The 63,245-nt window shown below is 58.6% G+C and overlaps 1 protein-coding gene across 2 annotated transcripts; it reads left to right on the plus strand.

Moving 5' to 3' along the window:
- The first annotated feature begins 8,704 nt into the window (after positions 1-8,704).
- Positions 8,705-60,337, plus strand: VANGL2 (VANGL planar cell polarity protein 2). 2 transcript variants are annotated; one of them, XM_075908414.1, is made up of 10 exons: positions 8,705-8,976; positions 15,423-15,591; positions 31,710-31,916; positions 43,132-43,400; positions 43,810-43,930; positions 48,320-48,927; positions 51,088-51,224; positions 53,404-53,539; positions 54,066-54,297; positions 55,103-60,337. In XM_075908414.1, exons 4-10 carry the CDS (start codon positions 43,330-43,332, stop codon positions 55,361-55,363), a joined length of 1,566 nt encoding a protein of 521 aa, XP_075764529.1. In that variant the 5' UTR covers positions 8,705-8,976; positions 15,423-15,591; positions 31,710-31,916; positions 43,132-43,329; the 3' UTR covers positions 55,364-60,337. The 2 variants fall into 2 exon arrangements, with proteins under 2 accessions (XP_075764529.1, XP_075764528.1); XM_075908413.1 differs by lacking the exon at positions 15,423-15,591.
- Positions 60,338-63,245: the final 2,908 nt, after the last annotated feature.

Raw genomic sequence — 63,245 nt, forward strand, 5'->3', positions numbered from 1 at the left:
GGAGGGGTTGCGACTGCTCTGGAGGGTAGGGTCATAATTCAAAATGACCTGGACAAATTGGAGAAATGGTCTGAGGTAAACAGGATGAAGTTTAATAAAGACAAATGTAAAGTGCTCCACTTAGGAAGGAACAATCAGTTTCACACACACAGAATGGGAAGCGACTGTCTGGGAAGGAGTACGGCAGAAAGGGATCTAGGGGTCATAGTGGACCACAAGCTGAATAGGAGTCAGCAGTGTGATGCCGTTGCAAAGAAAGCAAACATAATTCTGAGATGCATTAACAGGTGTGTTGTGAGCAAGACACAAGAAGTCATTCTTCCACTCTAGTCTGCGCTGGTTAGGCCTCAGTTGGAGTATTGTGTCCAGTTCTGGGCACCGCATTTCAAGAAAGATGCGGAGAAATTGGAGAGGGACCAGAGAAGAGCAACGAGAATGATGAAAGGTCTAGAGAACATGAGCTATGAGGGAAGGCTAAAAGAATTGGGTTTGTTTAGTTTAGAAAAGAGAAGATTGAGGGGGGACATGATAGCAGTTTTCAGGTATCTAAAAGGGTGTCATAAGGAGGAGGGAGAAAACTTCTTGGCCTGTGGGATAGAACAAGAAGCAATGGGCTTAAACTGCAGCAAGGGAGGTTTAGGTTGGACATTAGGAAAAAGTTCCTAACTGTCAGAGTGGTCAAACCCTGGAATAAATTGCCCAGGGAGGTTGTGGAATCCCCATCTCTGGAGATATTTCAGAGCAGGTTAGATAAATGTCTCTCAGGGATGGCCTAGAGCAGCGCTCACCAACCTGTCGATCGGGATCTACCGGTCGATCTTGGCGCCTCTGACAGGGGATCCTGACTGGTTTGGCCAAGAGGCTGTCAAGTGCTGGCACTTCAGTTGCCCCTCCCCCCGCTGTTGCGCACCTCTTGCCCTTTGCCTTGGAGCTGCCTTCCCCCCACTCCTAGGAGCCTCCTGCTTGCTGTGCCCCCTCTCCCACCCTGTACCCTATCTCCACAGAGCAGGGCGGGGGGCACAACAGGACTTGGGATGGAGTTCGCTGGCTGCTTTTGGGAGTGGTGCACGGCCAGGGTGGGGTGAGCCTGCCTCAGCCCCACTGCACCCCCACCCAGGAGCCACCTGAGGGCAGCAGGGCCCAGTCGGAGCCCACATCCTGAAACCCTACCTCAGTCATGAACCCCTCCTGCACCCCAAGCAGCCAAACACTTTCCCAGAGCCTGCACCTAGAACCCCCCCCCCCCGGCATCCCAACTGCCTGCTCCAAGCTCAGCTCAGAGCCCCTCCTGCACTCCGTGACCAGAGCCTGCACCCCAGCCCACTGCCCCTGCCTGGTGAAAGGGAGGGAAGATGGGGGATGAAGTGAGCAGTGGCAGAGGCACAAAGGAGGCGGGGGAAGGGTGTTTGGCTGTGAGGTAATTCTTGGGTTGCACTTCAATTCAAAAAGTGATCTCGTGCTTAAAAAGGTTGGAGACCCCTGGTCTAGACAGTATTTGGTCCTGCCATGGGGGCAGGAGACTGGACTCGATGGTCCCTTCCAGTCCTAGTATTCTATGACTCTAGGATACAGTACCTGTGAAATGTACTCTACTAAATAAAAACAATTAAAAACAGCTTTGACAAGGTGAGGAAATGGCTTGTTTCACTTACATTAAGATGGTTGAACGCAGTATTTGTCTTCTGCATGGTAAAGTTTCGAAGCTGTATTCAGTCAGGCTGTGTCTACGTTGGCAAGGTTTAGCACAAAAGCGGCCACTTTTGCACAAAATCTTGCCGCCTGTCTACACTGGCCGTGAGTATTTGCACAAGAACACTGATGTTCTATTATATGAAACCAGGGCTTCTTGTGCAAATACTCTGATGCTCCCACTCAGGGCTAAGTCCTCTTGTGCAACTGTTCTTGCGCAAGAGGCCAGTGTAGACAGGTAACATGAAGTACTTGCACAAGAAAGCCCGATGGCAAAAACGGCCACCAGAGCTTTCTTGCGGAAGAGAGCGTCTACACTGGCACGGATGCTTTTGCGCAAAAGCAAATCTTTGGTGCAAAGGCACATGCCAGTGTAGACGCTCTCTTACTCAGATACTCTAACGCAAAAGCTCTTGCATTTAGAGTATTGGCGCTTAAGCTTGCCAGTCTAGACATTGCCTCAGTGTTTAGTGGGAAACTTGGGAAAGAGTGAGCCTGAGGTTTTCCTCAGCTAGGAACATTTCAGGGTCACAAACAGCCTCCATACCCAAGTGTTCATGACTCTGAGGTTCTTGCTTCGTTATTATGACCATTATTTTTAAAAAGGCCTTTGCTCCAAATCAAACATTGTCTCCCCCAGACTGTCAGTTCTGGAACGACGTTTCTCCGGGGCAGTTTGTGCCTTTGTAAGATTCACGTTTTCCTTTCCCTGCCGCCAGTCATTTTGGAAAACCGTTGGGTTTTTTAATGACTAGGGAAGAGAGAAGACGTGAAAGGAGAAAAGGTGTTCAGCTCTGCGTAGGGCTGGGGGGGGGGGGGCAGTTCTGGATTCTGTTCCCAGCTCTGAGGAGTTGTGGGGTCTGGTGGGAATTCCTGGGCTCCTATTTTGGCTGTGAGAGGGAAGGGTTAGATGAAGGGATTCTGGGAAGGAACCTGGGCTCTCCACTGCTCTCCAGCAGGTTCCCTATGTGACCTCTCAGTACTGCTCTGCGCCTCAGTTTCCCTGGCTGTATAGAGGAAACAAAGCTGGGGGCAGGCAGGGCAGGAGGAGAGCTGCCAGGCTCTAAACAGCTGCTGGGGGGAGCTTGTGCAGTGACCCCTGATCCTGAGGGGTCCATGCTGCTGGGAAGGACCCCTGTAAGCCACAGGACAGGGCACAAGCCCCTCTCCAGATGGCAGAGAGGATCCAGAGGATCCCAGCTGGCTGGCGTTTGCCTGACAGGTCCATTAATCACCTCTGACCCCCAAGGGAGCAGCTGGGATGGGGCAGCAGGTGGAGGGTGACCATGAGAAGCTGCAGCCAGCTCCCCAGACAGTCCCCAAATGGCTGTTGGGTAGCGAGGGCCCAATCCTTCTACCCCCAACATGCTGAGCTCTGGCCCCGTCTCAGGATTGCTCTGTGCCTCAGTTTCCCCGAGGCTGGAGGCAGCGCTCCTGCCATGTCTGTCCCACTCTGTGCTCTTTGTGCCAAGGACTGTGTGATGCAAATGGCGCAGGGCGATGGGATGGGCAGGGCTGGACAGGGAGCTCTTTTAGGCAGCCCGGTGCTCTGCCCCAAACAGCCTGGCTGAGGGGGAGGTGGCTGCAGGGAGAAAAGCCAGTCTGGCTCTGGGGGACGGAGGGACAATTGTAGCCAGGCAGGCTGCAGGCTCAGGGCCCCCCAAACTGTCTGTGTAATGACAATGAAGGGTGAGAGGGTGGAGTCCCAGCAAACACAGTGTACCAGGGCCCCAAATGTCTCTCCACGGGCCAGCAAACCCGCCGAGTGCTGCGCGGTGGCACCAGGGCGCGGGGGAGGGGGCTGGGCATGCAGGTATGGACGGGGGACACCTCACCAGAGAAGGATGATTGAATGGGCTTTTCCCATGGCTGATTCCTGTGTCTCCCACCCACCTCCTTTAACATCGGGGGGGGGGGGGAGGGAGATGGGAGGAGTAGGAGGACCCCTGTGGAGTGTATATGAAGATACATGCATAGTGTGTAGCCAGCGCTCTGTATCTGAGCATGCCACTCCTCCTGCCAGTCCCTAAGCACCCCTAGCTAGATCTTCACCCCAAGCATGCCCCTTCTTCCAGCACCACGCCCAGTCCTCTGCCTAGCTAGGGCATGTTGTTCTGTCAGTGGGCGATAGACAGAGACACATGTTGTATGTCAGCTGTCCACCAAGGCACTTTATCTATCTATCTATCTATCTATCTATCTATCTATCTATCTATCTATCTATCTATCTATCTATCTATCTATCTATCTATCTATCTATCTATCTATCTCCATACGCCCTCTCTATCTATCTATCCCCATACACCCTCTCTGTTCATCTCTGTTACTTACACATCTGTCTGTCTCCCTTCCTCTATCAACTTAGGGTATGTCTACAGAGTTTTTCCAAAAAAACTTCATTTACATCTATACTGCAATCGCATTCCTTTGAAAAAAATCGAAAGACCAGAGGGGTTTTTCTAACATTGGTAAACCTCCTTCTATGAGAAAGACGCCGTTTTCTGAAAGTGCCTGTTCAGGAAAAGGCGTGTGTGGATGGGGAAGAGGGAGTTCTTTTAAAAGAAGAGGGAAGAGGAAAGCGCACAGGTGCTCTCATGGCCACATTGTCCATAGTAATCACAGCGTAGATGTGAGATAGCGCCCATTCAGTAGAGGTTCTACTGCTACTTTATTATGACCATTATTTTTAAAAAGGTCTTTGCTCCAAATCTGTCAAAAAAGCAGATGGCTTTTTCAATGCGCTTTGGCAGTGTGAACGCTCTCTTTCGGAAGAAGTTTTTTCGGAAGATCTCTGCTAGAAAAGCTTCTTCTGAAAAAAGCCTGCAGTCTAGACATAGCCTCAGTGTCTGAAGTGAATCGTAGACTCATAGAATCCCAGGGCTGGAAGAGACCTCAGGAGTCATCCAGTCCAGCCCCCTGCCCAAAGCAGGACCAACCCAACTCAATCATCCCAGCCAGGGCTTTGGCCAGCTGGGACTTAAACACCTCTAGGGATGGAGATTCCACCCCCGCCCTAGGTAGTGCATTAGCAGGTGCCCTCAGCTTTTCTCTCCCATTGCTGGGAGAGGCTGGAACTGGAGGATCGGGCCATTTCCCGCCCCCTCCCTCACCTCCCACAGAGCAGACCCGATGCCTCCGGGGGCACCACCCACAGCTCACACTCCTGCCTCATTCCCACAACACTCCCTGCTGGAAGAAACCACAACTGGTGTCTCGCCCCATTCCACAGCCAAGGCTCCCATTCTGTGCACTACAGCAACCCCTGCAGGGAGAGGCTGGGTTCTGGCATAATTATCCATGCCTCTCCAGCCTGATATCCCTTTATGTGCCACTGGGGCGAGACTGGTGCCTAGGATCAGCCTGGAGAATTTATTCCAAACCTCCCGGGCACTCTGACTTTGTCTTTTCATGGCTAGAATAGAGGTTTCCCTGAGATGCAGCGTAATTCCCCTGGCTGCACCATCCCTCATTGTCCTGCCCTTGGTTCATGAAAGAAGAGGTGGCCACTGCCTGAGATTTTGTGATGAGTTTATAAACAGTGAACGTGACTTTTCCTCCCTTCTAGACCGTCTGTGCCACCTTCTCGGAGTTCTCCTGTCTCCTTCCTCTCATTATGTCTGCTAATCTCCTTAGAGGGCTGCGCAATTTGTCACTCCAGGTGCCCTGGGGCAACAGGGAGGAAGGAAAATGTAAGTATGGTTAGGGGACAAGTAACGAGGCCTTGAAGCAGCTAGCTACAGCTTTCCATTCAGCCTCATATGGATCACAGTTGGATGACACAATGGCCTGCATAGTGTGAGGTAATGGGGTCTCAGACCAAGCACAATTTTTGTGTCTCTAACAACAATGGAAGATGTATGAAGGGTGAAGGGAAACCTCTGAATGTAACAACCCCAATCAGTGTTCCCGCCATGTGTGGAATGAATTCTGTTCTGTGCACCGGGCATGTGTGGATGAGTGCCGCATGTGGCACCGGGCATGTGTGGATGCGTGCCGCATGTGGCACCGGGCATGTGTGGATGAGTGCCGCATGTGGCACCGGGCATGTGTGGATGCGTGCCGCATGTGGCACTGGGCATGTGTGGATGAGTGCCGCATGTGGCACTGGGCATGTGTGGATGAGTGCCGCATGTGGCACTGGGCATGTGTGGATGTGTGCCACCCAGGCTGCAGGTTGTGGGTGCTCTGCTGATCAGCTGGGTCGCATTTGAATCTTTCCTGGGTGGCCACCCAAGCATTCACAAAGTGCTTACAGAGAACACTGGCCCCAAACTTGGCTGGGCAGTAGTGTGTATATATATGAGGTGATGGGGACTAGTGGCTAGAGCACAGCTCTGAGGCTCAGAAGAGCTGGATTCTCTTCCCAGCACTATCATTGGCTAACTGAGGAATTTGGGCAAGTTGCTTTACTTCCACTGATACCTCAGTTTCCCCACTTAATGAAGACAACACTACAGCCCTGTCCAGTGCTGTGAGATCTCCCAAAGATTAGCACTAAATGCCATCAGCCTCTGCTGCTTGAGCTTTTGCATACTCATTTATACCAGAGCCGAGTGGCTGTGGAAGAGGTCCCCTCTGATATGGGGGTATTTTGCCCACAGACGCTTTTCCGCAAAAGCACTTTTTGTGGAAAAGTGTCCGTGCCAATCTAGACGCGCTTTTCCGCAAAAAAGCCCCGATCGCCATTTTCGCGATCGGGGCTTTTTTGCGGAAAACAGTAGTGTGCTGTTTACACTGGCCCTCTTGCGCAAATGATTTCCACAAAAAAAGCCGCGAAAATGGCGATTGGGGCTTTTTTGCAGAAAACTACATCTAGATTGGCCACAGACACTTTTCTGCAAAAAGTGCTTTTGCGGAAAAGCATCCTGCCAATCTAGATGCGATTTTTTCTGAAAATGCTTTTAACGGAAAACTTTTCTGTTAAAAGCATTTCCGGAAAATCATGCCAGTGTAGACATAGCTGAGCAGAATAGTATTTCCACAAGAAGCACTGATTTCTTACAGTAGGAAGTCAGTGCTTTTGCGGAAATTCAAACAGCCAATGTAGACAGCTGGCAAGTTTTTCTGGAAAAACTGGCCAGTCTAGACACAGCCTCTGTGAGTAGTGCAACCTGGGCAAAAGCTGCCAGGAGGAAGGCCTGAGAAAGACTGGAAGTGTGAAGTTACCCAGTGAAGATGTTAGGAGTCAGCAAGTGCAGCTTAACTGGTTTATTTATTATTGCCATAAATAGCACAGCGGTGGCAAGAGACCCCTGCCGAGATCAGGCGCTGTTATGTCGGCAGCCAGCGGCCAACAATTTGGAGGTTTGGTTAAAAAACTGGCTTGTTTTATAGAACTGTACAATTTTCTGCTTTCAGGTTTTCATTCAAAACAAACTTCCCACCAACCACACTTCTGTGGACAGCTACAATGTAAATGGGGGGGGGGATCCTAAAATCTCCCCATTGAAATCAATGGCCATATGGCCATTGCCCCCCATTGAGAACTATGGAGAATCCCCCTTGAGATCAATGATCCTGGCTCCTCATTGAGAACTGTGGAGAAACCCTCTTGAGATCAATGATCCTGGCCCCTCATTGAGAACTGTGGAGAATCCCCCCTGAGATCAATGGTTCTGGCCCCTCATTGAGAACTGTGGAGAATCCCCCTTGAGATCAATGGTCCTGGCCCCTCATTAAGAACTGTGGAGAATCCCCCTTGAGATCAATGGCCATTGCCCCTCATTGAGAACTGTGGAGAATCCCCCCTGAGATCAATGGTCCTGGCCCCTCATTGAGAACTGTGGAGAAACCCCCTTGAGATCAATGGTCCTGGCCCCTCATTAAGAACTGTGGAGAATCCCCCTTGAGATCAATGGTCCTGGCCCCTCATTGAGAACTGTGGAGAAACCCCCTTGAGATCAATGGTCCTGGCCCCTCATTGAGAACTGTGGAGAAACCCCCTTGAGATCAATGGTCCTGGCCCCTCATTGAGAACTGTGGAGAAACCCCCTTGAGATCAATGGTCCTGGCCCCTCATTAAGAACTGTGGAGAATCCCCCTTGAGATCAATGGTCCTGGCCCCTCATTGAGAACTGTGGAGAAACCCCCTTGAGATCAATGGTCCTGGCCCCTTATTAAGAACTGTGGAGAAACCCCCTTGAGATCAATGGTCCTGGCCCCTCATTAAGAACTGTGGAGAATCCCCCTTGAGATCAATGGTCCTGGCCCCTCATTAAGAACTGTGGAGAATCCCCCTTGAGATCAATGGTCCTGGCCCTTCAGTGAGAACTGTGGGAGCTGTAAGGTTCTAAACACCATGGGGTAAATACAGCTGCCCTGTTTTTTTGCCCAGTCATTTACACCGGTGCAACCCCTCTGGTCCGGGGCTGCTCTACGCCCTCTTGGCCCTTCCTGCTGCAAAAGGGGGCCGGAAGTTCAGGGTAAGGCAGGGGTGCATCGGAGCCCAATTCATGGCGCTAAGTGCCTGAAGGGCTGGGCCAATCAGAGAGGAGGGAAGTACCCATGGGCCAGTCTGCGTGGCTCTGTGTGCGGGACAGGGGCCACTGACGTCACCCAGCCTTAGTAAAAAGTTGCGGGGAGGGGGAGCTTAATTTCATCCTCAGTCGGCGGGGCGGAGCGGGGCGGGCTCTGTGGTTTTCTCCCGTCTCCTTCACGTAACAAGAGAAAAATGCCAGGGACTGGGCTAGGCTGGGCATCTAGTTCCCCTCCCGCTCCCGCTTGCGGGGGGAGGGAAATCACAGGAAAGCCTCCCCCCCCTAAAATCTGAAGGGTTGGCCGCCTCCCCCCCCGCAGGAATCTTCCAAAGAAAGAGCCCGGCAGACACTGCGCTCCCCCCCCCCGCTCGCCGCTCCTTCCCCCCCTTAGCACCGAGTCCCAGTAAAACAAAAGGGGGGGGGGGGACTCTGGGAACTTCATCCCGCAGACAATGGGGAGCGGGGGGCGGGGGAGCGGCTCCTGGAACAGCCGAGGAGGGGTCACACGGCGCGAGGGGACACACACACACACACACACACACACACACACGCGCGCGCGCGGGCGGGCGCAGGACGCTGCCGTTCCCAGGCGCTTTGCTTCCCGGCCGGGTTCCGCGATTCCCGGGCGGGCGGGCGGCCCCGGGCGCGACGCCTCCTGCCGGGCGGCTGCTGCGGGCCGAGGGCGAGCGCCGGCCCCATGCCGGCTGGCGGGGCGCGGGGCGCGGACAAAGGGGCCGGGCGGAGCCGCGGGGGAGCCCGCCGGGGCCCCGGGCTGTAGCCGAGAGCGACGCGGATCGCGGGGCGCTGCCTGGTGAGTCGGGGCGGGACCCGGCAAAGCGCCGGCCCCGAGCGGGCGCAGGGAGCAGCCGCCGGCGGGGGGCAGGTTGGGGGGGTCCCCGGCGGGGGGCAGGTTGGGGGGGTCCCCGGGGGGGGGGAGGTTGGGGGGTCCCCGGCGGGGGGGGCAGGTTGGGGGGATCCCCGGCGGGGGGCAGGTTGGGGGGATCCCCGGCGGGGAGCAGGTTGGGGGGGTCCCCGGCGCGGGGCAATTTTCCATTCACGCGGGGGGGGGGGGCAGTGGGCCTGGTGTGACCTGTTGGCTCGGCTCGGCTCGGCTCCCCCTTCCCTGCACGCGCAGGCCTCAGAGCCGGGGGCTTTCCTGGGGCCGGGGCCAGGTGGGGCTGCTTGCTGCGGGGGAGGCGCAGATATTTGTGGAAGGCCCGACCCGGAGCCGAGGAAAGGGGGGGCCGCTATTGATTTCCCACCTCTGTTTAACTGTGAGGGGTGGGGGTGGGTTCTGCACGGCTCATCCCCACGCCCTGGCCTTTGCAGATGGAGCAGTTCCAGGAGGGGGCTGTCCGCAGGCAGGGTCCCTTTCACACGAGCCAGACCACCCGGCAGGGAGAGCCAGATCCCCAATGCGCAGCGGGGGAGGCTGGGATCAAAGGGGGCCCAGACACACGGGGGAGAAGGGGATGCCTGGTCTGTATTCCAACAAGTCTCCCCTCCTCCCCTTTTTTACCTTTGGTTTAACAATCATGTGAAATTCATGGTGCCAATGTAAGTGCCTGCCAGGTGGAAAAACAAGGAAGCATTTAGACCCTCCCAATACAGAAAAGCTGGGTATGTTTTAAGGTTTCTAGGTTATCCGTGCACAGCTGCACTAGTGCAGACCTCCGTGTAAACAGGGGTGCACCCCCCAGGCAGGAGAAAGCAGGGAGAGCTGTCAGTGGTGTAAATCACCTTTTTACACCCATGCTGTTGTATCTGCACTAGGGATTTGTATCTGTGTAACTACATCCATGCACAAACTCCCAAGTCTTGATAAGACCCGAATTCCTCATGGGGCCGAGGGGAATGTCTCAGGGCTGGTGCAAATTCATGTTCCTTGGCGGGGGGGAGACACACACACACACCCCCTAATATCCTCTCTTGTCATTGCACAGTTTGTGCAAATGAAAGGTGGCAATTTGGCCTGGCAACTGGGTTAAATTATCCTGACTTGGGGCAGGCTGGGGGCGTTTCTCATGCTTCGTATCTGGCCCCCTCGCCCCCTGTGATGATCCCTTGTTTTGAGGAATTAGCACAAGTAAGTGTTGGTGGGGCTGCGGGCAAAGATGTGAATGTGTGTTACTCCCAGGCGGATGCGCCAGCCTTGCTTGCCCTGATCTGAGTGAGCGAGGGGCCGGATTCAGAGCTTGTTTACACCAGTCTGACCTCTGGCACAGTGGAGCGGCGACTGGAGTTACTCCTGGATTACTCCAGATCTGGCTTCAGGTCTCGGCCTGGGTTGGGACCTTGTCTCCCGATGGAAGGGGGCGAGAGTCCATTTCCCCTCAGGCCTTGGAATCACTGACGAAGAGGTTTTGAAAAAAATAGTTTCCCAGGGCCCCTGGGGCGGGCGCTTAATCACAGCAGCTCTGGATTGTGTTGGGACTATCTGGGCTCGGAGGCAGACAGCGTCTGGTCCCTGGTCTCGCTTCATGCCAGCCCGACTCCCCTGGAGTTACTGCACCGAATCCCGCTGATGTAATTAGCAGATGACTTCATTTCCAGCCGGAGATGGCTCCTTTCCTGGCTGGCCTGGGTGCTGAGTTTGGGCTCCGGCCTTTCCGGGGTGGCTGTCGAGGGCTAAGGGGATGTCAGAGCCTTTGAGCAAACTCCACTCCGCAGTGGCTTGTCGATTTCAAGGCTGGGGGGGAGGGCTGGCCTGACCCTCCCAGGCCCGGGGACCCCAGGAGTGACTCTGAGATTTGACCTGGCGTGGGGCTGAGCTTGCTCTGTGGGGGTCAGCGACACCGCATGGCCCGGGCGGCCTTTGTGCTCAAGGCCCTTTGGTGCAAATGAGCTGGCAGTGAAGCGAAGCGGAACATGGATCCGTGTCCCAGGGGGCCGGGTTTGTGCAGACGAGATGACCAGCCCTTGCAGTGGGGGCTGGGACCGAGGGGGGCGGCTGCTGCACCCGCTGGCTTGAAGGCGTTTCCAGCATAGGCTGGGTTTGCAGTTGGCTTCGGCGGCTCCCCGCACCCCCACTATGCGCTTTGTCTCAAAGCTGGCGATGACCGTGGCTGAGTGAGGGGCGCGCCAAGTGCGCCTTCAATGTGCACCAAAAGACACTGTGTGACTCAGTTTCCCTTCCTGTCCTTTACCAGGCTTGTCTGTTTTTGGACGTAAGCTCTTCAGGGCAGGCAGCGTCGGTTGCCTCTAGCTCCCAGTGCCTGTAGCTCCCACTGCCGGGCTCCTCGTGGGGAGACACAAAGCACGAGCGGACGGGACCGTGGAGAGGGGCGGGGCTTTGCCACGGGCAGCTCTGTGCCGGGTGAATGGCTGGAGCGGAGGAGGGCAAATAGGCCACCGTGTCTCTAAGCCTGGTTGCCTGGGGATCCTGCAGGCTGTTGTGCTGCTTCCTTAGGGCCGGACCCTGCACAGGGATCCCGGGGAGCTGGGCCCCAGTGACAGGCTCCATGCAGGGCTGGGGCCAAGGCCTGGCTAGCCGCTCTCCCGCAAAGGGCGCCGGTGCTCGGGTACCATCCTCCTCTCCCTCTGCACCGCTGCAGCCGGACTGCACATGGGCCAGCGCAGTGGGGGATCAGCCCCCTTGTACAGACCAGGCAGACCCCGGCCAGAGTCGTGCAGGAGTCGAACCTTCCAGTCCTGTGCCTGTGCCCAGCCTTGGTGTGAGTGGGTGGGAAGGAGGCAGTGTGGTCCCATGGTGAGAGGAAGGAGCAAGAGTTTGTGCTGCCTGGTTCCCTTCCCATCTCTAGGGGAGCGGGACGCCCCTGAGCTCCATTCCCAGCTCAGCTGCTGGATGGCAAGTCACTTCCCCGCTCGGGGAGAGGAGGATAATTCGGGCCTGACGCCAGGAGCCTGGCAAGTTCCTCAGGCGCTTGGAGAGTCTGGGCGAAGTGACTTCGGGGCAGGGGCTGCTGTTTGCTAGGTTTGTACAGCTCCCGGCGCAGGCTTGGGACCGCGAAGTGCTACCGAAATACAAATATTTAATAACAGGCGTTTGTAAAGAAACAAAAATCCTCCCTCCCCCCCGGACATCAGAAGGCCAGTCTCTAAATAGCGTAAGACCGTCCCTCCAGGAATCCAGCCGCACTTCTCAGACAGCAGTGGCTCAGCTTCGCCAGCCCTGGTGGTCCAGCGAGGGCGTGCCTGGGTCTTGGCAGGCTTGGGTTCACATCTCTCCCTTGCCGTGGATGTAACCTCTCTTTGCTTCAGTTTCTCACCTGTATAATGGGGGCTGGGAGAATAAGTATGTCAGACCAGGAAGTCCTCCGAGGCTAGAGGAGTGGGTGCCAGGTAGGTACCCAGTGAGGGTAGGGAAGGGTTAGGGTTAGTGAAGGGGAAATTGAGGCAAGCGACTGGTTCAGGTACATGCTGTGACTCAGCTGGGAGTAGGTCCTGGCTGCCCGGTTACATGCGCCTTCTCCGCAGTCTCTCTTGTTCAGTATTTTCATCAACCATTTAGCTATTGGCAGAGAGAGAGAGAGTACAATTATAAAGTCTGCAGATGATCCAAGCTGGGAGGGGTTGCAACTGCTTTGGAGGATGGGTCCTAATTCAAAATGATCTGGACAAGCTGGAGAAATGGTCTGAGGGAAACAGGCTGAAATGTAATAAGGACAAATGCAAAGTGCTCCACTTAGGAAGGAACAATCGGGGTGTCACACACAGAACGGGAAGCGACTGTCTAGGAAGGAGTCCTGCCGAAAGGGATCTAGGGGTCAGAGTGGACCACAAGCTAAATATGAGCCAACAGTGTGACACCGTTGCAAACAAAGCAAAGCTGATTCTGGGCTGTATTGACAGGAGTGTTGAGAGCAAGACACGAGGAGTCATTCTTCTGCTCTACTCTGCACTGATTACGCCTCAGCTGGAGGATTGTGTCCAGTTGTGGGCACCACATTTCAGGAAAGATGTGGCGACATTAGAGACGGTCCAGAGAAGAGCAACAACAATGACAAAAGGTCTAGAAAACATGAGCTACGAGGGAGGCTGAAAGTATTGGGCTTGTTTAGTAGTAAAGAGAAGACTGAGAGGGGACGTGATAGCAATTTCCAAATACGTAAAAAGGTGTCATGAGGAGGAGGGAGGAAAAATGTTTCTCGACCTTTGAGGACAGGCCAAGAAGCAATGGGTTTAAACTGCAGCCAGGGAGGTTTAGGTTGGACATTAGGAAAAACTTCCTGCCTGTCAGGTGGTTAAACGCTGGAGTAAATTGCCCGGGGAGGTTGTGGACTCTCCATCCCTGCAGATATTGAAGAGCAGGTTAGACAGACCCCTGTCAGGGATGATTTAGATAGGGGGACGGAATATTTTTGGGGCTGAGGGTCGCTGACCCCCAGAACAATCAGTCGGGAATCGCACACAAGTGAGAAACAAAAACCCCGCAAACAAACGCTCTCTGACATGGCCCTGCATGACGAGGAGAAAGACACGCCCCACATTCCCTTGCATGCTAGAGCCTCGTGGGGCCCAGGCTGGTAGATTTTGTATGCTGTGGCCCCACAGGGGAGGGTGGGGAGCCAGCGCAGGCTCCCCAATGCTGGGGGCGAGCCCCAAGCCTCAAGCAAGCTGGGGGTCTCATCCAGCCCCCGGCCTTAGGTTCCCCACCCCGATCTAGATGGTGCTTGGTCCTGCTGTGGGGCAGGGTCTGGACTTGATGCCCTCTCAAGGGCCCTGCCTGTTCGTGTCCTGTGATTCATGGCTCCGCGTTCCTGTACATGAGCGGGGTTTCCGTGCTGACGGGCATGGGGTCGGGAGTCGGGTGGGGTGGCCGCTGAGGTTCAAGTGACCATGGAGAAGGCAGCTGGCTTCACCTTTCCGAGCCTGGAGGGGAGATCCCGCTGCTCGCTTCCCTGCGCCCTTGTCTGGGGCTAATGAGGCGGCTTCGACGGTCCCCGAGTCAAAGGTTTTGAACTGCAAAGAGGGCGGCTCAGTGGAGGGTTATGGGGAGGTGGGAAGGGCTCAGGGAGGACACAGAGGTCTGGAGGCTGCGGAGGGAGGCGTGGGAGGCTGGGGGAGCATCGCGGGCCATTGCAAACCGGGGAGTTCTGGCACTGAAATTACTGCAGGGTCGGGAGATGCGGCTGCTTAGGAAAGCGGATTTCCCTTCCCGCGCCGGTGGAGAAGGCTCTTCTCCAGCGCATTTAGAAGCGCACTGTGATGTACCAGCCACCCGCAGGGCCCCGGGCTGGGAGGGTGCATTGTGACAGGTCTCCCTGCAAAGCGGCTGCTTGTGGGTGGGACGGGATTCCTGCTGCCCAAAGCAAAGTGAAGCAGCAAATAACCCAGCACCAGGCTGCTCTAGGTCTCTTCACCAAAGCTGCCTGGTTCAGCCCCAGGCCCATTTTTACAGCGTGATTCGTTTTCAAACACGAGTAACTGTGCTCGTGCGAAATCGTGCCACACTGGTGTAAGAGCCGTGCAAAGGGAGGGCAAAGTGGCTGGGAAAGCTTTCTGACTGGGTCACCCTTTATAGGCCGTTTGCATTGGTGTAAATAAATGCACTAAGTGCAAGGACTTGGGAAGCTTCTCGGGGTTTGTGGCGGTTTCGGGGCACTAGCAGCTAAGGGCACAACGCAATTTCTGCTCCTGCTATCTGGACTGGGGAATAGAAGCCAGTTTTCTAGTCCAGAGGCCTTGTCTCAGTGCTGCAGGTTGCACCAGGGTAACTCCAAGAGTTTTCACTCGACCTAGTTAAATTGGTGCAAACCGGTGCTTGGATCAGCTTGTGTCTGTAACTTACTGACTTTAGCAGGTTTTGGTGCAGGAGGGGATTTGCACTGATTTCACTGGGCGGGTTTAATACAGCTTTTACGTGAAACCAGTGCAATTTGTGTTCTAAAAAAGGCCAAAGGGACTTGGTACAAAACTCAAACAATCCCTCCCCTCCAAACCCTGAGATTGGCTCAAAATCATGAGGTTTTTTCAAGGGGATAATGACTGTGAGGTTCTTGTCTTTGCCTCCATTGAATGAGGACTAGACACATACCTGCAACTCTCACAACTTTATCCCATGTCTCATAATATTTAAGTGTTGTCCTCAAACCCCTGTGCTTAATCACGTGACTGCGTGAGAATCCCTGCCTTCTTAAAGTCAGTTTCTAGTGTCTGTGGTTGCAGAGAAAGGTTTGACAATGTGCCCAGAATGCTCTGTCAAAGCTGAACCTCGAGCAGGCAAATAAAGAACTCACAGAGCGTAGAACTGGAAAAAAATGTGGCTTAAAAAATCACAAATCTCGCCCTATTCAGGCCCCAGTCCAGACTTGGGAATACTTGGCGTTGGCAGAACAGTCTCCTAATCACATGTGACTGGAAGCCGTGGCTTGCGGAAGAAAACCGTGGGCAGTGATCAAAGAATACGCAGGGGTTCTCAACAGGGTCTTTGGACCCCGGAGACTGCAAGGGAACTCCAGACCTGGCAAGTCATGTCCGAGGCCACGGGGGGCCGGGATGGTCGATTCCTCCCCCTCCCTTCCTGGGGGTGCTAGTAGGGAGGGGGAGCCGTGGGGATGGGGTGTGCTCAGGGGAGGGGGAAAGAGGTGTGGAAGAGGAGGGGCAAGATTGGACTGGGAAGAGATGGGACGGGATGAGGCCTTGGGAGAAGGGGTGGAGTATGGGTGGGTATGGGGCTAAGGGCTGACCAGGGATTAAACATCCAGGGGAAATTAGTGGTGTGTGTGTGTGTGTGTGTGTGTGTGTGTGTGTTTGGGGGGAGGTCACAAAATATTTAAAATCAAAATGGGTGTCCTCAGGTAGGTGAAGTTTTGAAAACTGCTGGGTTAGTAGCAATGAAGCCCAGAGATGGCTGGTTGGGAACGTCTGTTCTGTCCAGCTCATAAAGTGAAAATTAAGCCCTGTCATAAGGAATACCCGCCCCCCCCCCCACACACCTACCCCTCTCCCCGCCTGTGGAAGGCACTGCAACAGGGAGCCATGGAGCCAAGAATTGAGCAAAATCCAAGAGGGATTGGACCTTGATACAATTAACATGAGTACCCAGCGTTTTCATGGTGACTGGCAAGGGACATTAATTCATGTTTCTGGGTTGAAGCCAGTGTCTGCCCGTTTGGGATCAAGAGGAGACCATTGTAGCTAGGGCTGCCAGATGATTTCAACAGAAATACCGGACACACGTGACATTCCATCACTATCTACATTCCATCTGATTTAGAAAATATCCGACACTTCTATTTTCTCCATTTGTTTCCCGAAGAGAAAGCTGAAATCCTGGACTGTCCAGTTCAAAACTGGACACGTGGCAGCCCTGCTTGTAGAAGGGAAGGGGCAGATTATCCTACATTTCTCCAATATGGGGTCCTTCCACCTCCCTCTGCAGCAGCCAGTGCCGGCAGATCTAGGAGACTGGGCTAGATGTGCCTGTGATCTGAGCCAGTCCGGCACTTCTCTGTTTCTCCAAGAACCACGAGACTTTCAGCAAAATCACAAGAGCTGCCGGCTCTGGGGTCAGACCTAGCTCATGAGGCCTCTGATTAAACAGGTGTCTATGAAGCTGAGGTGGGGAGGGGGCTGGTGAAATGCCAGGTTTCACCATCAAACCAGTTGCCTACTTTTTGGGGGTGTCAGTGGCCTGCCTGGTGGACCACAACTGGAAGGTGAAATGCCTGAAGTCTTGGTTGTATCCAGACGGGGATATGGGCTGGAGGAGACCCCGGGGCGGAGCCCTGCAAAATCTGCGGCTATCTGCTTTACATCCGTGGGCGTCACATCCACCGCTCCCTTTTGCGGCTGCGGATCCCAGTGTCGTATCTAGAACCCTGCACGTTGCAGGTAGCGGTGGAGAGGGGTTGGCAGAGCCGGTGGTCGTGTGTGCGGATGTGGATACCAGTGTTGTGTCTAGAACCCTGCACGTTGCAGGTAGCGGTGGAGAGGGGTTGGCAGAGCCGGTGGTCGTGTGTGCGGATGTGGATACCAGTGTTGTGTCTAGAACCCTGCACGTTTGCAGGTAGCGGTGGAGAGGGGTTGGCAGAGCCGGTGGTCGTGTGTGCGGATGCGGATACCAGTGTTGTGTCTAGAACCCTGCACGTTGCAGGTAGCGGTGGAGAGGGATCGGGAGAGCCGGTGGTCATGTGTGCGGATGCGGATACCAGTGTTGTGTCTAGAACCCTGCACGTTGCAGGTAGCAGTGGAGGGGGGTTGGGAGAGCGGGTGGTTGTGTGTGTGGATGCGGATACCAGTGTTGTGTCTAGAACCCTGCACGTTGCAGGTAGCGGTGGAGGGGGGTTGGGAGAGCCGGTGGTCATGTGTGCGGATGCAGATACCAGTGTTGTGTCTAGAACCCTGCACGTTGCAGGTAGCGGTGGAGGGGGGTTGGGAGAGCCGGTGGTCATGTGTGCGGATGCGGATACCAGTGTTGTGTCTAGAACCCTGCACGTTGCAGGTAGCAGTGGAGGGGGGTTGGGAGAGCGGGTGGTTGTGTGTGTGGATGCGGATACCAGTGTTGTGTCTAGAACCCTGCACGTTGCAGGTAGTGTTGGAGAGGGGTTTGGAGAGTTGTGGGTCGTGTGTGCGGATGCAGATACCAGCGTTGTGTCTAGAACCCTGCACGTTGCAGGTAGCGGTGGAGGGGGGTTGGGAGAGCCGGTGGTCATGTGTGCGGATGCGGATACCAGTGTTGTGTCTAGAACCCTGCACGTTGCAGGTAGCGGTGGAGGGGGGTTGGGAGAGCCGGTGGTCGTGTGTGCGGATGCGGATACCAGTGTTGTGTCTAGAACCCTGCACGTTGCAGGTAGCGGCGGAGGGGGGTTGGGAGAGCCGGTGGTCGTGTGTGCGGATGCGGATACCAGCATTGTGTCTAGAACCCTGCACGTTGCAGGTAGCGGTGGAGGGGGATCGGGAGAGCCGGTGGTCGTGTGTGTGGATGCGGATACCAGTGTTGTGTCTAGAACCCTGCACATTGCAGGTAGCCGTGGAGGGGGGTTGGGAGAGCCGGTGGTCATGTGTGCGGATGCGGATACCAGTGTTGTGTCTAGAACCCTGCACGTTGCAGGTAGCGGTGGAGAGGTATCGGGAGAGCCACGGGTCGTGTGTGCGGATGCGGATACCAGTGTTGTGTCTAGAACCCTGCACATTGCAGGTAGCGGTGGAGGGGGGTTGGGAGAGCCGGTGGTCGTGTGTGCGGATGTGGATACCAGTGTTGTGTCTAGAACCCTGCACGTTGCAGGTAGCGGTGGAGGGGGGTTGGGAGAGCCGGTGGCCATGTGTGCGGATGCGGATACCAGTGTTGTATCTAGAACCCTGCACGTTGCAGGTAGCGGTGGAGGGGGGTTGGGAGAGCCGGTGGTCATGTGTGCGGATGCGGATACTAGTGTTGTGTCTAGAACCCTGCACGTTGCAGGTAGCGGTGGAGAGGGATCGGGAGAGCCGGTGGTCATGTGTGCGGATGCGGATACCAGTGTTGTGTCTAGAACCCTGCACGTTGCAGGTAGCGGTGGAGAGGGGTTGGAAGAGCCGGTGGTCATGTGTGCGGATGCGGATACCAGTGTTGTGTCTAGAACCCTGCACGTTGCAGGTAGCGGTGGAGAGGGGTTGGGAGAGCCGGTGGTCGTGTGTGCGGATGCGGATACCAGTGTTGTGTCTAGAACCCTGCACGTTGCAGGTAGCGGTGGAGGGGGGTTGGGAGAGCCGGTGGTCGTGTGTGCGGATGCGGATACCAGCATTGTGTCTAGAACCCTGCACGTTGCAGGTAGCGGTGGAGGGGGATCGGGAGAGCCGGTGGTCGTGTGTGTGGATGCGGATACCAGTGTTGTGTCTAGAACCCTGCACGTTGCAGGTAGCGGTGGAGGGGGATCGGGAGAGCCGCGGGTCGTGTGTGCGGATGTGGATACCAGCGTTGTGTCTAGAACCCTGCACGTTGCAGGTAGCGGTGGAGAGGTATCGGGAGAGCCACGGGTCGTGTGTGCGGATGCGGATACCAGTGTTGTGTCTAGAACCCTGCACATTGCAGGTAGCGGTGGAGGGGGGTTGGGAGAGCCGGTGGTCATGTGTGCGGATGCGGATACCAGTGTTGTGTCTAGAACCCTGCACGTTGCAGGTAGCGGTGGAGAGGGATCGGGAGAGCCACGGGTCGTGTGTGCGGATGCGGATACCAGTGTTGTGTCTAGAACCCTGCACATTGCAGGTAGCGGTGGAGGGGGGTTGGGAGAGCCGGTGGTCGTGTGTGCGGATGTGGATACCAGTGTTGTGTCTAGAACCCTGCACGTTGCAGGTAGCGGTGGAGGGGGGTTGGGAGAGCCGGTGGTCATGTGTGCGGATTCAGATACCAGTGTTGTGTCTAGAACTCTGCACGTTGCAGGTAGCGGTGGAGAGGGATCGGGAGAGCCGCGGGTCGTGTGTGCGGATGCGGATACCAGTGTTGTGTCTAGAACCCTGCACGTTGCAGGTAGCGGTGGAGAGGGATCGGGAGAGCCGCGGGTCGTGTGTGCGGATGCGGATACCAGTGTTGTGTCTAGAACCCTGCACATTGCAGGTAGCGGTGGAGGGGGGTTGGGAGAGCCGGTGGTCGTGTGTGCGGATGTGGATACCAGTGTTGTGTCTAGAACCCTGCACGTTGCAGGTAGCGGTGGAGGGGGGTTGGGAGAGCCGGTGGTCGTGTGTGCGGATGCGGATACCAGTGTTGTGTCTAGAACCCTGCACGTTGCAGGTAGCGGTGGAGAGGGATCGGGAGAGCCGCGGGTCGTGTGTGCGGATGCAGATACCAGTGTTGTGTCTAGAACCCTGCACGTTGCAGGTAGCGGTGGAGAGGGATCGGGAGAGCCGCGGGTCGTGTGTGCGGATGCGGATATGACTGCGGATACCAACGTGCTATCGGCTCCACCCACGGAGGGGAAGGAAAGGTTTTGTTTTGAGTTGGAGGAGGCGCGTGCAAACCAGGGAGAGGTGAGTCAGTTTCTTTGGTGGCCTCTTTCCACCTTCTCAGCTGACGGGAGGTGAGGCTAGCTGCAGCTATCCGCTGAGGGTGAGAAGAGGGAGGTGAGGCTAGCTGCAGCTCTCCGCTGAGGGTGAGAAGAGGGAGGTGAGGCTAGCTGCAGCTCTCCGCTGAGGGTGAGAAGAGGGAGGTGAGGCTAGCTGCAGCTCTCCGCTGAGGGTGAGAAGAGGCAGGTGAGGCTAGCTGCAGCTATCCGCTGAGGGTGAGAAGAGGGAGGTGAGGCTAGCTGCAGCTATCCGCTGAGGGTGAGAAGAGGCAGGTGAGGCTAGCTGCAGCTCTCCGCTGAGGGTGAGAAGAGGGAGGTGAGGCTAGCTGCAGCTCTCCGCTGAGGGTGAGAAGAGGGAGGTGAGGCTAGCTGCAGCTCTCCGCTGAGGGTGAGAAGAGGGAGGTGAGGCTAGCTGCAGCTCTCCGCTGAGGGTGAGAAGAGTTTCTTGGTGACCTAGTTCTCGTGCGTTTACCCAGAAAGGGCTGGCGTTTACCTGCCCAAGTGGAGTCGCTTGTGGTAACCCTCCCTGGCAGGGTGGGCATGGAACTAGGCCAAGCGTCCCGCTCCAGTCAGCCTGGCCAGTGGCCACTGCACTGAGCGCAGCGGGCACGAGTGTGGGTTTTGAGGGCAGTGCTCTCTGGGGCTTGCCCTGCCATCTGCGGGCGTCTGAATAGCCAAGCTGGCAGAGCCCCCCAGGCTCCCGTAGCTGCAGCACGGGGTGCACGTGTGAGATCCTGCCCCCGCCCATGCCTGCCCCCCGCCCCCGCTCAGCCAGCTGCCTCCCTGCCCAAGCTGCCCATGGCCGGCGGGGGTGCAGGTGGCCGTGATGTGGGCGGCAGGGCAGAGCTGTGCTGTCATATCAAGCCGGCATGCGGCCGGGAACCAAAAGGACGGAGCTGGGACCCCAACCAGGCGCTGCCTCCAGCCCCCAGCCAGGAGGGGAGGAGGGAGTCGATGTTCGCTCGTTTGTTCTCCGTCGCCCGGTGTCTTCACAAGGAGCGTGGGCGTCTCCTGCTCCGAGATGCGCCCCGGCTCTGACCGTCACTGCGGGATGCGGGGGAGGGAGGGGGGTCCTCTGGCCTCTGCTGTGGGCATGAGGTCTCAAGTTCCTTAGACATGTTATGGTAGCTCCCAGGCACCCCTCATTGGCCAGGACCCGGGGGTGCTCGGAGCTGCACAGACACAGACCAGGAGGGTCGTGCTGGATGATCACAGGGGTCTGTGGATGATGCACGTTCTTTCCCTTTGGAGCAGTGATTAGGGATGTGAAGGGTTAACCCATAAGCATCACCCTTAGCGATTCCGCTAACCCTTAGCCAGTGGGGCTGGAGCAGCTCCCCGCCTGGCGTGGGCAGGGGCTGCTCTGGTCTTCCCTAGCAGCCTTTGTCTGCAGCGAGGGGGGGACCACTCCAATCTGGGGGGCCCAGCCAGGCTAGAGTGGCTCCCCCCGCCCACTTCCCTTCAGTCTGTTATCAGCGTGTTTGACCGGTTGCCCCGTCAAACGGGATTTTACAGCGCTATTGGCCACGCTCCCTGTGCCGGGGCTCACAGCCCGCCTGGCATTTACAGGGACAAAACCCACCAGGTTGCTTGGTCACCACAGCGGCTAGTAACCAAGTTCTAGCTGAGGGAGGATGGCCCAGTGGTTAGAGCTGCCTAGGACTTGGGCCGTCTAGTGTCAATTCCCTGCGCTTTCTGTGTCTCAGTCTCCCCTGTTGTGCGGTGGGCACAGTAGCCCTGTCTTGCGTTGCGGGACTGGTGTGAGGATAAATCCCAGGCAGATCGCGTGGTACTGCAGGCCACGGAAGTGCCTGCGGCTTTGTCTGCACCATGCCAGCTGGCTCGGGCGGCGGGGCTCTGAACCAGCAGCGGTGCCATTCGCGCTTTGCTACCGTGCAGGCGTAGCCCGAGACAGACAGCCGTGCCCGGCCCCCTCCCCCTACTCAAAGAGCAGGTCACTGCCACGTGTGTCAGACCCCCCCCCACCCGTCTGGGGTCTGGAGAGGGCTCTGCTCATCTCCAGCATGCCGCCCGGAGTGAGCGATGGTCTCAGGCAGGCTGACGCGGGCCGTTGGAAATTAACGATGCTACTAAGGCTAATTAGCAGTCTAGCTCTTACGGAGCCCTTTGCGCGCATAGATCTCAAAGTGCTTTACCCAGGAGCGCAGGGTCATTATTCCCATGGGACTGATGGGGAAACCGAGGCACGGAGCCGGGGAGTGACTTGCCCACAGGCAGTGGGTGTGAGTCTCATGGTCACTAAGGCCTGGCCTGCTGTTGGACCTGAGGTCGACCGGGCTGGGAAACGCCCCGCGCCCTGAGCACCGTAACCCCGGTGGGGAGCGGTGAGATTGGCAGAGCCAGTGTAGCCACAGGCTTTGACTGAACATTTGGTCTAATCTGAAGCCACGGAGAGAGGGCGACAACCCCCCACTTCCCGTGGTGGTTTGTTCCAGTGTGAAAACCTGGATCTTATTTCTAATCGGCCTGGCTTGAACTTCCAGCCCTTGGTTCTCGCTCTACGATTGCTCACGGAGCCCTCCCTTCCCAGGGAGAAAGTCCCACATGCCAATGCGGCCGCCCTGTCTAGTCCTGGGCCGGTGTCTGCTGCTGCTGGGCTGCGGTTCCGGGCGCTGCTGGGGGAAGGGTTTAATGTTTATAAATACAGCGGGGGAGGAATAAATCTAATCCCTAACCCCGCGGAGCAGTGTTTCCTGTCAGACGACCACTTGTCAGGAGAGATTCATGCGTCACCCAGCTGATTAGCAAAGCACCCACAGCTGGCATCATGTGTTTCAGAGGTGGTGCACATCCACACATATATTGGTGCACGTAACAAAAATTATTCTGTACATGGATGAAAAAAAATTAGAGACCACATTTCCTGTGGGTATTTCAGATGTTGCCCTCCCATGCGCCTGCTGGTTGGTTCTGCTTTAATGCCCCATGTCGTATTGTGATGCCGGGGGGGGTGTAGGTGGAAGGCAGCCAGGAGGGGGGCAGGTGCAGGAGTGGGAAGACGGGTGACCAGCAAGGAAGTGCCAGCTGGCTGCTTTATTTACAAACAGACCTTGCAAAAGTGATGGATGGATTTCCACCCCCACCGCCCCCAGCCCATCTGGCTTTAGTCCCGGTCTTCGGAGCACGTTTTATCTCTCCGGGCTTAGTGGAAGTTGTGGGTCTCTGCTGCCGCTCTGGTGCACAGTGGGGCCTTCTCCAGACACAGATGGGTCTGTTCTTGCTGATCCCCAGGAGGGATGTAAAGTCCCTTGCGACTGGTTAACTGGGACGATTACTTCCCATTTAACTGCAGCTGGGCTGGAGCAGCCCCCTGCCCGCGACGGGCCCCACGGGGCTGGAGCAGCCCCCTGCCCGCGACGGGCCCCACGGGGCTGGAGTAGCCCCCTGCCCGCGACGGGCCCCACGGGGCTGGAGCAGCCCCCTGCCCGCGACGGGCTCCACGGGGCTGGAGCAGCCCCCTGCCCGCGACAGAGCAGTCCCCTGCCCATGGCGGCTGGGAGCTGCTGTAGCCCCCGCTGGTTGCCCTGAGCCAGTAAGCACCCCCCAAGGGCGAGGGTCCCCAGTTCACCTTTTACATCCCGGGCCCCGTCCGGTGCTGCTGGAGCGGGTGCCCTCGACTGACCCGTCCATAGGCCAAGGCGCGAAGGGACCGTTGTGATCCCTGGTCCAGGGCTGAGGAGCCTTTTTTGGGTCGGGGGCCGCACACAAGCGAGAGCGAAAGGAAAACCCCTCACTGAGGCGCCCCCACTGAGAAGCAGGAAGACTCTCCCCATTCCCCTCCCACGCCAGAGCCGGGGGGCCCAGGCTAGTCCATTTGTGTGCTCCAGGTCCGTGGGGGGGGGGGGTAGTGGGGCGATGGGAGCACCAACGCAGGCTCCCCAGTGCCGGGGGGAGCCCCAAGCCTAGGGGCAGATCCTGGCATGGTGGGGGCCACATCCAGCCCCCGCCCTTAGGTCCCCCACCCTGCCCTAGCCTGCCCTGCATCGCACAAACCAGAGACCCCCCGGCGTTTTCTGGGAGCCCCTAACGGGTGGTTGGAATTGGGGATGTTAAGTATCGATTAGGTAACTACTCGACAGTCGATGGAATTTCCATTGCCTACTCGATAGTCGGTGAGGGGCTCCCACCGCGGCGCTGTAGTAAGAGAGCAGAGCCGCAGCGGGGGCCGGCCCAGCTCTGCCCCCCCTGCACCACAGAGACAGTGCTGGGGCGACCCGCTAAGCTGGCTTCCCCCAGCACAGGCTCCTCCCCCCCCTTGCTGCCTCTGATACAGCCTCTGAGGCAGCGGAGGTGGGGGCAGCGACTCGTCGAGTAGAGACTCTGCTACCCGCTAAGCTGGCTTCCCCCAGCACAGGCTCCTCCCCCCCCCTTGCTGCCTCTGATACAGCCTCTGAGGCAGCAGAGGTGGGGGCAGCGACTCGTCGAGTAGAGACTCTACTACCCGCTAAGCTGGCTTCCCCCAGCACAGGCTCCTCCCCCCCCTTGCTGCCTCTGATACAGCCTCTGAGGCAGCGGAGGTGGGGGCAGCGACTCGTTGAGTAGAGACTCTGCTACCCGCTAAGCTGGCTTCCCCCAGCACAGGCTCCTCCCCCCCTTGCTGCCTCTGATACAGCCTCTGAGGCAGCGGAGGTGGGGGCAGCGACTCGTCGAGTAGAGACTCTGCTACCCGCTAAGCTGGCTTCCCCCAGCACAGGCTCCTCCCCCCCCTTGCTGCCTCTGATACAGCCTCTGAGGCAGCGGAGGTGGGGGCAGCGACTCGTCGAGTAGAGACTCTGCTACCCGCTAAGCTGGCTTCCCCCAGCACAGGCTCCTCCCCCGCCTTGCTGCCTCTGATACAGCCTCTGAGGCAGCAGAGGTGGGGGCAGCGACTCGTCGAGTAGAGACTCTGCTACCCGCTAAGCTGGCTTCCCCCAGCACAGGCTCCTCCCCCCCCCTTGCTGCCTCTGATACAGCCTCTGAGGCAGCAGAGGTGGGGGCAGCGACTCGTCCAGTAGAGTCTCTGCTACCTGCTAAGCTGGCTTCCCCCAGCACAGGCTCCTCCCCCCCTTTGCTGCCTCTGATACAGCCTCTGAGGCAGCGGAGGTGGGGGCAGCGACTCGTCGAGTAGAGACTCTGCTACCCGCTAAGCTGGCTTCCCCCAGCACAGGCTCCTCCCCCCCCTTGCTGCCTCTGATACAGCCTCTGAGGCAGCAGAGGTGGGGGCAGCGACTCGTCCAGTAGAGTCTCTGCTACCTGCTAAGCTTACGCTCATCGGGGAGTCACTACTAGTTGCTGCGCCCCTAGCTGGGATAGCGCCTGTCTCCCGACTCAAGGCAGCGGCTCCCGTATTTCCCTCCCCTCCCGCCCAGCACGGACGCCTGCTCCTAGACTCCCAGCCCCTCGGCCGCCACTTCTCTGAGGCGGCTCCCTCTCCCCGACTGGCTGCTCAGCTCCCTGCCTGCGCCGTGACCTTCCCAGCCAGCCGGCTCAGCCGCCTCGGCACAATGGTCAGGGGCCCGCCCCGTTTCCTAGGCAAGCACGTTCCTTTGTAAGGTGAAAGCACCATACACACAACAGAAAGCTCCGGGTCCACGTTCACAAACTTAGCAGTGTCCCGCCCCCGGCGCCTTTGGCTCCGGGAATGAATGGACCCTTCAAAGAGGAGCGTCCGTTAGGCACGGGGCGGAGACGTTCTCGAAGGCACCGCGGGGACTTAGACACACGAGTCCTTTCCCTGTCCTGGCGACTCTCGCTCCAGAGTCATTGGGGTGCTTTTGAAAAATCCCCCCCGTCCCCCCATAGGTGGCTGCTCACGGAGTCTAGGAGGCACCAGAGCTCTGCCTGTCCGAGAGTCCAGCCGGCAGGAGAACGATTCAGGAGTCCAGGGTGGTCTGCGTGGGGGAGGGGGTGGCAGCACGCTGCGTTTATTGGCAATACAGTGTGAAAAGCACCGGCCCTGCTGACGTTGTTCTAGTGACTAGTCCGTGTCTCGGAGCAGCCGTTACAATGGGCCCGAGTGCGGGAGCCGGGTTCGGCCGGCCGGGATTCCGAGGCTCTGGCCTGGCAGGATGAACCCGAAGCCTCTTGGCAGGACACCCCCATTTGTGCAGGATTTGTGCGTGCGGCTGGATCTTGCTGCATTATGTTGCACTCGGTCACTGTGCAGTATCGGCGATTGTTTTTATTGTTGTTTAATATTGGCTGGGGGGGAGGGTTGGGGGTTGCCCCGTCCCTGTTTCGTTGGGATTTACTGTTTGCCGGCAGTGCTCGCTTCTAACCAGTGTCCAATTGCAGAATAAAGTCTCAGAAGGGCTGTGTGAGTAACTTGACAGCCAGCGAGCCGTCCTGTGGCACCTTGGAGACTAGCAAGTGTGCTAGGCTGTCAGCTTTGCAGAGTAACTTATTTTGCAACCTGGTGGCCGGTCTCCAAGGCGCGATGACTTTCCCTCCCCCATAACGTCCTGGCCTACGGACGCAGCGACCTTCCAGAGCCGACTGGCCACCCAGCCTCGCCCAGCGCGCCAGGCCTGTACCTGGGACTGGGCTGGTGACGCTGGCGCCCGAGGGCGGGGTAAGAACCCAGCTTGTTTGTGCCGGGCCCATGGGGAAGAGCCGTTAGCCTGCAGGGGCTCTGCAGTGAAGGTCTGTCAGGCGGCAGGAGCATCGCTCCCCGTTACCTCCCTAACACCAAAGTCGGGGGGCTGGCAGGCTGCCCACACAGCAGAGCTGCGTTGCACCGCGCGGTGAGGCTGCCTGGCGCTGGCGCAGGCTCTGTCCCAGGGCTGGGCACCATGCGGCCCGGGGCCGGATCCGGCCCATGGGCTCCATCTGGGCGCTGTCTGATTACATCCCGCTGCCCTACCCCCAAATCTCCAGGCGCTGGCTCTGACGGCAGTATCCTCTTTGAACGGCTCCTGGCTCCTGGTCGTGGCGCCGCCCTGGCAGGGGCCGGAGCCGTGAGCCCTTTAAATAGCAGCAATTTAAAGGGCTCACGTTGTGGCCATGTTGCCCAGCTGCAGGGTTCGCGGCTCCAGCCCCTGCCGGAAGAGCACTGCGACCGGGGGCCCTTTCAACAGCCAACCCCGGGCAGCTGCCAGGCACGCGATAGCGGCGGGGCCAGGAGCCACGAGCTCTTTGCTGTGCTTTTAATTCATGGTCTGCGGCCCCAGACAACTCTGGGGGAGTCTAGTCCTCAGCCCCGCCCCTTCCGCCCCAGGCCCCGCCCCTTCTGGGGTGGAGCTCGCCCGTGGCCACGTACCAATAGTCGTTAAGTGGCCCCCCGTGAAAACGATTGCCCACCCCTGCCCTAGCAGTGGCCAGGTCAGCGGTGTGCCAGCACGCCCTGTTGGGGGTCGTGACATGGGCGTCAGTCGGAAATGCACCCACGTCCAGCCTCCTGACCGTTTAAAGGGGTCTCGATGGCAATGAGATCAGAGCCCCTCGTATTGGCCTCCCCTTCAATGCAAAGACTGACCAGGAAGCAGACTGGATCCTCCCCGCACCCCTTTTTCTCTAGGCTGCGGGCAGGGGGCTGGTCCAGCCTTGGGGGACCTGCCATGGGTGGGGGGCATTCCAGCCCAGCTGGAGCAACCCTCACCCATGGTGGGCCTGGCCAGAGCAGCCCCCATCTGCAGGGGAAGGGGGGGGTGCACTCCAGCCTGGAGCAGCCCTCCCCTCTGCTTGCCCCCATTTGATCAGTTAACTAATTAAACAGGATTTTGCATCCCTAGTGCAGACTCTGTGGTGGGCACGGTGTGGGTGGGGGTCATGACGGGAGAGGCGGAGAAATTCTCCCCCCCTCTCACCAGAGCAGATCGGCTGGCTTCTCTCCCCTGAGCTAGGCCACAACCACCAGTCGGGTCCTTGCAGTCGCTCGGCCTGGCCCAAAGGACCAGGAGCCGTGTTCCCTGGAGCTGGGCGCTTGTGCAGCCGCTCATGGGAGATTCCAGTGCCGCTCCCCTGATGAGCAGTGCCTGCAGCTAGGCTAGTGTTTCTCCTGGTGGTGCACATGCCTCGGTGCACATACTTTATTCCACACAGGCAGAAGAGCTCAGAGGGAACGTTGATCAGGAGAGGTTGTGGGGCGTGAGAGGCATGGGTTGTGGGGCGTGAGAGGCATGGGTTGTGGGGCGTGAGAGGCATGGGTTGTGGGGCGTGAGAGGGCTGCAAACTCCCAGGAACACGCCAGCAGGCAACCCAGTCCCTTAGCTCCGATTCTAATCTGCTGGCGTGTTCCTGCCTGGAGCAGCCTGGCTGTGCACCAGGGCCGCCGCTCAGCTCTGTGTGATGAGTCAGGCCTGCGCTCACTTGCTGCAGATCCACGTTCACCCCTCCTCTGGCACCCAGCAGAGAGTTAATCTTGCTGCCCGTTCCTGTGTCAGACACGCACCATGGGCAGGCTGCAGGGAGGGGTAGTTAAATGGCTTGGTGGGTGGGACAGCGGCCTGGCAGATCTACATTCAGTTCCCAGTGCCCGGGGGCGTGGTTTCAGAGAGGGTGTCTGGGCGCCGGCAGAACAGAAATGAGAACTTCTTTGGATGTGGTCCAAGTCCCTCCTTCTGGGTGGCTTTTTACCCTGGGCAGCCCACTGTGGAAGTTGGTGGGTTTGCTTTGGCCGGGTCCTTGCTCTTTGAGTTTCTCGGTTTGAATGAATCCAACATTCCAATCAAAACTCCGTCCCATCCCTCGCTCTTCTTACACTTTCCAGCCATAATCTCCAAGCATGCAACAAAGACAGTGGCACTTATTATTGCCATTTAACAGTTGGGGAAACTGAGGCACGGGGGGGCGGGGCAGTGACATGCCCCAGGTTACCCTGCAGGCCAGTGGAAGAGCCAGGAATAGAACCCAGGAGTCCTGGCTCAGTGCAGTCTTTAGGCATTGTTGTCGAAGCGTGGGCCCAAGTTGGCAAACCCACATGGAGGCTCTCGGTCAAACACGGTCAGAAACTGCGGGTTGTGGATTGATTCTTGTGTCTGCGGAGGTTTGGAGAACTGTGCTGAGAACCAGCAAGCTTGCGCCAGTTCCAGGCACTAGACTTCAGGACAGATGGGGACAAACTGGGGAGAGGCTGGAGAAGAGCCACCAAAATGATCAAAGGTTTAGAAAGCCTGACGTAGGAGAACAGTTAAGAAACGGGGCATGTTGAGTCTTGAGAAAAGAAAACTGAGGGGGGACCTGCCAAAAGTCTTCAGATGCGCAAAGGGCTGTTACGGGGGGATTGGGATCAATTCTGCATGGCCACTGAAGGTGGGACAAGACGTAATGGGGTTTAATTTGCAGCAAGGAAGTTGGAGGTTGGATATTAGGAAAAACCTTTCCAGCTCTGAGTCGTTAAGCTCTGCATCAAGCTTCCAAGGCAGGTTGGAGCGTTTCCATCGCTGGCGATCTTTAAGACCCGTTAGGGATGGTTTGGGTTTACTTGGTCCTACCGCAGGGCGAGGGGGCTGGACTCAAGGTCCCATCATCGAGCCCTGGAAATCCGTGGACATGCGCTTTATGTCTGTGGGTATCTGTGGCAGTGGATAGCCACGGCTCCTTTTTTGCAGCTGCGGATACAATTTTATATCTGCGCAGGGCTCTACCCATCCAGCCTTCCGCTTCACCTCTTCTACAGGGCTGGGTGGGATGTTTCCCCAAGGGTCTAGCTTAGGTGGGTCAGGGATCTGGAAAACTCTGCGGAAGGAGCCCTTCCCCGGCACAGGCTACCAGTCCAACGGCGCCTGCAGGGCCTTGTTCTCCGGGCTGGGTGGGAAGCGCTACGCCGGGATCAGCATCTTTCTGTAATAGGATTCCAGGACTGGCCCTCTGATGCCTAAACCCTTGTCTGTGTCTGTGTGAAGTGACGGGAGCGGCTACAAGGCCATTTTGTTCCAGCTGACCCAGCCGGGGTCGTCCCTGGGTCCATGGGCTTTGACCTCCCGGTTTGAGGTTCTCAGCCATATTTTGCCTTTTTTTACCCTTGCTGAATTGCACCTCTGGGCCAGGTTTCAGCTGCTCCCCGTAGAGTTGCAAAGGGCTTGTAGGGCTCTAAAGAAGCCAGTGTGGGCAGAGTCATGCAATTTCTGTGCTTACCAATAGGGATGTAATTTCCCATTTAATTGGTTAGCCAGCTGAACATAATGATTAACTGGTTAACCAATTGAAGGGGGTAGGGGCTGCTCTCCCGCACCAGTTAACTCATCCTTGGTAAGCACCGCCCTGTGAAAGGGACTGCTTACCAGTTAGCCAGTTACCCTTTCACATGGCTAGTTAGAAAAGCCCTTCGGTTCTGGCTAGGCCTGGTTGGAAAATGCTGAATACTTCCCGCAAAATCGACTGTATATTTGAGTGAGCGCGTTTGTTGTTTGTTTTTGATCAAGAACTCCTCCTTAACGGTAAGAGCTGGGACCACGCAATTCGGGAGGCAGCTTCCTCTTACCATAACTCAAAGCACGGTTGGGGTTTGCTTGTGCCAGGACAATGGGTGTGCCTGGAATGGGATTGCTTCTCCTAAAACCATGCAGGAAAGAGACAGACTCACTGGCTGGGACTGGCTGGCTGAGGAGTGTGTTCCCCCATCTGGGACTGCCTGAGCCTTCCACCCCTGCAGGTGCCCAGTAGGGAGGGAGGGAGGGAGGGAGGTCTGACGCCCTCCCCCAGATTCATGGGTGGGAGGGACTGGCTGCTCCCTTTGGACAGGGAGCGGGGGGAAAGTGCACAGTTTTCTGCATTGCTCACTCTGGCTGGGAAATACAGGGAGAGGAAGGGGAAGAGCAAGCAGCCCCGGTGAGAATCTTGGGGAGGGGGAGCTTTGCCCCCCCCAGCCCTGTACACACACACACCTGCCCAGAGCCTCTCCTCATCCCCAACCCTGACTCCTGCACCACTCGCCCCTGCCCTGAGTCCCCCCTCAGGGGCATCAGTAAATCAAATGCCCCTGCTTTGGTTTTTCACCCCTTGTTTTCGTCCCTTTCCCGCCCACGGAACCTCAACCCCCTGCCCCGGAGACATGAAACCTTCCTGCTCGGTTTCACTTCTAGACCCCGTGTTTCGTTTTGAGGGTCAGGTGGGTGGCAAAAGCCGGTTTTCCTCGAAGGCGTTTTGTGGGACGCCTTTGCACCAGCTCTCCTGAGGAATGAAGGCCCCTGCTTTCGGAAGCAGGCCCCCCGTTCAGGTGCTGTCACAGCACCCGTTCCTGTCCCAGGGAGTCCAGTGTTAGCGATTGGTTCTGCAACACCTGGGCGTTGCTCTAAACGCCAGCTTGGGGACTCTTGGCTTAGTCCGCAGGGCAGGCTCCCGAGGACGGAGGGAGCTGGGGGATCAGGGCTTTGGTACCGGAGCGCCGATGGAGCCTTTTGCCTCTCCGCCTGACTAGCTGTTCCCCAAACATCTTCCTGTCCACGGGTGGTTAGGTGGCTTACATGCAGTGAGCGTGCTGGGTCTCAGCCCTGCCCATAGTGTTCACCAGAGCCAGGCAGGGCTGGGCCACGTGTCGTGGAGAAAGATCCGCAGCTCAGTGCTCGGTCTGTGGAGTCCCTGGGCCAGGCCTGGGTACCCTGGTGTCGTGTTAGCTGCGGCGGGGCCTTCGCCTGCTGATTTCTAGTTCTCTCTGGCTTTCCTGTAGCTCCCTGGTGGGACCCCGGAGCAGAAGCCCGGCACCTGAGCTGCTCCAGATGTGTCCCACGTCCGGCTGGACCACGCGGGATCGGGAGCTGGCTGCCGGTTTCCTTTGCGGGTTCAGGGTGTACGGGAGTCTCGGCGACTGATCAGACGGGGGCACGGGACCCGTCTGCCTCTGCCCCCAGCTTCCTCCTCCTGCGCCACTGAGTAGGTGAGTTCCCTCCGTGCGCGGGGCTGGACTCGGTTCAGAAAGGGGGGGACCGAGTGGCTTCCCCTCCCTGGGCCCTGGGGCATCTCCCTGGCTCCTTTAAAGGGGGTGGCGATTGGTGGCTGCCCAGGGTTTGTCTTTAATTCCCAGCTCGCTGAGAGTGACATCTCAGCAGGGCGCCTTGGTGTGGGGAACCGGGTTCAGTTCCCGTGGGAGTGAAAATCTAGGGGGTGGGGTGCATGGGCTGTATGTGTGCATGTCATGTCAAGGTGCAGATGTGCACAGGGAGGCGTGTGAAGGGGGTTGAGAGTGGGTGTACAAATGGGGTGTGTGTGCACAAGCGTTTGAATCCGTGTGCACAAGCGTGTAAAAGCAGGGTGTGGAGGTGCTGTGAGAAGGTTTGTGCAAGGGGGTGGGGTGCAATTATGGGTCCTGGGGCACGGAGGGGTGGCTAGGGGGATGCACGGAGAGACTGGGTGTAGGTCTGCATGCATGCGTGAGTGCACTTGTGAGAGGCTGCGTTCACGTGGGCCATCGCACATGCGTGTGGCTCTGGGGGGCAAGGATGGGTGTGAGCCAGGGGCATGCGCAGTCCTTGGCCTGATGGGGCGGGGCGCCAGGGGGGCAGGCAGGCAGCTGTCTCCCGGCAGGCCCTGCTGGCTTTGCTTCCCCGGGTCGGGCGCTGGGAACAGCCAGCAGGGAACAGGGCCCTGCCGGGCTCTACTGGGGCTTGTGAATAGGCCTGGGAGGCAGGGAGGGCGGCTGCTCCGCCCGCCTCGGCCCTGCACCCCTATTGTTCCCTGCGAAATCCGATGCCTCCTTTCAAACAAAGCCTCCAAGGCGGGGGGGGGGGGGGCAGGCTCTCCCGCTATCTGCTTGGGTTTCCTCCCCCTCCACTGCCCGCTTGGGCCTGCACGCTCCTCAGCCTCCATGCCATCGCCTAGGCAACCAGGCTGGGGGGGCTTTTGTTTCCATAGTGATAAATGTGAGAGAATCCAGCATCTGGGACAAAAGCCCCCCCCCCCCCCCATTCCCCTCCCCAAAGCAGAGGGGCCTTGGGAGACGCCAAACACATTTGGGGTTTTCTGTGGCTGAAATGGCATTTCCTAGGTAACTCCTCTCCCGGCGGCTGCCCCCGTGCCGAGCCTCTCCCCCCACCCCCACAGGCCTGCACGTCACCGGGCCCATGCGGGGGGGAGGGTCAGGGAGTCCTGGGAGGGCGGCGCCTACCCCAGAATCGTGAGGGTTGGGGGGTGAATTTGGGGTCTGAACACTGGAGGGTTGAGGCAAGGGGGCTGCTTGCCCTGAAGGGGCGTGTGTGTCTGGGGTTGGATGGAGGGTCTGAGATCTGCTGTGACACCCTCTCCCTGCTTGGCGTGGGGCAGCCCCTCGACGGGCGAGCAGGCCTGTCAGCTGCCGGCAGGGCCGCCTCCCCGGGCAGGAGTCCTTGCTGGTCCCTGGAGGGCGGGTGAGGAATTACTGGCCTGGATTTTGGAACAAGCTTTGGGCCGTGGCTCAGGACCATATGGTGGCAGGTCCTGTCTCAAACACCCCCTTGCCGGGGGCTGTCCTGCCCCAGCTGTGTCTCCCAGAACCTGCCTGGGTGGAGATCCTCTTGCTGCTCTGCCCCCCATGGAACCGCCGGGGCCCAGACATAGACAAGCTGAGCAGTGGCGTTATTTCCACTCCTGCTTCCATGCACGTTGGGGCCACTTGGCTAGCGGATTTCCCCACAGTCTCCGGCCCAGGGAGGGATCCTCCATGAACTGGAAATCCAGGAGTACTGGGGAACCTCTGATAATGCCAGGTCTTGTTCCTTCTCCTGGGTCCCAGCCGCTGTCGGTGCCTGTGCACGCAGGTCCAAATCCGCGGGAGCCGGGCTCCTGGGTCCCAGCCGCTGTCGGTGCCTGTGCACGCAGGTCCAAATCCGCGGGAGCCGGGCTCCTGGGTCCCAGCCGCTGTCGGTGCCTGTGCACGCAGGTCCGAATCCGCGGGAGCCGGGCTCCTGGGTCCCAGCCGCTGTCGGTGCCTGTGCACGCAGGTCCGAATCTGCGGGAGCCGGGCTCCTGGGTCCCAGCCGCTGTCGGTGCCTGTGCACGCAGGTCCGAATCTGCGGGAGCCGGGCTCCTGGGTCCCAGCCGCTGTCGGTGCCTGTGCACGCAGGTCCGAATCCGCGGGAGCCGGGCTCCTGGGTCCCAGCCGCTGTCGGTGCCTGTGCACGCAGGTCCGAATCCGCAGGAGCCGGGCTCCTGGGTCCCAGCCGCTGTCGGTGCCTGTGCACGCAGGTCCGAATCCGCGGGAGCCGGGCTCCTGCGTCCCAGCCGCTGTCGGTGCCTGTGCACGCAGGTCCAAATCCGCGGGAGCCGGGCTCCTGGGTCCCAGCCGCTGTCGGTGCCTGTGCACGCAGGTCCGAATCCGCGGGAGCCGGGCTCCTGGGTCCCAGCCGCTGTCGGTGCCTGTGCACGCAGGTCCGAATCCGCGGGAGCCGGGCTCCTGGGTCCCAGCCGCTGTCGGTGCCTGTGCACGCAGGTCCGAATCCGCAGGAGCCGGGCTCCTGGGTCCCAGCCGCTGTCGGTGCCTGTGCACGCAGGTCCGAATCCGCGGGAGCCGGGCTTCTGGGTCCCAGCCGCTGTCGGTGCCTGTGCACGCAGGTCCGAATCCGCGGGAGCCGGGCTCCTGGGTCCCAGCCGCTGTTGGTGCCTGTGCACGCAGATCCGAATCCGCGGGAGCCGGGCTCCTGGGTCCCAGCCGCTGTCGGTGCCTGTGCACGCAGATCCGAATCCGCGGGAGCCGGGCTCCTGGGTCCCAGCCGCTGTCGGTGCCTGTGCACGCAGATCCGAATCCGCGGGAACCGGGCTCCTGGGTCCCAGCCGCTGTCGGTGCCTGTGCACGCAGGTCCGAATCCGTGGGAGCCAGGCTCCTGGGTCCCAGCCGCTGTCGGTGCCTGTGCACGCAGGTCTGAATCTGCAGGAGCCGGGCTCCTGGGTCCCAGCCGCTGTCGGTGCCTGTGCACGCAGGTCCGAATCCACGGGAGCCGGGCTCCTGCGTCCCAGCCGCTGTCGGTGCCTGTGCACGCAGGTCCGAATCCGCGGGAGCCGGGCTCCTGGGTCCCAGCCGCTGTCGGTGCCTGTGCACACAGATCCGAATCCGCGGGAGCCGGGCTCCTGGGTCCCAGCCGCTGTCGGTGCCTGTGCACGCAGGTCCGAATCCGTGGGAGCCGGGCTCCTGGGTCCCAGCCGCTGTCGGTGCCTGTGCACGCAGGTCCGAATCCGCGGGAGCTGGGCTCCTGGGTCCCAGCCGCTGTCGGTGCCTGTGCATGCAGGTCCGAATCCGTGGGAGCCGGGCTCCTGGGTCCCAGCCGCTGTCGGTGCCTGTGCACGCAGGTCCGAATCCGTGGGAGCCGGGCTCCTGGGTCCCAGCCGCTGTCGGTGCCTGTGCACGCAGGTCCGAATCCGCGGGAGCTGGGCTCCTGGGTCCCAGCCCAACTTCTGGGGAGGAGAGCGGGACAGAGGTTTAGGTGGGAGCACAGAGCATCAGCAGCATCCCTGCGAGCTGAGCGCTTGGGGCCTGCCACGGGGAGATCCAGGAGCCGCCCAGCTGATCAGCAGTGCACCCCCAGCCACAAGGACGCCCTGGTGTCCCTCGACCAGCTCGGAGCCCTGCCTTAGTGGAGCCGGCGTGGCTGTTCCCATGCGCAGGCAGCACAACTGCACAGCAGAAGCTACGATCTGATCTGCACAGTTTCAGGTTGGGTTTGGGAGGAGACTTGGGGACTGAAACGCAGGGGAGCAGTTGCACCCAAAAGCAGTGAGCAGCCCCACAGCACCAGGGATACTGCCCTCCCCCGCGCACACACCTCTGGGGTTATTTACGCCTTAGTGCTCTGGGTCAAAGCCAAGCACGCAAGCCGCCTTCCGGGGTGGAGGCAGGGACTTCCCTGCCTCTGACAGATCCCCGGGGCGCGGGTGGGAGCTGTGTCTTTGCCAGCGCTCCTGTGGCATGTCAAGCCACGTTTCCAGCTGCTGCAGGACGAGCTTTGAGATCCTCAGGGAGTGGCAAGCGCCGAGGGTCGTGCCGTGCACCCTGGTGCCTGATGGTCACTTCTTCGCACCTTTCTCCGTGCCTGTCACACCATCCAGCGGTGCAAGGTCCGATTGTCTGGACAGGGCCGGTCTCACTGGGACTGGGCTGGCGGGGAGCCCTGATTTGCCATCCTGCAGGAGAGAGTCACGGCGCTGATTTGCCATCCCGCAGGGGAGCGAATCCGCAACACCCATCCTGAAGCAAGGGGGCGTGAGGGTGTTGTGTGGTGCAAGCAGCTGGCGGGATCCTGAGAGCAGTCTCTGGAGGCCTGGGGAGTAACTGACGCTGCTGTGTAATTAAAAAAGCACCTGAGAGTCATCAAAGCACGTTCACTGCACGGCACATGCTTGGGGTGTGGGCCCGACTTTTCCACTTCCCCGGTGGCCTACGAATCCTGGCCAGAATCTCCTTGCTGTGTGACTCCCCCAGACCCGCTTTGCCTGTGCTCCCCTCCCTTTTAGCACTGTGGCGGGAAGGGTGGTCACTAGCCACTCCGGTAGTCAGGGGCTGGTCCCATCAGTAGGGGATGCAGATGGTTCCTTTAATGGCAATCCCTAGAGTTCATACAGCACTTTTCATCAGTAGCTCTTGATGTGTGTGAACAAAGGAGGGCCGTGTTGTTAGTTCTGGTTTTACATCTGGGGAAACTGAGGCACAGGATATGCCAGGTCACCCAGCAGCAGAGACAGAACTAGAACCAAGCTCTCTGAAATCCACCACTAGGCCTTGCTGCCTTTTAAAGGCCACACGGGCTTCTCTGCAAAGGTGCATCTTTGGCCGATTCTGTAGTCGGGGGATGGTAGTTACACACGCCAAGCGATTTTCCCCCCCAGTCTCCTTTGCAGGGTTCACCACTGTTCCTGGGAGGAGGGTGGCTCCTAGGTGCACGTGCTGTTCTCCCTGTTTTCCTGGGAATGTCACAGACCCGCGTGAAACTGACGCTGTGGGGTTTGGGACTCTGCTCGGAAGGGGTCCAGACCTGATAAAATCCGTTTGCAGATCAGAGGCTGTTTCCTGTTCCAGTAGGTTTGGGGGCAGTCGTCCCTGACTGGCTAGTGAGCTGGGAAACAGGAGCCTGGCGTTCTGGAGAGATCGCTAGCTGTGTTTGCCTCGGCTGCTCAGGGGCGGAGATCCTCTCGCACTGTGCATCTGCGCGTGCCTGGCTCAGGACAGAGAGCAGGGCACCCTCAGATCCAGCGTCCACTGTCGCTGAACTGCTGTGGGGTGGGCCTCGTTTGGAAGGGCGGGGCCTGCTTGCTGCATTGGGGCGGTGAGGGCAGAGCAAAGAGATCAGTTAGCCCTTGCAGCAAAGGGGAGGGAAGACCCAGGCAAGACTCAAACGCGCGAGAGAGACGGGAAAGATGCCTTCCCTGTGCCTGCTGCGAGGCCATGGGGGCGAAGGGCTGCACGTTGCCGTGGAAACGGGCTGTGAATTTACCCACGTGCGGTGCATACTACAAGATGGTCCCTGAGCTGTCAGGAAGGAGACGGGTGCAGGAAGGAGATGCTCAACTGGCCTGGCCGGACTGGAGTAGGAAGGCTGAGGCCAGAATCGTTTAATGGGCTCAGTCGCCGGTGGTGCCTCCAGGCAGTTCTGTAATAGAACCGCAGGTTGAACCTCTCTGGACCGGCACCATCCGTGGTCCGGCAGGTTCGGTGAGCGGGATGTCCACTTACCTGGGTGTGGCCAGGTTTCCCTGTAAGGTCTGTTTACAGCCCCCAGGCCTGGCTCTCCGTGTCCTGGGCTGTGCTCTAGCTCTAATTTACCCGAAATGACTTCTCAGAGCCCAGTGAGCAGCGGAAGTGGTGACAGTGCTAGATAACACTGACCTCCCTCCCGTGGTTTGGCACCAGCCAGGTCCCCAGGGTGCCGGACTAGAGCGCTTCTACCTGGAATTCTTTTTCCGCTGCCCTAGAACCCTCCGCCTGCCTTGTGCTGGCCTGTCCTTCAGTGAGGTTTAATGGAGCAGCGCTCCCCCTGCCCTACTTCCTCCGAAAGGCTGCAGGCGCCACCCGAACGCAAGAGGGCAGGAAGCGATCCCCCAAGAGGCTCAGTAAATGGGCTAGGAACTCGGGGCTTGAAAACGAGTCGAAAGAGACAAAACGTGTTGCCTTCTCTTCCGGCTCTGTGTTCTCTCCAGCCCGTAAGCTCTCAGCAGCAGGGAGATCCCGGCTCCGTCCGTGGTCTCCGTGCCTAGCACAGTTTGAGTTCTGTAAAATGACTTTGGCCCCCAAAGCAATTTACAGGCTGTCCAAGGCCGAGTGTGATGATGACGACCTTGGCGTGTGTGACTGGAGTAACCGGGTTGCTGACGATTGTGACTGTCTTGCGGAGGTGGGGGTAGGCCCAGCAGGATGTGTGCTATCAAACGGGGCTTTGATTTCACCCGTTTTCCTGCCCTGCAGCTGGTGGTTCGTTTCCCTGCCTGCCAGCCACTGGCTTGTTCTGGCGGCTTCTTCCACCCTACCCCCTTGTGTCAGCCCTGGGCAAAATTTCCAAAAGTGGCGGCTGGTTTAGGGTGTATTTGTTTTCGGAGCAGCCAGGGTGTGATATTTGAGGGGCTCAGCCCAACATGATTTTTGGCTGGCAACCTGCACCTGGTCCTTATATTATCCATTAATGGGCCATTCTGCCTCTCAGGATGGGGCGGAAATTCCTTTGCTTGGCTACCTCAGGTTCTTAGTCCAGAAAAGTCTTTGGAGGGCGAGGGCCAGATTCCCAGCTGCTAGGCGTGGGTTTCGCTGGAGAGAAACCGGGGAAGGAGCCCGGATTCTAGTGTCTCGTTGTGCTCTGCTCCCTGGATGTTGCTCTCTGCTTGGAAGGGGGCCTGCTAGTTTGGTCACTTTCGCTCATTCAGACCAGCCATTCTGCTGCCTTAATTCCAGGACATTTTAACTTGCAGGGCCAGGTTGAGCTCTGAACTGGGAGGGGAGGGGTCTCTCACTGTGCTACCAGGCCGCTGGTTGCTGATACCAGTACGGGTCTGTTACACCCTCCCTCGCCCTCCTACTCTGCCCCTTGCTTTAAAAAAATTCTGCCCGTGATACCTCCCCCATTCTATCCCCGTTTCCGCCCCAGTGTCTCCAGCCGGGACGAGCGCCGAATCCCTGGCATGTCGCAGGACTCTAAGGGCAGCGTCATCTCAGCCCTGGGAAGCTGGTCGGGGCTCTTTCTCCCCGTCTCCTCCCATTGTACCAGGAGGGAACTAAGGGCGAGGTGGTGATGGGGCCTGTTCAGCTTCTCACAGTGGCAGATCCAGTCTCCGGACTCCCGTGAGGGATGTGGAAGGTTAACTCGTTACCCAGGAAGCATTGGGCTGACCAGGGTGCTTACTGGGTAACTGGTTTCATGGCCAAGCGCGGCAGCCCTAGCTGAGTCCTGGGGATGTTAAATGTCAATTAATCAACGAATCGATTAATTGATAAGGGAGGCACTCGCTATCCCGCTGCGCCTCTCCCTTTGAAATGTACAAGAGCCTCTCGTGGGCTTTTGTACATTTCAAAGGGAGAGGCGCAGCAGTAGGGACGCTTCTACCTCCCCTGCCCCCGCAGAGACGGGGCTGGGGGGAATGGGCTTTTAAGCCGGCCCCCCACAGCCCCAGCTCCTGCTCCCTCCCTTGCTGCCTCTCTCTGGTCGAGTAGTATCCGATAAGCTTATGCTCACTTACATCCCTGCTGAGTCCAGCCTGCTCTAGGGGGTGGCAGGTGGGGGCCCAGCCGTTCCTACTCGGCATGGGGCATCCCCATGGGATTCTGGCCACACCCTGGCTGTGGGCCAGCCCTGGCCAGGCAGGCAGCTGAGTCTTTGGCCTTGGTCAGTCCCAACCCCGGCAAGCTGGCAGGACTCCCCCCCCGCTGTGCTGGAGTAGCAGAGCCGGGCAGGCGGTTAACCAGTTAAATGACTACAATTTTAGTCATTTAACCGGTAAATTATTTAAACTCTTACACTCCTAATTCCCACACTGCTATGCTTCGACCGCTAGACCACGCTCCCCCTTCCCGAGGCAGGAACAGAACCCGCAAGCCCTAGTTCTCTAAAGGACTCAAAAGTAACTTCTTCAAAGCTCTTTCTGCTGCAAGGCCGGGTTTCGTGCCCCGTGCAAAAACCAGTCACAGGATCAGTGAAAAGATAGATCGCATGGAACTGTGTGTGGGAAAGCTCTTAATCTAACCAGCGCCGGAGCCTCATTTTCACTCCCTTTACTGCCCTTTGCCTTGTCAAAATGGTGGAAAGGGAGAATGCGACCCTGTCGTATTCCTCTTACAACAACTGATGAGTTAGTGACTCGGGCTCTGAGGGGTCGCCGTGTTTGTCTGTAACTTGAAAAACAACGCAGGGTCCCGTGGCACCTTCGAGACTAACAGAACATCTGTGGTATGAGCGCTCGTGGGCACGGCCCTGCACTTCTGAGGAAGCCCATGAGACCAGATATAGATCTTTTGGGCGTCTCAAAGGTGCCGCAGGCTGCTGGTGACTACGGCGGCATTAGAAGTGACGCACGGGTTGTGGTAGCCAGGCGCTGCGCTGACACATGGCAAGGGACAGACACGGCCCCAAGGGGCTTAGTTTAAAAGGGGAAGACGGCCGGGCATAGTAGAGATGTAAGCGAGTGGTCGATTAGCCTAGGCTTGTTGGGTAGTCGAGTAGACTACTCGCATTTCCCCTTCCCCCTTGCTGAGTCTGTATCGGAGGCAGCAAGGGGGAAAGCAGGAGCCAGTGCTGGCAGGGGGAGCTGGCTTAAAAGCTGGTCCCCTTCTTCCCCCAGCACCATCTCCATCCCTCCCCAGCTGCTGCTTCTATCAGAGGCAGCAGCGGGAGAAGCGGGGGCAGAGAGGCTGCTCTGGCAGCAGCCTCTGTCCACAGGGAGTCCCAGTGGGGAGTTGGGACCCCTGCGGACAGAGGCTGCTGCTGGTGGGGCAGGCAGCCCAGCTCGTGCAGCTCTGCAGTTTAAAACGCAGTAGGAGCCAGGGGTAGGCTGAGCTGGGTGCCTTCCCCTAGCGAGTACTCGGTAAAAATTCTGTTGACTACTCGATTACTAAAATAACCTAATTTTAACATCCTTGGGGCATATGGAGATGGAGTGATTTGACCAGAGTCATGCTGGGAGACAGTGGCAGAGCCAGGATGGGTATCCAGCTCTCTTAGGTCCAGCCCAATGAGTTGAAAATGTCTCTTGATGAGGTAGTGCTTTGTGCTGATGCTAATATCTGGGGAGGATGGGCAGATCTGGATGTGATATGGTGAGGGAGAGAGGTTTCTAAGAAAAGGGGTCGGAGGGAAACAAACAGCCAGGGGTCGCCCTGGGTGTGTCTAGAAATACTACGCGTCGGCTAGGTAGGGCTCGATCTTTATCAGTACGCGTCCGTGTCGCGGCCGGCACACGACCGGAGGGGAAAGTATTTCCCACTGAGCATCGTCGGAATTCACAGGTGGCTTTAGGGCTCCCGAGAGCTGCAGTGCAGGCTGCCTGACTTCGTAGCCCGGGACTGAACATTTACAGGGATGACAATAAGGAGAAAATGCTTTAAAATGTCGATATGTCAGTTACACGTAGAAATCGGCTTCTGCCAGGCCTCGTTCTGCAGGGTCCGATTGGGGGATCTGGAAGCTGGGCTGGAAAACCTTGTAGGTGACCCAGTGGTATTCCCTGCCCCTCCCTGTAACTACACATCTGGTGCAAGAGCTGCCTTCTCTGCAGCTCCTACTGCTTGTCTCCCCATCTCTCTCTACCGTGCTGGGGTCTCTCACCGGCAAAGGACCAGGGGATTCTCTGCCGAGGCGGCTGGGCTTAGACAGGCCCTGGGTTCAGAACATGAGGGCGGCCACGCTGGGTCAGACCAAAGGTCCATCTAGCCCAGTGTCCTGTCTTCCCACCGTGGCCAATGGCAGGTGCCCCAGAGGGAGTGAACAGAACAGGAAATCAAGTGATCCCTCCCTGCCCATCCTTCCTAATAGCCATTGATGGACCTACCCTCCATGAATTTATCCAGTTCTTTTTTGAACCCTGTTAAAGTCCTGTTCTTCACAACATCCTCTGGCAAGGAGTTCCATAGGTTGTCTGTGTGTTGTGTGAAGAAAAGCTTCCTTTTTGTTTGCTTTAAACTTGCCACCTATTAATTGTATTGGTGACCCCATAGTTTTTATGTTATGGGAATAAGTAAATAATTTTTCCTTATTCACTTTTTCCACAGCCACCATGTTTTTATAGACCTCTATCATGCCCCCCCCTTTTTTCTGAGATGAGGTGACCACACCAGCGTGCAGTATTCAAGCTGTGGGCGTCCCATGGTTTTATATAGAGGCAATAAGATAATCTCTGTCTTACCTTTTTTAATGATTCCTGACCGTCTGTTTGCTTTTTGACTGCCGCTGCACGCGGAGTGGATGTTGTCAGTGGGGATGTTAAAATATCGATTAATTGAATAGTTGAGTAACCTCATGAATTCTTATTGGTTACTCGACTATTATGTAGTCCTGAGGGGTGGGGCTGGCAGCCAGTGCGCTCCGGCCTCACTCCAGAGGAGCCTCCTGCTACTCCGTGCTGGTGGGTCCTGTCGCGGACCAGCTGCCTGTCTCTCTGTGCCGCTGCCTCTGATACAGGGGTGGCAGCAGCCCCTGTCTAGGGGAGGGCCTGAGCTCCTGGATCGGGCGAGGGTAGGTCCCAGACCCAACGCAATCCGGGACTGAGCTGGGCTGCTGGCCAGTCTGCTAAAAAATGTACTGGCGGGGGTGTGCGTGTGCGTGTGCGTGTGCGTGTGCGCGTGCGCGTGCGTGTGCGTGTGTGTGTGTGTGTGTGTGTGTGTGTGTGTGTGTAAAAAATGTACTGGCGGGGGTGTGCGCGCGCGCGCGCGTGTGTGTGTGTGTGTGTGTGTGTAAAAAATGTACTGGCGGGGTGTGCGTGTGCGTGTAGTCTGTGGCATTAACCTACAAGCTTTTGCTTACCCGTGAATCGATTCGTCGACTACACTGTTACACCCCTAGCTTTCAGAGGACTGGCCGCAATGACTCCAAGATCTCTCGGTCTCTCCTGGGTGGTGGCAGCTACTCGAGTTGCCTGGCTCTGCGCGCTGTGATTTCGGGGGGTGGAGTTTGGGGTTCCCCTCCGAGATTCTAATTCTCCCACCGCCTCGCTAGGGCGTCGTTTTCTTCTGAGAGGAGCCCAGCCAGCTGATCAAAATAGAGTCCCTCAAGGTGACAGTCGACTTCCTGAAGGTGCCCTTCGGCCTGAAGAAGCCGGCGCTGAAGGAGGCAGCGGCCGCCCTGGCTGCCGTCCCCGCCGGGAGGCCCAGGCCCGTCACCGTGGAGCGCTACAAGGCCCGGCGCTCCGACAACATGGACAACGAGTCGCAGTACTCGGGGTACTCCTACAAGTCGGGGCACTCCCGCAGCTCCCGCAAGCACAGGTGAGAGAGAGGCCCTGACCTGTGTGTGGGGGGCGGGGGGGCAACCGGGGTCTGGGGGAGCATCTGCATCCATCCTACAGGGAGCAGGGGAGACCCTGACCCCCCCACACACACCGCTGCCTGAGTGGGGGGGAACGGGCCCCCTTGATTCTATGGGAGGGGGTAGCCTGCCCGTGGTGGGGTGGCGAGGAAGGCCTTGTGCAGCCTTGGCAAGGTCTGGGACATGGCTCCCTCTACATCTGTCCTAGACCTCTGCTCTCTATCTTCAGGGTGGTGCGTGGGGAGAAGGGAGACCCCCTCCTTTGTGGGGGTCTGGGAGTATCCCCCTTACCCAGCATGCATCCTTGAGAGGGGGTACCCCCCCCCCCCCGGCACTTCCCTCGCTGATCCCCTCTCTCTCCCCCGCCAGAGACCGGCGGGACCGGCACCGCTCCAAAAGCCGGGACGGGAGCCGGGGAGACAAGTCGGTGACCATCCAGGCCCCGGGGGAGCCCCTGCTGGACAACGAGTCGACCAGAGGAGATGAGCGGGTGAGGGGAGCGGTAGGCTGAAGGGGGCGGGGCTAGCTCCGTGCTTGGGGGGGGAAGGGTCGTCTGGGGCAGTGAGAAATGGAGGCGGGGTCTGGTTTTGCCCCTCCCTCTGCTCTGGGGGGGGATAATGGAGGGGAAGAGCCGTGGGGACTGCATGCCCATCGCTGGTTGCCAAAGAAACGGAGGCAGGGGCCTCGGAGCCACATTGCCTACTGCACAGGGGGGAGGGAAGGAGGCCCCCCCATATGCCCCGGCCCTGATAGTGGCCTGACGACGGGGGTCACCTCGCCCCTCAAAGCTGGGGCTCCAATGCTCCGTTCCTCCAGTCCTGTTCAGGAGGCCGGTGGTGAATGGACAGAGCGCGGCTTGAACCCACCCCGCCCCCCCCCCCCACCGCTACCCGGGGACCCGGCACTGGGCTGGGGTGAGACACGGCGGCTGGGCCGGCTCCGACCCCCGTTCCTAGAGCCTGGGCTGGGTCCCGTCTCCTCTGCAAGGCGGGGCTCTCGGTTGGGCTCGTGGCTCCTTGGGCCTCGCACCGGGCCGGCCTGGCTCCCGGTGCAGGTGGGCCTGGCACCCTGAGGCTGAAGGGACACACCAGGCAGGGATTGCTCCAGGCGATGGGCAGGCTCTGGCTGGGAGCCTTGGGCGGAGCCTCGGGCAGAAGGGGCGGAGCCTCGGGCAGAAGGGGCGGAGCCTCGGGCAGAAGGGGCGGGTCCGAGGGCACTCAGCCCGTAGTGCCGTCCAGAGGGTGGCACTGGGCCCTCTCCCCACCCAAGCCTCAGAGCCCCACGGGGTAAGGATGTTAAAATGCGGCTAATTGACTAGTCGACTGGGGAGGAAGGATGCAGAACTCCACATACAGCCGGGCCAGCGGGAAGTCCTGCTGACTCCGGGCTTAAGGCAGGTGCCTGCTTTGAATTACACAAGAGTCCCCAGCAGGGGCCTTGTGCATTTCAAAGCCATGGAGTCCGGGGGAGGGGGAGGAGACGCAGAGTCCCCAGCTGACCCCGGCTCCATGCGGCATTTCCCCGGGACCCACCCCGGGTTCTGGGAAAGTGCCACTAGGAGCCCAGGATCACCTGGAGAGTCCCCAGCTGACCCCGGCTCCACGCGGCATTTCCCCGGGACCCACCCCGGGTTCTGGGGAAGTGCCACTAGGAGCCCGGGATCACCTGGAGAGTCCCCAGCTGACCCCGGCTCCACGCGGCATTTCCCTGGGACCCACCCCGGGTTCTGGGAAAGTGCCACTAGGAGCCCAGGATCACCTGGAGAGTCCCCAGCTGACCCCGGCTCCACGCGGCATTTCCCCGGGACCCACCCCGGGTTCTGGGGAAGTGCCACTAGGAGCCCGGGATCACCTGGAGAGTCAGTCCCCAGCTGACCCCGGCTCCACGCGGCATTTCCCCGGGACCCACCCCGGGTTCTGGGGAAGTGCCACTAGGAGCCCGGGATCACCTGGAGAGTCCCCAGCTGACCACGGGCTCCACTGCACCTTTTAAGTACCCCCTCCCCCTCCCTTTGCTGCCTCCATCTCATAGAGGCAGCGGGGGAGGGGGAAATCGACTAGTCAAATGCTTATCGGATAGTTGACGAGTCTTTCACATCCCTACCACAGAGCAGTGCAGCATTTCAAAGAGGCCCAGCACTCCAAGCCCCATCAAAACACCAGGCCTCTGGATCTGCCCTTCTCCCCCCCCCCCCCCCCCCCCCCACGCTCACCAGGCCTGTGCAGGGTGAAGATCTCAGCAGGGTCCTGTGAATCTGCTCCCCCTGGCGTTACAGCTGTTAGTGTTATCTCTGCACGGGGGGGGAGGGTCCCCGTGGGGGGGTCAGAGCCCCCGTTGCTCCAGGTGCCCTACAAACACGTTGCGAGGGGACGAGGGCTCCAGGCCTGTGGCTAGCACCGGAACCACCAGACCGTGGCACAAGAACCAGCCATGGCAGGCAGAATTCTCCGGCCTGTGCCGTGCGGCAGGTGGGAGGAGAAGGGCTGTAGATTTATGTCCCCTGTTTTAATCATCCCTCGGCCAGCTAGACAGACTGAGCCCTTTTAATCTGCCCTGCCAACCGGCGTGGTTTGTTGTCACTGCCCTCCGAGCAGCCTGCTTTGAAATTAGTCACCCTCCAGCGAAGCCCAGAGCTCGGCTTTCCCTGCCTGGATTATCCATGCTCCTCCCAGCAGGGGGTGCTGTTCTCAGTGTGCCTCGTGTGGTTTGCCAGGGGGTCTGAGCTAACATGGAAGAGCCGCCCTCCTACCAGACTCTGCGCCGGGGAAGGGTTTCCACTAAGAGTGTTATAAGCCAGGCCGGGAAAAGGCCTTTGGCTCTGTAACTGCGAACCCCTTGAGCTGACTGTCTGACTTCTGCCAGGTAAACAAATCGCGAGGAGTAACGGTAGTTCGGAATAGGCACCTAGTCCGAACTACCTAGTTCGAGCCCCGTGTAGCCGCGCTGCACGGGGTTCGAAGCAGCGGGGATTTAAAAATGGCGGCTCCCCGCTTATGCTAATGAAGCCCGGGAAATTCAAATCCCGGGCTTCATTAGCAAGTGCGGTATGCATACATTACCCCGCTAGTTCGAACTAGCGGGGTAGTGTAGACATACCCTTAGTGACAACAGACTCGGAGATTCAGACCGTTAACGCTTTCCCACTGGTAAAACACCAGTTGTCAACATCACCTCTGTTGCGCAGCAAATAGCCTGCAATCAAACTCTGCTGCGCTCACAAGCGGCACGTTTCTCCCTTTGTCCAGCTGTACGTTGGGTTTGTGTGTCCGTTGAAATTGACACTCCCCCTCTGAGCCTAGTTTTAAGGGTAAACGAGGCCTTACTGTGCCCACGGGAGGGGCATACCCCAGCAGAACTACCTCTGCATGGCTGGCAGAATCTTTCTCTAGGTCGTCAGCTTATACAGACGTCTGCCAGCAGCAGGGATGTTCAAAGGCAGGTAACTGGGTAACCGTGTAACTGCGGAAAATCTCAGTGGTTAGATGGTTACACACACCTGCAGTGTTGGGCGGCAGCCGGCTCCCTGGGAGTGTGGCAGGAGCCTGTGTGTAACCGTGACGGTAACCGATAAGCCCAGGCGTATTCGTTAACAGTTTGAACGGTTATACTTTCACACCCCTAGCCAGCACAGCTGTCGGTGAACCCAGGCCAAGTGTAGGCTCGGTTCGGGTGGCCGTACTGTAGCTCGCTATGTTCGCAGTCGAGGGGCAGAGAGTGTTGAGCGTTTCTGCTAACGCGCGGTGGGATTATGGTCCTGGAAATCTCTGTAACGGGGTGCCGCGCCCTCAGGGCAGGCGTTAGCTGTGTAAAAGCCCATGTGCAGTTCAGAAGAGGCCCACCGAGGGCACTAAAAAGGCTGGGGTGCCACTGCCCAAGAGGGGTAGAAATCCACAACTCCGCTCCACGCTGTAGGGTCCGGTCTCTAGGGCAGGGCCAGGGAAGTAAGCGACTCGTCGACTATCTGATAAGTATTTCCTTGTCGGCTAGTGACTCGGCTAGTTGCTTCTCTGTGGGGCTCTTGTACATTTCAAAGCAGGGAGCGCGGGGCCAGGGGGGACTGTGTGAGTCCCCCGCTCGCCCCATGCTCCCCACGGCACTTCTGCCTTTGACATGTAGTGGCAATGCTCTCGCTACAGTTCAAAGGCAGAGGCGCCCTTATCGACTAATCGAGTGGTCGATTGAAATTCCATCGACTATTCGATTAGTTGATGAATCTAAATTTCACCTCCCTAGGCAGGGCCTGTCTCTACCCTCGGTGTCCAAGTGGTGCCCACCTGGTCCATGTCTGGCCTCCTAGCTGCTACCTGAGACACCTGACAGGCCATCAGAAGGATACTGGACAAGCCCTGACTTTGCAGGAATATGCTGCCCCAGTATTAGCTCCGTTTTACCGGGTGGCTGCAAACCCCTTGGGGGCTGGGCCTCTTTCCCGGCGCCCTTAGGTGGCCTTGTGCTGCACCACAGGGACGCCACCGGCTCGTTCTGCTCTCGGGAGCCTCTCAGGAGTCTTGCTCTCGTCCCAGCGGAGTGGGGGTCCATGGAGACGCCATCACCAGACCAGGGCTTCATGGAGGAACTGGCGTTGGTGATGCCCTCCCTCCGTGCCCAGCCTCTGGCAGGGTGCCTGCGTTCAGGCACAGTCAGCTCAGCCTGGTGTATGCTGGGGACCCAGACGCAAGCTCAGAGCTGCCGGCCAGGTGTTTGGCCCTCACTTGAAGTGGGGGAGTCCATTATTTTCTGTCCAGGTTTGAATTTCTTGGTCAAGGACCAGATTCCAGAGGAAATAATAAAATAACAGTAACACGGGGCCGGGTGGGCTGGCGGAGTCTGGTCCCACTCGTCAGCCCCCCACGTAACCCCCCCTCCCCCACCCCTCCAGGACGACAACTGGGGCGAGACCACCACGGTGGTGACGGGCACCTCGGAGCACAGCATCTCGCACGATGACATCACGCGCATCACCAAGGACATGGAGGACAGCGCCCGGCTGGACTGCTCCCGCCACGTGGGCGTCTCGCTGGGCGGGGCCCTGGCGCTGCTCTCCTTCCTCACCCCGCTGGCCTTCCTGCTGCTGCCCCAGCTGCTGTGGCGGGAGGAGCTGGAGCCCTGCGGCACGCCCTGCGAGGGGCTCTTCATCTCCGTGGCCTTCAAACTCCTCATCCTCCTGCTGGGCAGCTGGGCCCTCTTCTTCCGCCGCCCCAAGGCCTCCTTGCCCCGCGTCTTCGTCCTGCGGGCCCTGCTCATGGTGCTCGTCTTCCTGCTCGTCGTCTCCTACTGGCTCTTCTACGGCGTGCGCATCCTGGACTCCCGCGACCGCAACTACCAGGGCGTGGTGCAGTACGCCGTCTCCCTGGTGGACGCCCTGCTCTTCGTCCACTACCTGGCCGTGGTGCTGCTGGAGCTGCGCCAGCTGCAGCCCCACTTCACGCTCAAGGTGGTGCGCTCCACCGACGGGGCCAGCCGCTTCTACAACGTGGGCCACCTCAGGTGAGGGGCGGCGGGGGGGTTCCTTAGAGGGGGGCGTGCTGGAGAGGAGAGTCTGGCGGGGGGCGTCTGCCCCTTGCTGCAGGAAAGGAGAGTTGTGTGTGTCATGGGGGGGTGACTGCCCCCTGCTGGGGAGGTGTGAGGGGGGGCTTGTGGGGGATGTGTGTGACTGCCCCCTGCTGGGGAGGGGTGTGTGTGTGTGTGATTGCCCTCTCATGGGGAGGATTGTTTGTCCATCTGCTGGAGAGACTCTGTGTGTGTGTGTGTGTGTGTGTGTGTGTGTGTGTGTGTGTGTGTGTCTGTCTTGTGGGGGAGGGTGTGATTGCCCCTTGCTGGGGGGGGGGAGAGTGAGTGTGTGTGTGTGTGTGTGTGTGTGTGTGTGTGTGTGTGTGTGTGTGTGTGTGACTGCTTCCTGCTGGAGTGTGTGTGTCGGGGTGTGCATGTATGACTGTTCCCCTCGAGGGGAGGGGGAGGGGGAGTGAGGAGTGTGACTGCCCCCTGCTACGGGGAAGCAGAATGGGGCTGTGGTGTGGGACTGCCCCCTGCTGGGACAGGGGTAGGCAACTACCAGCCCGCGGGCCGGTTCTGGTCTGCCGGGGTTAACCCCTGGTGGTTCCCCCTCTGACACATTCACCTGCCCCTCCGCCGGCCGAGGAAATCCCTTGGCTGTGGGTCGCCGTTCCCGGCCAGTGGGAGCTGCGGTCGCCTGGAGGGGCAGCAGCAGCCCAGCAGGGCTAACCCTGCGAACCGCCCCCATTTTACTGCCCATCCCTGCGCCTGGGGGGCAAGGGAGTGTGTGTGAGACTGTGTGTGTGTGTGTGTGTGTGTGTGTGTGTGTCGTGTGTGTGTAAAATGTTGCTGTATGCTCCAGGGAACTGGATCTATGTGTGCATTTGCACACACCACTGCCTGCGGCTGGGTACAGTCTTGGGGAGGAGGAAGGGGAGAATGGGTGTGCGTTTGTGTAGGCGTGTGCATGCATTCCGTACCCACACCTTGCACGCACATGAACATCCACGCACTGCCGTCTCCTGCTGCACGGTTCTGTGCCTGCCGGCCACAGTAACACAACTAGGGATGTTAAATTTCGATTTATCAACTAATCGATTAGTCGATAAGAGGGACACTCCCTATCCTGCTGCACCTCTCCCTTGGAAATGTACAAGGGCTGTGGGCAGCTTTTGTATGTTTCAGTGGGAGAGGTACAGCAATAGGGACATTTCTGCCTCGCCTGCCCCCTGCGGAGACGGGGCTGGGGGGGGAACCAGCTTTTAAGCCGGCTCCCCTAGCACCGGCTCCTGCTCCCCCCCCCCTTGCTGCCTTCTGTCTGATAGCGACAGCAAGTGGGGGTGAAGCGACTAGTCGAGTGTCTGCTTGACTGTCCAATAAGCTTATGCTTATCAGATAGTTGACTGGTCCCTTACATCCCTAAACAGAACCAGAACTGGGTCCCACAGATATTACCTCGCAGTGGCGGCCTTGTCCGTGGGATGTCTCCTTTAGCTCCCGCGGCAGAGACCTTTAGGGGCCTGCGCCAGCTCGTAGGGAGGCTTGGCAGGATTCGCTGCTTATTGGTTCGTAGCAGCAAGCCACGGTTTCCCGACCCACCTAAAGGCATGTCCACCCCCGGGCACTGACGCTGACAGGCAGGCAAGAGAAGAGCCCGGCTGGAGAACGTCGTGGCGCTGGGTTGAAGGAGACTCTCGCCGTGTGCTGGTGACAGCTCGTGTTTTAACCATTGCAGAGCTCTGGCTGTTTGAACGCCCGCATTTGTCGTTAAATAATTATTTTCTGACCCGCGCCTTCCCACACTGTTCCCTGCAGCGGTCCCCAGTCCCACGTGCACAAGTCGTCACAAATGCTAACGTCACGTGTGGCGATTACGCCTCGCGATGAGAAAGCAGGCCACGGTGAGCTCAGCCCCTGGGCCCAGCGCTGTCTGTGGCCGGCCGTGGGGCAGTGTCTGGGACGTGCTGCTCCCACAGGACAGAGCTCCGTCCCCATGGATTATTGATGCTGCATTTCCCGCCCACGGCGTGTGGCTCTCAGATCCAGCACATCACGGTCGCCCCCTTTGTTCTCCCCCCTGTGCCCATGCGTCCCACCAGTCTAACCTGCTATTTTGTGCCCCCACCCCCGCCCTGTCTGTGTCTTTCCCCGCAGTATCCAGCGTGTGGCCGTGTGGATCCTGGAGAACTATTACCACGATTTCCCCGTCTACAACCCCGCCCTCCTCAACCTGCCAAAATCCGTCCTGTCCAAGAAAATGTCCGGGTTCAAGGTGTACTCCCTCGGCGAGGGTGAGCTTGTGTTCGTCCCCCCGTCCCCCTCCTCGCTGTCTCTCCTTTCTCCTTTCCCCATCCTCTGTCCCGCTCCACTGACATATCCTGGCGTTACAAGGGGGAGTTAGAATCATAGAATCATAGAATAATAGGACTGGAAGGGACCTCAAGAGGTCATCGAGTCCAGCCCCCCGCCCTCAAGTTGTCTGGCTTCCTTTCCCCCAGCTCCCCTGCTCGGCTCTGGGCAACAGGAGTTGGTTTTGTCTGATTAAGCTCCCTTTTATTACCAGCTTCCCTCCTCCTCCCAAGCACGGGGTCGTTCTCTGCCTCACCGGGAGCTGCTCTGTATTTGAATGCATTTACTCGCACCAGCACGGAAGGGTTATACCTACCTTAGGGCAGAAGTTATCTGTAACTTAAACCAGTTCCGATGGTATAAGTGCGTCTACGTTAGGGGGCTCACACCAGATTAACTAGGCTGTGTCGTTTCAATGGGTACAGCTTTCTGACTGTAGACACGGCTTTAGTGCAGGAGGTGAGATTTTTGGTAGCCTTTTAATATGTGATGTGTTTAAATACAGACTCCATCTAGAGCAGGGGTGGGCAATGATTTTTGATGGGGGGGCCGCTCCAAGATTTTGGAAAGTGGTCGAGGGCCGCACTCTTCCATGATATTAATGGGGATGCAGGGTCTGGAATGGAGTCTGGGAGCAGAAGGGAGCTTGGGGGAAGGGACCGGGGTGCAGGAGGGAGACTGCAGTCTGGGAGGGAGCTGGGATGAAGCAGGCGGTTGTGACCTAGGGCAGGAGACTGGAGTGCAGGGGTTTGGGATGGGACCTAGGGTAGGAGGGGATTGGGATGTCAGATCTGGGAGGGGGTGTAGGTGTAAGAGGGGGGCAGAGGGTTTGAGTATGTTAAATGGGGGGGCGGGGAGAGTTGGGGTAGGAAAGGGCTGGGGTGCCAGCAGCAGGTTGTGGCCAAGAGACTTACTTGTCAGCTGCCAAACTAGTTTGCCTGCCTGCAGAGCTTAAAATATTTCCCAGCCAGCCTGCTTACCTGGCCATGAGCTTCATGATAACTGAGCCCAGGAGAGGGGGCGTGGTGGTTCTTAGCTGCCTGTTAGTTCAACAAGCAGCTCCCATTGGCCAGTTTCTGCCAGTAACCGTCCAATGGGAATGTGCTGGGGGTGGGGCGGCTCCTAAAACTTCCCCCTGCCCCTTCAGTTTTAAAACAAATGGAGCCCTGCAGCCAGAAACGGGGCTGTGGGGCAAGCTGGGGAGCCTGCCTGGGGCTCCCCACTGCCTCCATGGGCCAGATCCAGTGGCTTGGGGGGCTGGATCCAGCCCATGGGCCGTATTTTGCCCAGGCCTGATCGAGAGGCGTGAGTGATGAGAAGAGCCAGCTTCCCCCCCTCCTACTCCGGCCCACCATCATTCAAAGCTAAATCCAGACCAAGGTTTGGATCCAGTGCTCTGGTGCCGGACCCTGCTGGAGATTTGATGAACAACTCTGCCCTGCTGCGGGCCACAAGCTGTCTGTCCTGCCACCGGCTGTCTGCTCTGCAATGGGCTGTTTGCCCTGCTGTGGGCCGCCGGCTGTCTGTCCTGCCACCGGCTGTCTGCCCTGCCATGGGCCACCGGCTGTCTGCCCTGCAATGGGCTGTTTGCCCTGCTGTGGGCCACCGGCTGTCTGCCCTGCAATGGACTGTTTGCCCTGCTGTGGGCCGCCGGCTGTCTGTCCTGCCACCGGCTGTCTGCCCTGCCGTGGGCCACCGGCTGTCTGTCCTGCCACCGGCTGTCTGCCCTGCTGTGGGCCGCCGGCTGTCTGTCCTGCCACGGCCTGTTTGCCCTGCCGTGGGCCACCGGCTGTCTGCTCTGGCCGCTCATTGTGGCTGGTGAGCTCCATGTGTGAACCTGGAGGGGTGGAGCACAGGATGCCAGGGGGTATCGAGTTCGGGCATTCCCAGTTTTCCGAGCTCGCCTGGGTGATGGGCATGAGCAGATGCTGCTTGCCAGGGGCTCTACAAACCTCACTGTGATGCTGCGTCCCGTGCATTCTGCCTTCCTGCTTTGGTGGCCTGTCCTAGCTGCCGATCGCATTGTCACTGGGGTGGCGGGGGGCGCTACTGAGCAGAGAGCCGGGTGGCAGCAACCGTGACTGCTCCAGTGACACCCCCCCCACACTCCTTCCCCTCCAGAAAACACGACCAACAACTCCACGGGCCAGTCCCGGGCGGTGATCGCCGCGGCCGCCCGGCGGCGCGACAACAGCCACAACGAGTACTACTACGAGGAGGCGGAGCACGAGCGCCGGGTGCGGAAGCGCCGGGCCAGGTAGGGAGTGGCAGGGGGCGCAGTGCCCCCTAGGGGTGGAGAAGGGGCAGGGCCGGGATGCGGTGACTAAAGGGGCTTCCGGACCCCACATACCCTGTGGTTCCCCCTGCAAGGCAGCTCCCAGCCTGGGCTGCTCGGGACGTCCCTGGCCTGGACGCTGCAGCCGCCAGGGGCTCTGCTCCCAGGAGAATGTGTCTGAGCCAACAGCAGCCTGGGAGCATGTCCCGCTCCCGGCGCAATTCACGGAGACCCGGCACAGGCCGATTGACCCGGGTTAATACAGTGGGGTCCGTGGTCTCTTACGTGGGCTAGAGCCCCACTGCATTGGCGCGGGCTGCGCACCCCTGGCCAGGGGACTCACCCTGATTGGCCCCAACAAGTCAGCCCCCCGCGAGGTGAGCACTGAGCCAGGACTCTGGGTCTGTCGGCCAGGCTCCGGCTCACAGAGCTGCGGGCGGGTGCAGGAGCCTCGGCGGGGGCTCTGGGCGCAGCCGGCCGTGGTACCCTCGCTGCCTTTCTCCCCCAGGCTGGTGGTGGCAGTGGAGGAGGCCTTCACCCACATCAAGCGGCTGCAGGAGGAGGACCAGAAGAACCCGCGGGAGATCATGGACCCCCGGGAAGCGGCCCAGGCCATCTTCGCATCCATGGCCCGGGCCATGCAGAAGTACCTGCGCACCACCAAGCAGCAGCCCTACCACACCATGGAGAGCATCCTGCAGCACCTCGAGTTCTGCATCACCCACGACATGACCCCCAAGGTAGGCAGGGGGGTCAGCTGGGAGCTTGGGGATGGCAGGGAAGCCCCAGTGCCCCTGGGCCCGCCTGAACTCCCTCCCGCTCCCTCCAGGTTCCTTGGCCCCTCGACCCACCCTGGAGACTTTCCTGCCATGCTGGAGCTCGCCTGGGTTCCTGGCCTCACGTGGCTTCAGGACTCGGGTGCAGGAGGGGCTGGGGAGCCAGAAGCAGGCGCTGGCTGGGAGGCGCTTACTGAGGCAGCCCCCGGACAGCCCTGCGGGACCCCCAGGCCGCTCAAAGCACCCCGAGGCTCCATGGGGCTCTCTGCTCAGGCTTTGCATCCCCACCCAATCTCTCAGCTCCTGTTTGCCGGTCTTCAGCCAATAGGAGCTGAGAGATCGGGCGGGGGGGGGGGGGGGGGGGACACAGCATCAAGCCTCCCCTTCCCCACCCCTCCGGCGCCCAGAGCAGAGCGCCACAGGGAGCAGCCAGGCTCTTACAGCGGCGTGGGGCCGCTCGGTGCCGGAGGGTGCTGGGGGGGCGGGGCGGTCTGCAGGCCGGAACTTGCCCGCCCCAAATCACAGCCTGGGCACAGCCATGGGCAAGGTTAGAGCCCCCTGCGGCCGACGCCTGGCGCCCCCCTGTGGTCAGGGGCTGTGTGAGTCCCATGGGCCGTGGAGCCCCCCGGTTGGACAGCCAGCTCCGGTCTTGGCCTCAGCCGCGCTAGTAGATGCTGTGCTGAGGCTGGAGGGTTTCCATGACAATGTTGCAAGGCCTCCTTTTCCGGCCTGACCCAGCCAGCAGCCAACGCCCCTCTCCTCCCCCCAGGCCTTCCTCGAGAGGTACGTGAGCGCGGGCCCCACCATCCAGTACCACAAGGACCGCTGGCTGGCCAAGCAGTGGACGCTGGTCAGCGAGGAGCCGGTGACCAACGGCCTAAAGGACGGGGTCGTCTTCGTCCTCAAGCGCCAGGATTTCAGCCTGGTGGTGAGCATCAAGAAGATCCCCTTCTTCAAGCTCTCGGAGGAGTTTGTGGATCCTAAGTCACATAAGTTCGTCATGAGGCTGCAGTCGGAGACCTCGGTATGAACTGCGCTGGGGCGGGTAGGTCACAGGCTGGCGCGCCCGAGGAGAAGCAGGTGATACCCAGGACTCTCCCTTTGTCGACCGGCGCGCGGAGAGACCAGCACGCAGGGAGAGCTGGAGCAAGCCTCCTAGAGACAGTGTGCTGTCCTGGGACTCCTCCCCCCCGTCTCTGCTTGCCCCCTTGGCAGGGGGCAGAACCTCTTCCCTTCCCGTCTCTGCTGTCTCCAAAACCCAGATTCTCGTAGCAACCTCCCGGGAGGCAGGTAGCGCGGAGGACAGCCTCTCGGCAGGACAAGATCCCTCGTTTGGCGCCAAACTCAAGGGCTACTTTTGTTCCTCCCTTCCCCAGCGGCGTCTCCAATGTGGCTGGGTCCGAGGAACCGTCTCCGCTTCCTTTTTGTAAAATTGCTGTCTGGACTCTGGCTGTTTCCACAACGTCCCCAGCTGCTCGGGGGTTGTTTTCTAACCCACTGACGCGAGGCTTTTGGAGCGTCTGCAGCGTCTCTCCAGTATTGTGGCTGCTACGGAAACCTCCCCCTGCCGGCCGGCCGCGACAAACCAGCCGTGCCGACCGGCCTGGGAACCTCCCCCTCAGCTCTTCTCGGGGGTCCTCCAGACCCGGTTTTTTAACGATGACGAGCTGACTAGTTTGTAAGAAAAGAGACTTTTTAGCAATGGGGAGGGGCTGTGGGCTGGTCTCGGGGCTTTGTAATGGACCCGGCGTGTTCTGTAAATAGCGACAAACCGGCCCAGTTCCTCCTTTGCACCAAGGGCATCGTCCCGCCACTCGGCAGCGTAAGGGGCCTTGCAGCGGGTGTCAGGTTGGGTTCCGCTGCCAGGCTGGCATAAAGGGCCTTTTGTGTCCCGGAGAATCATTCCCCCGCGTTCCCCTCTCCCCACGATAACGCTGGTGAATGTGCTGAATTGCAGGATTTGAGCACAATGACTCATCCTCCTTGTGCTGATTCCTGTGGCTTTCGGTTCAACCAATGGATCTATCGGGAAAATGGCCCCAAATCTCTCTCCTGCCCAAGGAATCGTCCCCTGCCTCGGGCCAGGAAAGCAGCTGTCACTCCCTTTTGTTAAAAAGCCCAGTGACAGGTTGTGACCAGTGTTCCCTGTAAGCTGGGTGCTTGGGTGGCCACCCAGGAGAGATTCAGGTGCTGCCTTGCTAATTAGCAGAGCGCCCACAGCTGGCAGCATGAGTTTCTGCTGGGGGTGCACATCTGTTCATGCCTCAGTGCGCAGAACAAAATTTATTTCACACACAGAAGGAAAAAATTACAGGGAACATTGGTCGTAATTCAGCAAGGTACGTTTTCCTCTCTGTTTACATTTACGTTTCTATCACCCTGGCATCTGGGCAGTTCCCAGGGCAGTAGGGAAATAGGGCATCGCTGTTGTCCCATTCTGCAGCACAGCCTGGCTAAGCAAAGTGACTTGTCCAGGAACTCTGTGGCGGAGAAGGGACGTGAAGCCAGATCTCATTGGCCCCATCCTTCCTTGGCTGGACGGTAGCGTAGGGAATTGTAATGGAGCGCTGCTGACTTACGCCCGCTCGATTCCGGCTCATTGATTTAGATGGACCGGCTCTTTGCCGGAAGTCAGGCGTGTGCTTCAGCTGCCTTGCTGGTCCAAGGCGCCGGGGGGAGGGAGGGGCAGCCCCTGCAGCGTGCTCCCGTATCGGCCGCCGTTGTGGATGCCAACTAGTAGTTTCTTCCATGACCCCTGGCGTGGCAAGTGCAGCTGCTGAGGCCGGAGCTGGGTTCTGTGCTGCCTCCCGCGCTGTCCACAGGACCAGGGCCTCGGCGCCCCCAGCACCAGTGGAAAGGCTCCGCCTCCGGATCGGACGGTGATTTGCATCCCTTTGTACTGGGACCCAGGGTGCTGGAGAGTCGGGTCCCCAGAGAGGGACACAAAGGCAGCGGCGAAGGGCTTTGTTACAAGCTGAGCAGGTGGCTCCAGAGACGAACCCCCCCCCCCCTCCCTTTTCTCTCACTGCCCTTTGTAGAGTTAGCTCCCGTGCTCCTGTGCCCCGCCTGCGAACTGGGCTCTCGCTGGGAAGGGCTAAATCCCAGTCAGGAGCCTGACCAATAAGTTTTGCTTCCTCCAGGCAAAACTGTCCTGGTCCCCCTTGATTTTTGTTTCTGGAGCAGCCTGGCTGGGAGGTGCAAGGGGCGGGCATCAAGGGGCCTGATCCAGCTCCCCATTACTGGCCTTCCTGTCCCTCTCCACCAGTGCAAAGGGAGCATGGGAGATGCAGCTGTTCTGATCAAGAGCCGTCTCACCCCTGACCAGTTACCAGGGTCCAGATGCTGTCAGTGCCTATGCACGCTCTGAGCTTGCTGCCTTATTGGGTCCGATCCTCTGCAGTGCCTGACACGGCTGTGAACGCCAGTCTCTAGTGCAAAGCACAATGGTTGTGCATTCACACTGGTGTTGCACTGGTGCAGCGAGGGTCTGGCAACGCACCCAGGGACTTCAAAGGAGCAGGAGCAGGCCTGGACTGCTCCAGGTGCAGGGTGATGGAGATTTAGTTACAAGGGGATTGTACACATGTCAGGGTCCGAGCAAGGCAAGGTGCAAGGCTGTGGAGGATCAGGCTGAGAAGGCTGCGGGTGTCTCTCAAGGCCCCTAAGATCCTCCCACCCAGATCCTCAGAAGCCTGGTAGCAGAAACCTGCAACTCATTCCTGGGCCCCGGCCTCCCCCCTTTACCCCGCTGTCCCATTTAGCCAGCACATGTGCGTAGAACTTCCCACGAGAACTGTCCCTCCCTTTTTCCCATGGGCCTGTATGAATTCTGCCTATGCCAGCTGCAGCGCTGGGGAGAGGTCCCCCACCGTCCCCAACTGTAAGTGGCAGCATGACGATGGGCCCCTCCCTTGGTGGGTTTTCGTCTGGTTTTGTGCGTGCACGTGTGCGTGTGCACGTGTGCGTGTGTGTGTATGTGTGCACACACACGTGTGCTTTTTGTTAAGTCCAACCGAGACACAGTCTTTTGGGTTACAAATACCTCACGGGTTTTCTACTGGGTTCTTTCTACCGTCTGTGCCACTGCCGAGTGCAGACCGATCTGTGCTGGGTGTGATGGGAAGACCGGAGCTGCGGGAGGGTGCTCAAAACGTTGCACTGCTGTGGGAGCTTGGGGGCGTCATGGGGCTCGCCGGATTTCGTCACTGTGACTTCAACTTTTCAAGCACTGACATTATTAAAGGGCTGTGACTTGGCGAGGGGGCTGGAAATTGACAGTGTTTTGCCCTTGAAGTCAGATCTGTGGTTATTTTTTTCCTTTTATTTTTCCAAAAGGAGGGCGGTTCTTTTTCTTTCCCCGCCTCCTTCACGCTGTGCTCGGAGGTTTACAGGCGTGGGAACTCTCTGACTACCTCTGGGATGTCAACGACGTTTCTTTCTGAGCTGAGATCCTCCAGGCAGGCCCCTCCACCTGGTGCACGTTGCGATAACATCCATAGATGTGGAAACGGGGGAAGGGGGGGAGGAGTACCCCCAGGTTGCTGCCCTGCCCCCGCCCCCAGCTGGGTTGGGGGAGCAGACAGGGATTAGGGGGTGGGTTTTCAGCACCCTCACTGCTCTAAATGTTTCCATGCGGCTGATGACATCTATCCATTTGTCTACGTACCCAGCACAGGGATTTCTTTTGCCACCCAGGGAACCGGGGCCCCTTCCCCATAAGATCAATCGCAGAGCCCCCAGTGGATTTCGTGGCCCTTTTTCGGGATCAAAGCCCCTCCGCACAAGGGGAATTTCACACACACACCCTCCCCCGTTCCCAGCATCCTCTGTGCTTACAGCCCGAGTCCAATTGTGATCTGGCTTACGCTGGTGTAGATCAGGAGTGACATCAGTGGAGTGGCTCTGGATTTGCACAGGTGCAGCTGAGACCAGTCTGACTCTGGGGCTTTTAACCCTTCGTTTCCATCTAGTTCCATCCTGCTCTGTACCTTGGCCCGTCCATTACCCACCATGCTGCCGGCTCCCCCATCCACCCTCTTGCATCATCTTCTCATGAGACCCCTCAGCCTGCGTGGCTCCATTAGCGTCTTGCCTCGTGTCGGAGGGAGGCTCTGGATTGCCACAGGTTTCTCTGCGATCGGAATCTGGCTTCAACTTCACATCCAGATTCCAGGATCTCGTTATATCAGGGTCAGACGCAGAGGTCAGTGGAGTGACTCTGGATTGACCCTGGTTTAACCAAGATCAGAATCCAGGGTGTGATTCCTCATTGCCCCGTGCGTGGCAGGACAAAAACCCAGGACAACCGAGAATCACAGCCCTTCATTCCAGTCTCGGAAATCCCTTAACGTCCTCCACTTCCCCTAGAAAACCAATCCCTCAGCTGTAAACCCCGAGCTTCAATTCGCAGGGACGAACGGTTCCAGCTAAAGCATCTGGATCATTAACGATGCTTCGTGCAATCATCTGCCTCCACTAGTGCTGCCTTTCGCCATCGCTCGTATTACTGTCACCATCTCTCCTCCCGAGGATGGGCCAGTCTGTCCGTCCATGTCTCCCCCTCCCTGGCCCTCCAGGGAGTCGTTAGCCAACACCGTTTTATGGATTTCTCACTGTCGTCGGGACCATCTTGTCATGTTTCCATGTGCACATTTACAGGGGTAGAATTGGGGGGGGGGTTAGTTCCCAAAAAAGTAAAGCTTTTTCGGTGGAGTGAGATTGTAAATGTAAAGGTTTTAGGGGGTTTGTTTTTCTGCTCTTTGAGTTTGAGGGAAAGGTTTTGGGTTTTTTTTTGTTGTTTTGGTTTTTACAGAGTTGATAACTTGTGCATGCGTGTAGAAAATTGTAAAATGTAAAATTGTTTTTTTAATATATAAAGAGCTTGTTTTTACATTTGCAGTGATTCTAAGCATTATGGCCACGTTAGGAACTTTGGGGTTTTTTCATAAATATAGGAACTAAAACTGTACAAATTTTTTATATAAAATAAACACATTTGACATTTTCTTTTTCTTCTTGCCTGTTGCTTTAGTTGTTCGCTAGGGGACGCTGAGAAATCGTGTTCTAGACACTAGTATTTCTTAGCCTGAACCTTAGGAGTGCCAGGATTCTGCAAGCTGTGACTGCCACCCATCTGCCAATAGGGGAAGGGCAGCATGGTCCTAGCAGGCAGTGTGATATAGCGGTTAGAGCTGGGTTGGCACACTTGTCCCAGCTTTGATGCTGGGTGACCTTGGGCCAATTAGTTCCTTGCTCTGTGCCTCAGTTTCCCCATCTGTAAAGCAGGGCAGATAATGCCATTGGTGAAGCACTTTGTGACCTATGGCTGGGAAAAGCTGCATGAACGCAAACATTGCGCTACATGTTATCACCCCTTCTCACTTGGCAGGCATGGATCGCTGCCTGCTGCCACCAGGTTCTCATTCTCTTCACACTGAATTCCACCCATGTCAACGAGGATCGGCCGGAGGCAGCTGGCTGTGGCTTTAGAGATTTAGAAAGGAGATTAGTGTTTTCTTTAGCGAACTGGAACATCCAGGGCTGTTGCCACAGAAGGTTCTGACAGGGCTCTTCAGCCTCATGCTCCAGGGCTTACGCTAGTTTCTTACTATTTAGTGGTCAGGAGGGAACCCGTGAAGGGTGGCGGCGTATCCCACCTCTGCCTCATGCCACGGTCCTGCCACCTTCCCCTGAAGGAGCTGACGCTGGGCCACTGCCAGAGCTGGGATACGGGGTCGATGGACCAGGATGGGTGTAATCCAGGCCGGCAGTTCCCAGCTCTAAGCCAGCTGTTTTCAGACGACAGGTCGCACCCCAGCACTGGGCGGGGGAGGGGAGAGCGCGCCGGGCTTGGTGCACTGCCTCTGCCCCAGCACTAGCTCCGCACTCCAGTTGGTGCGAGCCTGCTGCTGGCTGCTCCTGTCCCCAAAGCTCCCGTCCTCAGCCCCGCGCCACAGCCCACACTCCAGTCACATTCTGCTGGGTTGCGGCATCAGCCATTGTCTTCATCTGGGTCACGCAAAAAAAGTTTGCAACCCTCTGACCTAAGCAAGGGAGCTCGTGCACCCACGTCACCCCCCACACTCAGCCCCCAGAGATCTGATGAGCTCTGATCACATCCGCTCTAGGGATGCAAACTCGCAAGCTTGGCTGCTGCGGCTGTCTCCGTTGGGCTGGGCCGGACACAGGCAGGGGGAGGGTCATGTGGTAACAGGTTCCCCCACTATTGTTTCCTGTTCATTCCGCCTGTTTGTTTTCCAACCCCCCGCAGCGGGGCTGGGTGTTTGCATTGCAGGGAGGAGGCTTTTTCCTCTGCTCGCGCTGTGACGAAGGGCTGTACCCCCTTTTCCCAGGGGTGCACGGACTGTCAGAACCCAGCGCCGGGGGCCCACGGCAGAGCATTTCTGCAGACGCTCCCAGGACTCTACCGCAGTCGAGCAAAGGGAGTTCTGCCAGCAGCTTCCCCGGGGCCTTTCTGCCCAGCCCCTGCCCCGCTCTTGCCCATTTCTCATGCACACCGAGGCCTTGGCTACACCCACAAACTCAAGCCACTTTTAACCCTTTTTGTGCCTGGGCTAGATTCTAAGCTGCTGTTTTCCCTCCAGATTTCAAGGTGGTGCGGACAAGCTTCCACTCCATCCGCGGCCCAGGGGAATATGGCCTGGCAAGGGGAGAGGGAGAACGAGGCAGGCAGGCGGGAGGAAAGAAGAGGGACAGGAAAGGACGGACGGGTTTGGCATCTTCTGGCCTGCTCCCAGGGCTGTGGGGCTCTGGCCACATCCTCCAGTTTCTCCCTCTGCCCCGGAGCTGGCTCATTCCAGGAGATGGCCTGTGTCTACAGCAGCCTCCACCCCGCCCCAGTCTGCTCCGTGCTGACGGCCAGCGTCTGCCACGTGGGTCACTCTGAGCACTGCTAGCCGGGGTCACGTCTCTAGCTGCACGCCGGGAGCCCTTGCCCCTCCTTGCTCCAGGCCCATGTGGCTTACACCGGATAATTCACTACTTAAATGCCAGTGCCAGGGTGACTGTGACGGGGAGGCTCCTGGGCAGTATAGTCTAGTGGATAGAGCTCTTAGCGCCTAGGAAGATCTGGCTTCTATATGACATTCTGTACGACGGTCAGTGAGTCATTGCCTCGCCCCATGGCTCAGTTTCCCCATCGGTAATGCGACAGCCCTCCTTTGCACAGCGCTTTAAGCGCCAGCGCGGAGCTGCCATCATTCCCTTCCCTCTCGCTAGCCTAGGAAGGGCCTTTCCTCCGCAGGGGCCAGAGCGACCACTGACGAGCAGTCGGGAGGAGCCATGACTTCCAATGGCATGACCCCCGTTCACAGCGGGGGGAGAGCGGGTGCATGGACCCCAGAGAGCGAAACCAATTCACAACGGCTAGCGTTCTGACCCACTGATTCCCAGGGCGCGAGCCCAGTCCACCCCCCTCCCCCCGGCAGGTGTCCCTGGAGCAAGAGGAATTGCACCAGCTGGACACCTGACTCCAGCACTGTTGATTGCAGGGCAAGTGAAAGGGGGAAGGGACTGGACCCAAGAGGGAAAGTAGCGGCCAAAAGCATCAGCATAATTCATGGGAAAGAGCAACAACTCGACCGACTGACCGAAAATGCCCAGGAGACCAGAGAAACTGCGAGAGGCAGCGACCGTGCAGTCACCGGCACCTGCCCAAAGGGGGGGCCTTGGCACAAGAAACAGGAGGCACGTGGCCCCTGCGCCCGACCCCGGAGCCGGCCAGTAGGGGGCAGGCTCCGCTCAGGCAGCAGCCTAGAGCTGCGCTGTCTGGGGGAGCAGGGAGCCCAGTCAAAGGAGGGTTGATATTTCCATGTGTGCGTGTTGCACACACACCTCCACCAAAACATCCCCCTTGCACACACACACACACACACACACACACACACACACCT

This window comes from Pelodiscus sinensis, chromosome 24, assembly GCF_049634645.1.
Source record: "Pelodiscus sinensis isolate JC-2024 chromosome 24, ASM4963464v1, whole genome shotgun sequence".
Lineage (NCBI taxonomy): Eukaryota > Metazoa > Chordata > Testudines > Trionychidae > Pelodiscus > Pelodiscus sinensis.

Coding starts and splice junctions, on each gene's coding strand:
- VANGL2 (XM_075908414.1), top strand. CDS start 43,330: ATGGACAACGAGTCGCAGTACTCGGGGTACTCCTACAAGTCGGGGCAC. Junction 43,931..48,319: donor CGACCAGAGGAGATGAGCGG/GTGAGGGGAGCG, acceptor CCACCCCTCCAG/GACGACAACTGGGGCGAGAC. Junction 48,928..51,087: donor TACAACGTGGGCCACCTCAG/GTGAGGGGCGGC, acceptor CTTTCCCCGCAG/TATCCAGCGTGTGGCCGTGT.